This window comes from Lycium barbarum, chromosome 1 (genome assembly GCF_019175385.1).
Source record: "Lycium barbarum isolate Lr01 chromosome 1, ASM1917538v2, whole genome shotgun sequence".
Taxonomy (NCBI): domain Eukaryota; kingdom Viridiplantae; phylum Streptophyta; class Magnoliopsida; order Solanales; family Solanaceae; genus Lycium; species Lycium barbarum.
The window spans coordinates 136,570,278-136,642,366 of NC_083337.1; the positions used below are offsets into that span (position 1 = coordinate 136,570,278).

Genomic DNA, 72,089 nt, shown 5'->3' on the forward strand with positions numbered 1-72,089 from the left:
TTATTTCCATGCCAATACGTTTATTTTCGACGTTTTTTGTCAAGCACTAGCTGAAAGAGTTGGTGCTATGGTAATATCACTCGAATATCGTCTTGCCCCTGAAAATCGCCTTCCTGCAGCTTATGATGATGCCATGGATGGGTTACAATGGATTAAGTCCACTAAGGATGAATGGGTCAGTAACTATGCTGATTTGAAAAACGTTTTTCTCTGTGGAACTAGCTCTGGAGGCAATTTGGCTTACAATGCAGGTAGATCTTACTAACGTCTATCTCTCCTTGAACTTAGTAGGCGTTTGGCCATAGATTCAATATATTTTTCACTTTATTTGAAATTTATAAAAGTGGGAATTGAAAATGAAGTTATGTTTGGTAATACTTTTTACAAAGAAAAGATGAGAGCAGTTTATTTGGAATTTATAAAGATGGAGTTGGAAAACAAGTTTGGAGACTTTTCCAAATTTGGAATCCCACTCCAATTTTATAACCAAACAATGAATTTGGAAAAAGTGAAAAATTAATCCAGAAGAAAGTCAATAATTTTCATAGCCAAACGGCTTCTTAGTTTTGTCGAAATTTACATAATTTTCAACATTTTGATTTTGTAAGTTTGGGTTTGGTTTGCAATTCGAGATTACTATAAGATGGATTTAATAGATAATGAAGAAGCTAAAGATATTCAACATCTATTATATATACATAGAATTTAAATTTTGAAACTATATGTACAGTATAATTTTCTAGCGAATGGGTCCAGATGAACCCCTAGCTCTGCCCCTGCTAGCGGATTAGCTATTTTGATCCATTTTAACCGAATAAGTTCAACCTGTTGGTTCAAGTCAACAAGCTAGTTATAATTCAACCTGCTTAAACTTGAGTGAATAGGATGAATTACTAAAAGATGGATTGATTTTGCCACCTCTATACGCAGGTCTACGTGCCGCAGCTATAGCTAAAGAGCTAGAGCCTTTGAAGATTAAAGGGTTGATTTTGCATCATCCATATTTCAGTGGGAAAAACAGGACAGAATCAGAAGAAAAGCTGAAAGATGATCAACTACTTCCACTTCATGCTATTGACAAGATGTTTGACTTGTGTTTGCCAAAAGGCGTTGATCATGATCATGAATATTGTAACCCTTGTGCTAATGGAGGGTCAAAACATTTAGATGATATAAAGGAATTAGGATGGAAGGTTTTGGTTAGTGGTGCATCTGAAGATCCTTTAGTTGATGCTGCTCGTAATTGTGTTAGGTTGATGGAAGAGAAAGGTATAAGAGTATTCAAGTTCTTTAGAGATGGTTACCATGCTATGGAAGTGTTTGATCAATCAATGGCCCAGGCTTTATATGATGCTACCAAGGATTTCTTATATGCTGCTACTAGAATTTAAATTATAATAGTAATATCTATGTTGTGTTTGTTTCATTTCATTCTGGTGCAGGTGAGTTTAATTTCTTTGTTCAAATAAGAGAGCGCTGTACTCCATATAGTGTATGGAAGTTTAATAAGTTGTTCTACTTTTCTGATGAATTAAGATGAGTATTTTTTTTTTGTTTTTGCTCGTTTGTTTTGTATAGGGGTAAGACCAGCGGGGCAGGGAGAGCAAAACAATTCCCTTTCGAGTTTAACTTTTATGTAACGAGTAAACTATCATTGGTAAGTTCAATTCGGTAACGTATAAAATAAAGTGTATATACAATAGTTTTAAAAATACAATGATGTGAAATCTTTCGGTAATACTTTCCTGTATTGGGCTAAATTGGTATAACACAACTGGACCAGTATCATGATGACACAGGCAAGGGACATGACTCATGTATGAGTCAGCATGTAGCTTTCCCGGAGGAAGCTCTTTAATTGTGGAGGCGTATCCGGTTGCAGAAGACCATTGGAATAGCTCTGGAAGAGAGACCAACAGTCTACCATTACGAATTAGGTTCTACGCCTTTCATGGGACGTTAATAGGCTTTATTGTCCTCTTTATTACTTAACATTATTAAGGCATTAATTCTCATTATTAGCAAGGACACGATTCATGGAACGTGTACCCCAAATCTCATGTATAAATAGGACTTATCGTTCCATTATAAAGGACACGAAATCCAAGAGGAATACACAACATAGAATACACACTTGCCTCATTTTAAACTCTTTTTAATTAATTCTCGAGTTCACCGAGGTTCTAATTGCAAGCTTGACCGGAGTCATAGGCATCAAGCCTTGTCAAAGCCCAGGCTATTCTTAACTTTATTTCGTTTATATTTCATTTATACTACTTATAATTATGTATTACACTGTCTTGCTGGTCATTTTGATCCACGTGTCCTTGACCACGAACACAAATTCAACTGAACCGTTTTTCGGGTAAGTAGTTTGGCACCCACCGTAAGGCTAGGACAGTTGTGCTAGTCATTGTGACCGTTGTTTGTTTTACTAACTTTTCGTGAATTCCATTTTGTGCCCTAGTATCAACTACAGGTATGACAAGAGGCAATGGCAACACGAATGTTGGTGACAACTTGGGTAACAACCAGCTTGGCCTTGATGGCTTCCCCTCCAGGATCCTGCAACGGGATTGTAGCCCCAGAACACCACTGGGACAACACCAACAGGAGTGAGACAAGAGCATTAAGTCACCGGTGAAAAAACTCCCACCGACGAATCTCTTGCGGAATCGATGCAGATTCTAAGAGGGCAAAACCACGCCGAGGGTGGAATTGGATCAGCTGAGGGATGTTGTCACTTCTCTCATGTCAAATCCCCAAGCTAGGACTGCGGCTCGCCCGTAACACCGATTAACGGGAATGCTGCCAACGGTAGCGGACAAAGAGTGGGGAGGCAAAAATGCCTTCGACAGCAAGTACATCCCGAACGACCCCTTCTAGGTGCAGGTCGTGCGGTTTATTAGGGAAATCACTGGAAAAGTAGATCAAATTGCCAAAGAAGCCGAAAAGAATGCCAAGGAATTCCAAAGGCGCCTGAATCAAACACGACCCAACTACATAAAACCCCATACGCGACCAACTTGTTCTCGAGTACTACATCTGGAGCCACTAGGCACAGGAGCAGGTAACCCATATAGATTTTTTATTTAGTTGGATCGGGTTTAAATGGAGCAGGTTTAAAAATGAAACCCGGTTATGTTGAGGATATCCGTTAAGACAGAGGTATATTTGAAAACTTTAATGACGGGAGGGGTATTTTTTACCCAAATTTATAGTGGAGCATATTTTTAGCCATTTCCCAAAGTAGAGGGGTATTTTTGACCTTTTTCCCTAATCCTCAAGTGCTAAAATAGAAAAAAGGGAAAAGGGTCAAATATACCTCTCTACTTTATTTTATTAGCCAACTTTATCCTCCGTTAGTGAAAGTGAACAAATATAGCCTTGTCGTTAATAAAGTTTACACTTGCACCCCTATTTGGATAGAAAATCCCAAATCAAACTAAATTACCCGATTTTACAAAAAATTACCCAATTCCTTTCACGACCCCACCCAGTCCCGATTTCATCTTCTTCTCCAATAAGAATGCTCAAAACAATTGAGTCAACTCCTTGACTTCTCAATCAAATGAGGTCAAATTTGAGATGCAACTTCCTCACCACTTCACCATATATACTACACCATTAATCAGATCTACTAAGACCATTTTAATGACAAGCATGCTTGCACATAAAAGAAACTACATCTCATTATTAAACAGTCACCGGAAAATCCACCAGGTTGAACGCGGAAAACATACCAAAAGTTAATTTCATTAACACACCCTCATTTGTTACTACAAAATCTTCAGATTTAACACTCAGCTGTCCTATGTGATGTGGTAATTAATAAAGACACTTTGTTAAGAGACATGCATAATGTAACACAAAAACACCCAATTAGGCAACATTATGATTTTTGCCATCACCTCAATATAACATAATTTTCACAAGCTCCATTTTATAGCATAAGTTTTGTTTGAAGAAATTGGTGGTTTGGGATTTGTTCCTGAATTTCGAGAAAGTTGCATCTCAAATTTGAGCTCATTTGTGTAATAGCAGCTTAAAGCTCTGTTACTATTTTTGCAAAAGAAAGGGAAAGGGAGGAAGAGAATTGAGAGAAGAGAGGAATTTTGATATTTCATTCAAGATAAGAGTACCAGTACACTGATAGCTGGCCTTATAATATCCAACATTAGGAAACAAAATGTAATCTACGACTCTGATAAAAGACACTTGTCCAATCCTATTCTAGACACCTGTCCATCTCACTAACAACCTTGAGGGACTTAGTTGACATACATAAAAACTACTAGGTAGAAATTGTAAATAACAAAATTGTAAATTAAGGACTAAAAACTAATTAATTCCCCTATAATCTTCAGATCATGACAATCCATCCCTCTCAAGAACCTTGTCCTCAAGATTTAAAATTTGTAAACTGGGACTTAACGAAAGTGTAGTCTTCCCATGTTGCTTCTTCTGGTGTTAGATTAGCCCACTGCACTAAAATTTGAGTTACAGCCTTGTTGCCTCTTTTTATCATCTTTCTATCTAGCACAATTAGAGGTTCCAGTAATGGTTGTCTATCTGAGGAGCACAATGGAGGATCAATGGAAGGAACCACTTTGGACCCAACTTTTCTTTTGAGTTGGGAGATGTGAAACATAGGATGTATCTTTGCTGTTAGAGGCAGTGCTAATTTATTGGCAACTGGTCCTATCTTTTTGACCACCTGATAAGGACCAAAGAATTTTGAAGCCAGTTTCAAGCTTTTTCTGAATGCAACTGATACTTGCCTATAAGGTTGAAGCTTCAAAAACACCCAATCACCTTCTTCAAATTTCCTTTCACTCCTCTTTTTGTCTATATAATGTTTCATCCTATTCTGAGCTCTTTCCAGATTATGCTTCAGAATCTTGGCCATCAACTATCTTTCTTTGAGCACTTGATTAATGGTAGCAACTTGAGATTGGGCAATCAGCTCACAGCAGAGTTGAGGAGGATTATAACCATACATCACTTTAAAAGGGGTCATTGTAAGTTATGTGTGATAGTTACTGTTATACCAAAATTCTACTAGAGATGACCACTTGTTCCATTCTTTAGGTCTATTTCCAGTCATGCACCTAAGATAATTCTCAAGGCATTTGTTTACCCTTTCTGTCTGCCCATCTGTTTGGGGATGATAGGCGGAGCTATATAATAACTGAACCTGCAGCTTTTTGAACAATTCTCTGCAAAAATTACTAACAAAGATCTTATCCCTGTCACTCACAATACTCTTAGGAAGTCCATGTAGCTTATAGATAGAATCTAAGAACACTCTAGCCACTTGGGAAGCTATAAAAGGATGGGACAATGCGATAAAGTGGGCATATTTGTTGTACCTGTCCACTATCACTAGGATAGTATCGTGTCCCTCAAATTTGGGCAAACTCTCAATGAAGTCCATGAAAATGTGCTCCCAAGCTCCATCTAGTATTGGAAGGGGTTGCAAAAGGCCAGGATAAGCAACTTGTTCATCTTTACACCTTTGACAAATATCACATTCTTGAACCACTTTTTTGATATCTTCTACCATTAAAGGCCAGTAAAAAATAGCCTTGAGTCTCTGATAAGTAGCCATGACCCCAGAATGACCTCCAAGCCCAGATGCATGTATAGTATTCACCAGTTGTTGCCTCAGACCACTATGTTTTCCTACCCATACCTTGCCTTTGTATCTGACCAACCCTTGTTGCAATGTTGTCTCATAATTGTCAGTAGGATGGGTACTGATCTTGGATATGGCTTGAATTATTTCCTGATCACCTTCATAACTTGCTAAGACATCCTCAATCCATTGTGGTTGCAATTTGACAATCACTGAGCATTGCGGAGAATCGTCAACCTGCTTCTGGTCATCTCTTCTTGATAGGGCATCAACAACCTTGTTCTCTACTCCTTTCTTATAGTGTATCTCATAACTTTACCCTATTAACTTGGTTAAGCCTTTGCGCTGCAAAGAAGTGTTAATTTTCTGCTCCTGTAAGAATTTCAAACTGAAAGTTTGAAATGATCAGTCTTAATTATAAAATGATGAGGGTGTAAATAGTGTCTCCACCTCTCTACTGCAAGCATTAGAACTATTAACTCCTTCTTATATATTGATAAGCCTTGATGCCTTTTGCTCAATGTTGGACTCATGAATGCTAAGGGTCCTTTGTCTTGCATTAGCACTGCCGCAATTCCAGTGTTGCATGCATCCGTTTCTAGCACAAAAGGTTTAGTGAAATCATGCAGTGCTAGAACTGGTGCCTTGGTCATAGCACTCTTCAACTTGTTGAAAGCTTCCAGAGCTTCTAGACTCCATGTGAAACCACCATTTCTCAACATATTAGTTAAGGGCCTGCTTACATGAGTATAATTATGAACAAACTTCCTATAATACCTAGTCAAACTAAGTAACCCACTCAGATCTTTCAATGTCATAAGTTGTGGCCATTTTATCATAGCAGATACTTTGTTAGGTTCAATACTAATTCTTTCCCTTGAGATAATATGTCCTAAGTACTCAACTTGAGACTGAGCAAAATCACATTTACTCATCTTGGCAAATAACTGGTTCTGTCTCAGTAGCTGCAACACTACAGTTAAATGTTCAACATGTTCCTTTAAGGTCTTACTATATACTAGGATGTCATCAAAGAAAACAAGTATAAACTTTCTTAACTGGGCCTTGAAAACTTCATTCATCAAGGACTGAAAGGTTGTAGGGGCATTAGTTAAGCCAAATGGCATCACTCTAAATTGCCAGAGCCCATGATGAGTTCTAAAGGCAGTTTTATGCTCATCTCCTACCCTCATTCTCACTTGGTGATAACCAGCCCTTAAATCAATTTTTGAGAAAACAGTGGCACCACATAACTTATCTAAAAGGTCATCAATCATGGTTATGGGGTACTTATTTTTGACAGTTAAAGTGTTCAACCTCCTATAATCTACACACAACCTCCAAGTTGAATCCTTCTTCTTAACTAACAATGCAGGGGAAGCATATGATGACTGACTAGCAACAACAATATTACCTGACAACATATCATTGACTACGGTTTCTATGGCATTTTTCTGATCAAAAGATTATCTATATGGTCTTAGGTTAAGGGTTGAGCCCCAGGAATCAATTGGATGGCATGATCACAGCTTCTTTTAGAAGGCAGCTCATTAGGTTCTTGAAAGACATCCTGGTATGCTTCTAATATCTCTAGGATGGTAGTGTCCAAGAGTTCCTTGCCCTGGACTTATGGACCAGCAGTAATAGGGCAAATTTCAGCTATCACTTCACAATTACCACAATTCATCATCTTCTAGAGCTCATGAATTTCTATAGTTAACACTTTTGTGCTTTCACTTATGCCTAATAAGGTGATTAATTTACCCTCATTCATGAAGGATAAACTATGTGGTTTGGTATGAAGTATGATTAGAGCTACTTGATCAATCTAATCCATACCTAACACCATGTCACAACCTCCAAGCCTAATATTAAAGGAAAAACTTTCACCTTGCATTGACCAATTGAAACCAGAACACCCTTGTTCACAGAATATTACTTGCCCATTAGCAGCCATCACTTTCATAGGTCTGGTGAATTGTTGGATAGGAATCCTCAACCTCTTGACTATCTGTGGATCCACAAAGGAGAGTGTGGAACCAATATCCACAAGTATGGTCATTGTAGTCTTCTTGACATACCCCAAAATCTTAAGTGTTGATTCTTTTCCAGTGTTGGACACTATCCCCATCATAGCATGAATTGAGAGCCCAGCTTGTTCCTCCCCTGGCTCCTCTAAGGTTTTAGGAATATCTAAAAACACCTCTGTCTTAGGTTCAACATCTGGTTCCATTCCTTATAAGGCATGAAGAGTTTTACGCTTGCATTAGTGTCCTGGAAAATACTTTTCCTTACACTTATAGTATAGTCCTTGCTCTTTATGTGTTTCAAAGGTATTTGGTTTCAGCGGAGCTCTGGATGGGTTTGGTTTTTGGGTAGGATAGGTTAATCTTAAGGGTTGATTGGGAGTTGAAAGCTGGGCTGATCTTTGATTCTGATTGGTTTTGGGATATGTGAGGGTTGGATATTTGGGATAGGTATTGGAAGTTTGTTTAGTAGGGATTAAAGAGGTTAGAGCAACAAATGATTCCTCATATAACTTGGTTGTCTCATATGCATCCATAATGTTCATAGGGTTGGCTAACTTAATTAATGGTTTCAACTCAAGCTTTGGGCCACTGATAAAACTGGATACAAAATGAGTTTCATTAAGGAGGGGGTTAATGATAGTCATATAGCTAGTTAACTCCTCAAACCTTTCTTGATATTCATCCACATCACCCTTTTGCATAATCTTGTTGTCTAATATTGCCAAACCTTCTGCATACTTCAGCACAAAACTTATGCCAAGTCATTCTTCCCCTATGGTTCACCAGATAACTATTAAACCGCATATCTACTTTATCCTTAACGTGCATTGAAGTATAACTACGCTTCTCATGATTTGGAATGGAATAAAGTTCGAAATATTTTTCACATTTTCTCAGCCAACCTCTAAGGTTATTACCATCGAACTCTGGAAAATTAATTTTGGGTTTCAATATTTTTTGTGAGTGCGTTGAGTCTGTTTGTTGGCCAGCGGATTATCAGCGATGGAGAACTCAGAAAGGGGAAATTGTTACTTGATACTCCCCCTGTCTCGAAAATGGAGGGTAATGGCTTAGCTCCGATCGGGGTTTGTAAATTCGAGTTGAAATTTCTATTGGGTGTGGTTTGTTGTTCATTGTTGTTGGTGTCCGGTGAAGATGCCATCGGAGCTTTGTCACTGTGTCTGGGTATTTCCATGTTTGATAAAATCAATTCGAGCTTGCGATTTGTTTCTTTGATTTCGTTTAGTTGAGTTTGACAGTGACTCTGGTTAATCTCCAAGGATTCAAATTGTTTTCCTGTGTCATCTACAAAGGAAGACAACTGAACTCGCATAGCTTGCATCTCCGATTGTAACGATTGAAACTCTGTTAAGCTAGATATCATAGAAGAAGCGATTTGCCCAAGCAGCTCTGATACCATTGTAACAGTAGCTTAAAGCTCTGTTACTATTTTTGTAAAAGAAATGGAAAGGGAGGAAGAGAATTGAGAGAAGAGAGAAATTTTGATATTTCATTCAAGATAAGAGTACCAGTACACTGATAGCTAGCCTTATAATATCCAGCATTAGGAAACAAAATGTAATCTACGACTCTGATAAAAGACACTTGTCCGATCCTATTCTAGACACTTGTCCATCTCACTAACAACCTTGAGGGACTTAGTTGACATACATAAAAACTACTAGGCAGAAATTGTAAATAACAGAATTGTAAATTAAGGACTAAAAACTAATTAATTCCCCTCTAATCTTCAGATCATGACAATTTGATTCAGAATTGACGGAGATTGACTTATTTTTTTTTCGAGCATTCTTCTTGGAGAAGAAGATGAAATCGGGACTGGGTTGAGTCGGGTCGTGGAAGGAATTTGGTAATTTTTCTAAAATTGGATAATTAATTTGATTTGAGGTTTTCCATCGAAATAGGGATACAGGTGTCAACTTTGTTGACGGCAAGGGTATATTTGTTCACGTTCACTAAAAGAGGATAAAGTTGGCTAATAAAATAAAGTGGAGGGGTATATTTGACCCTTTTCCCTAGAAAAAAAAGGGAAAAGGGTCATAAAAGCCCCTCTACTTTGGGGAAAGAGCTAAAAATATCCCTCATTACAAATTTGGGTCAAAAATACCCCTCTCATCATTAAAGTTTTCAAATATATCTCTGTCTTAACGGAAATCCCCAACATAACCCGATTTTATTTTTTCCATTTAAACCTGACCCAATTAAATAAAAAATGCATATGGGTTACCCGCTCCTGTGCCTAGTGGCTCCAGATGTAGGACTCGGGAACAAATTGGTTGTTGATAAGTTAGGATTTTACCAACTTATCTCTTCTTTAATCTTAGATTTTTACTATGCTTGATTGAAAAAATAGTGCATTTAATGTCGTTTACTTTCATTTTGTAGGTTTTATGTGATTTAGAAGTGATCGAGAAGAAATCAATTGAAAACAAGTCAAAAAGAGGCTAAATTGAAGAAAACAGGAAAAGTGGCTAAAATTGGAAAAACGGCCAGATTAGCAATTTCAAAAATCTGAAACTTTGGGGGCTGTTTTTGTCCTTTTATTTAGTTGGGAAATTTGGGAATTATAAAAGTGAAGCTTGGAGCAAAATATTTTGATCTTTGGCCATTTCAACACAAGTTTTGGAGACTAGGGTTTTTACACCCACACTTGGGGATTGAAGATATGAAGACTTTGATAAGAAATTTCTTAATTTTTTATTCATTTCTTCAATTCCTTGTTATGTATTGAATATCTAAGTGTGTAGTATTTATTTTCTTCACTTGAATCTTGTTTATGGAAATATTCTATGATTAAAGTGTTGGATGAAACTCTTGTTTTGCTTAGTATTGAATGATTTTTATTGCTAATGAAGTGAGTCTTTTTTGTTTTAATTAATCTTGTTCTTTAATGTTTCTCAAGGGATTAACCAACCCTAAGACCCGCCCATTTACTTCGATTTGAGCTCGAGAGAGGAAGATTGGGGTTGGAAAAGATTAATTAACAAGAATTTGGGGCTTTAAAACCCATCTAATAACTTGAGCTAGAGGTAGGAAAGTTACTTGAGATTATATTGATTGTGCTTAATATCACTCTAAGGCTTGAAAAAGCTTAAAGTGAAATTCATTGATTTGGTCGAGAGACTTTTGATGAGATTTTAGAGATCATTATCTAATTAGCATAAACTCACTCATAGTTGTAAAATCGTGAAATACATTGGATTGTTACTTGAGCGTAATTTCCTTTGTATCCATACTTGTGGTCATTGATCATTTTACCCGCTTTCTAGTTAATTTTATCTTTGTTAGTTGTTAAAAAAAAAGTCAAATATTGAAAAAGTGTTTGGCTTAGCGTAATTGGTGATAATTCCTTACTTGTTTAAATCGCCTAATATATTGTTCCCTGTGGGATCGATCCCGACTCATAGTTGGGTAAATTATATTGCATACGACCGTGTACACTTTCTCTTTGAAGAGTGGATTTGGACGTTAGTCGCCTATGTGTTTTTTATTTAGTTGCGTCGGGTTTAAATGAAGCGGGTTTAAAAATGAAATCGGATTATTTTGGGGGATTTAGAGATTTCTGTTAAGATAGGGGTATATCTGAAAACTTTAATGACGGAAGGGATATTTTGACTCAAATTTGTAACGGAAGATTTTTTTAGCCTTTTTTTCAAAGTAAAGGGGCATTTTTGACCCTTTTCCCGAAAACAAAACCCTTTATTTTTTCCTTACTTTTTGCTTCTTTTTGTGATTAGTCACTCCAAAAACTATGTTACTCTAATAAATTGGCTGCCAGTGTCAGCTGAGTGCAGATTCGTTATGCAGAGTTCTTACAAGATATAACAACTATATTGACTCCACCTAATTAAATGGAAAATCAGTGAAAAACATGAAAGTAAATTTGCTTTTCCCTTCCTAGCAGTAGGAAGAATTAAAATCACGACAACCGATATAAATAAGGACAGACCAAGCTTGGTTGTCATTGAAAATTCTATCCATTCTACGTACTCGCGCGATGCGCGATCATTTTAATTTTAAATTGAATCATTTAAATAGTCTTATGCATTTAAAGGTAAAGACATCAAGTCACGCGAAAACTTATGATTTGTATAAAAATGTACTTCGTACAATTGTTTTTTTTTTTTTTTTTGAATTCATGGCACTCACACCCTTGTTGGATGTTATTTCATGATACCACATTGTGGTATTGAAAGTATGTATTCGAGTACAATATGTCTTATTATTTACTATTTGAGTAGCTTCTTTGCTTTCCAAAGAACAAACATACATTAATCCAACGATTCATCAGATATACTAACGTTGTTTAAAATTATTAACATTATTTACGTGAAAATTTAAATTTTATACGCACACATACACAATCATCTCTTTTCAAACTCTCGAATAAAAGATAAATACAACCACTTGACAAAAATTCTATATAAAAATCACCATCTTCTTTGATCGTCTCATCTCCTTTTTGTTTGCTCGTCTCTTGTCTCGTTTTCATCGATCTTTAATTTTGAAATTGAAGACTATCAAATAGCTACATCTTTCAACTAATTCGAATATCCAGAAAATCCATGGCAAGAAAATAGTCTCCATCTCTATTCAAATAGAAGCTATTGAATTACCAAATTATTTTTATATTTGAATAAAGAAATTGCCAAACTTACCAACTTATTTTTTCGCAAGAAAGAAAAATACTGCGGATAATTAAAATCATTTCGGTAAATAATTTTCTTGTTCCAAACCTATATTGTGAATACAATGTTCAACCTCCTCATATGTTTCTTCTTCTAGTGAACTCTCATTTTGAATTGGTGATAACATTCCATCAACATGCTTGGTCTCTTACTCTGTCGAAACCTGATATCAAAAGAATTAAAAAAAAAAAAGATCAAGAAAGTCAATCACCTTCGTAATAACGCAAGACCCAAAAATAATATACAATGAAGGAACTATAGATGCATGTGTAGAGAGTTCCTAAGTTATAATCCTAAAAATTCAAGCAATGAAAAGCAAAAGCAAGTAGGGATGTTTGGAGAATCGATTGATGGCAGAAAAGTAATGGATGGGTATTTATCACTCTCTTCTTCTTTGTAACTTACCTTCAAATCTCTCTTAACTATATTAACTTTCCCTTAAATCTCTCTTAATTTTAGGATTGATTATATTTAATTGATTACTTAATTACCTCCATAATTGTAAGGAAGGTTTTCGGGACTAAATAAGGTAGCGATTGTCTTCCCCCTAAAAATCAGTTATTAAAAAAAAAGAAAAAAAAGTAGAAATTGTACTTTTCTTGATTAATTACATATTGATTTATATTTTTAATTTATAATTCAAAAACAGTAAATAATTAGTACCTAACCTAACTAATTTGTCCTAAAATTACCACTTCTTTCTTCCTAGGCTATATATATATATATATATATAGTTTTCAAAGTTATTTCTTTGAAAGAAGTAATTGCTTCAACCTAATGTTTTTTTGATATGATGTATAAACTGAAGATTCGTATTGTACGTAGGGTTAGAATTTGATTATATAATACTCCGAGTAGATTTTTATTTTGAAACGGCTCTTGGTCACAATATAATTTTGTCATAAATGTTGTTTGTTTGTTAATCAATTATTCGCTTCCATAGTCACAATTTATACTTGTCTTCAAAATCTAAACAAAGTAAAAAACAAAATGCAATAGCTTAAATAATATGCAGATCATATAATATTATTTTTTATATGTTAAAATTTAACCTGCAAATATTCTAATTTTATTAGTAACACAACTGTAATATGCAGTGTTAATCTATTTTAATTGTTATATGATAAATTTGGCAAGTTATTAATGGAGAAAATTTATTTTACTGTGCTATGCTAAACTTAGAACAATCATCAATATATTTTTTGAAGTCTAGAACAACCGAGTCTTATTCCAAGCTTGGAATGTAAATCAAGACTACAGGTTTTTTCCCTTACCTAATGACTCACATATTTTTAGTGTAGCCTTTCATGACAAAACCAGATGGGTCGGCAATTTTCTTTTACTAACCCAAAACTATATCCTTTTTTTCTTAAATAATAAACCAAAGACGCAGAAATCGGAATCTTATAACCAAATTAAAGTGATTGCTGATACAAATAAAATTTTCATATAAAAGATACAGGTATAGATAATTCAAATTGAATAAAACAAGGATAAACTTTTCTCTTAAAAAATATTCAAATAATCATAATATAATTATGATTATTTGAATTTTTTTTAAGAAAAAACTTTATCCATATTTTATTGAATATTTATAGCAAATTTCAAATATTCTGAATGTTAGAAGTTAGAAAATCTTTTTAATACACTAATAGCCTATTCAACAAAATATAGTTCAACAAAATATTTTTAATACACGTATTAGCTTATTCAATCAAGAGTTTGATTTGGAAGAACATTTATTCTAATAGTAATTAATAAGTTGATTGACAATTAATAAGACAAATCTTCCTTTTTATTAATCTACGGATTATGTTCCAAATTAGGAATAAATTTGAATTGTAAATATCCTAATCCATGTAAGGAATAATATTATAAAAGATTAATTTTTAAAATTATATCTAAATTATTCTTTATATGGTAATATTTGAACTGCAATTAATAATTTCTTCTTAAATTAAAACAAATAAATTTTGTTGTCAAGTGACTTGTTCTCCATATGCCACTTGGCTTAATATTAAGCTAGACTACCCTCCTTTTAATATAACTAGTATTCGTACCCGCGCGGTGCGCGGTCAATTTTTAAAGGACTAATCGTGCTAAATTTTATATATTAAAATATCAAATATGTAAAGTCATCACGATTGAGTCTTCAAACTAAACTATTTACCTACTTGGAGGTCCATATTCTCTATATATATATATTTAAGAACATCAATATATCCTTGTAAATATCTTTTATTGATTTAAACTTCTTTGACCAATTTTACTGATACAATGTAATCTTGATACTTTCGATAAGCTTATGGTATTAATTATATTTTTCAATTTTTACTATGTGGATTGATCTATTACTTTTATTAAAATTAAAAATGATTAGTGTAACCAACCAAGTTTACCTTTTAATATAGAATCAATATGTAATTCATGACCAAATCCTATAAAAAGTGTAGAAACACAAGCAAAATATCTTTCAGTTTTAAAAAGAAATTATTTTTCAATTTTTTTTTCTAGAAATTAAATCCCTATCTTCATTGAATTAATTTTTATTAATGGTATTATAAATATTGTCCCAAAATTTCGATAAAAAATTCAAACCTTAATTTCATTGAATTAATTTTTATTAATGATAGTACAAAAATTGTCCCAAAATTTCGAAGTGACCTTGTAATAGTTTGTCATTTGGCGTAACCTTAATGCAAATTTATTCTTTGAGAGATTTTGATGGTTTTCAAACCTTTGAGCTAGTATTATAATTTTTTTTAATGTTAAAGCGTTAAAATACTCCCTTTAAATATGAGATATTGTTTCAACATTAACACCCTACTATGTGGAGGGACTAAGCAGTTATTGTCAAATATATTTGATTCACTTGATTTTTAATTTAGTCTTCTATTACTAATAAATTAATCATAATTTATGTTAATTAGTATACTGTTAATAGGTTATACTTTGAGATTGCACCATTGTATAATTATAGTATGTTGAAGCAGATTTATTGTTTATAGTTCTGAAAAAATTATCCTTATATATCAAATACATTCTATATACTTCATATTTAGGATATATATTAGTATTACATATATTGTATATTGTTATCTTTCTAATAAATTTCTGCTCATCCAATGTAACGACCCGTTTGGTCGTTATAGTTCTTTCGGCGTTTTCGCCCGTTTTCGAGCATTGATTAGCTCACTTTTGACTTGAAGGGACCGTTGACATGCTTCCCGAGGTGTCTAAACCGGATTCGGGCAACTTTGATAAAAATATAGGCTTAAAGTGATAAATGGTTGACCCGAAGTTGACTTTTGGGCAACCAGACCTTTTTTGAAATTTCATCGATTCCGAGAGGTCCGGATGGTCGTTTAGAACCTGTATATGTATTTGGTTCGGTTCCCAATGCATTCGGATGCATTTCAGGACTTGGGATAAGGCATCGGGGGTTGACTCGATCAACGAGGCCTCCGTTGGAAATTTCGAGACCACGAGCGCATTCGCAGTGTATTTTTGTGTGGGTTTAGGTGGTCGGGTTGTGAGCAGATGGCCTCGGGAATAACCCGGGATTTCGATTGAAGACTTAAAAAAATGGGGGGTGTCTAGTGCCCGCAATGGCGGCACCAGAGCCGCCCCAGCGGCATCGCTGTGGTGGTGTGATTACCGCTGGGGCAGCCATGTGTAATGTTGGCCATACCGCTGTGGCGGTATATCAGCCGCCGTAGCGGCATGCCTACCGCCGTGGCGGTGACGGGCAGTTATATTTCATTAAATATGTCTTAAATAAGTCTTAGATCCTCATTATTTCCCATCTTGATATTGGAGCTTGAGGAAACTATTCTTGGATATAATTTGGAGAAATTCTTAGAGGTAAACCTTGCCTAATCTTTCACTCTTCCTTAATCACAATCATCTTAGATTTCCCCCTTCCCTTTAACAATCCCTTAGAGATGGAATTTGAAGGAGGGTTTTGGGAAACTTTTCCTTAGGGTCATGTATGATAAATTGATGATGGTTGTGCTAAAATTTGATGAATCTAAGCTTATTAATCACATATCTTCCACTTTTAAATGTTGAATTTCGGATTTGGATTAGAAATTAGGCTAATCCTTGGGCCAAATCAACAATTAATGGTTGGATTATGATTACCTAGGACTCAATTTGGTATTTGCCCGCGAATTTCCCATTTTTCCCTTGTGGGCCCATTTCTCCAATTTCTAGGGTTAAAATGGACCGAATTGAAATAGTAGGAATATTAGTATCATTGTTCATGATTTCTAATATAGAATTTGATTATGCTTAGACTACTTTGGTTCTGAGGTTCAATGGAAGGGCAAAGTGAAGGAGTGACTTATTGGTGTTGGGGTTCAGCAGTCCAGGTAGGTTATAGCTTACCTCTAGTGAGACTTCGCATAGCAAAGCACATATTTAGAATATAATGTCGGAGACAGCATGTGACCTTCGGATATGAAGTTGGGTTGGATATTGCCTTAGGTTGGGCCCTGTTGTGTGTTGGGACTAGCCACCCCGTTATGTGTGCTTTGATTGTTCCATTTGGATGGATGATTCCATGAGTAGTTGGTAGATATTGGAATCTGTGTTATTGTCTTGATTGAGGTAGAATTGACATACCCGTTGTTGGCATTTGTACTTGGATACATTGTTGGCGTACCCACTGTTGGTATTTGTGATATTGATATATTGTTGGCATACCACTGTTGGTATCGTGATATGATACATTGTTGACGTACTCCGTTGTTGGTACTTATGATATTGAGTTCTATTGTTGATGATTTATATTCGCATTGCATACATTCTCACTCATTCATGATGCATGGCCGATACCCGGTGATGATCCGGTATCGTTGATGGAGTGAAACTGATATTTTAATAAACTCCTTACTTGAGTGATTGTGAAAAGGCCGATGTCCGAAGATCAATTCCGGAATCGTTGATTGTATGAAGTTGATATTTGATAAACTCTTTTACTTGAGTGATTGTGAAAAGGCCGATATCCGAAGATCAATTCCGGAATCGTTGATTGTATGAAACTGACATTTGATAGACTCTTTTACTTGAGTGATTGTGAGATGGCCGATGGCCGATGATCTATTCCGGCATCATTGTTGCATGGTCGATTCTGATGATATTCCGAAATCGTTGTTAGTGCATAGACTCTGCGGGTCCCCCACGGTGGTGCCGGTGAGACTCCCCCTTGTGAGCAATTAGCCAGGGTCCTGTTTGTCTGTTGGGCAAAGATACGGGACGGGTGGCACTTAGACTTCGCGAGTCAAGCTGGGTTATGCTACCAAGACGTCAATATTTCCGTCTGGAGCACATGTGTACACCTCATTTGCATGGCATTACATTTCATTCACCCCATCTTTGCATTGCATTGCATTATGACTTGATTGAGATTCTTGGTGATTGAATTGTGACGATTGGGTTGGATCGTATATATTCCGACTTGACACATTTGAGTTAGAGGTTTTATAGAGGCAATGATGGATACTTGGTTGTATTCTTATTATCTTATACTTGTGAGATTCCTTGCTATATGCTTATCTTCTGAATTGTGTTAACTATGCTTAGTCGGCCGATGATGCCTATCAATACTGAGGTTTGTACTGACCTGCACTTGCTTCATTCTTTTATGAATGCAGAATACCAGGTCGGATCTACTTCTCTGACCCGTGGCTGATCGACTCTTCAGCTTCCACTCGAGTTTTCCAGGGTGAGCATGGCGTCCGCTGACCTTGAAGACTCTCCTATTTTCATGTCTTACTTTATTTTAGAGACATAGATATTATGTATTAGTACTTCCAGATTGTATAATTCTCCCTAGATGCTCTTGTATTATTCAGACTAGACCCTGGGGTATTTACTGTCTTCCACACTTTTTACTACTATCTATCTATATATATTGTGAGACTTACGTATTTATTGATTTCCGCTACTTAACTTTCTTCAATTTATGTATTAGTTCATTGTTGGGATAAGGGTTCGTTTATTGAGGTGGGAAGGTAAGTGCACGCACCGCCTAAGCAAAATGGGTCGTGACATCCAATTATATGATCATGAACAAAGTTTAAGCATCTAAAAATCCTAAAATCATGTATCACTTGTAATTTAGTAGAGTATGGACAAATTTAATGTGAAGTACATCATTTAAAATGATCCACCGTTAGAAGATACCTTGCCAATTCAATGATAAAAAATAATTCTATTACTACTCATTAGATTAATGTATATAACTTCACCTTAACATAATCGAGGAAGACAATAATGGTATACGCCATACCGAAATTTGGAGAGTCAAATAACAATAATCGAGGAAGACAATAATTGTATACGCCATACAGAAATTTGGAGAGTCAAATAACAATTCCTTTGACTACAATTTTAAATGTTGATTCTTTGAATATTTTATAATAAAGTTTATATATTTGAACTACTATAAATTTGCATAATTAATAACTCACATTTTATGAAAAAAGTTGGAGAAAATCGTAGTCAAAGAAATAGAAGTTTGACTCACCAAATAGGTCAACCCCCTTATAAGTTGGGACTAAGAAGTCTGTTGCTAGCCATCATGTAGCATGCTTAATGTTAAGGGATAGAGATACTACCTTATTATTGATTTCTTGAACTTCTTGATAGATCCAAAAATCTTTTCAGCAAATTTATGATATAAATTTTGCTATAATCTGCAAAAAGGAAGACAAAGGAAGATGTAAGTAAGTGAATTGAAAATTTGATCATTCTCGCCAATACGTTGATCAAGTACCAAAAACCTACATAATCAAGAAATTAATGAAGCCAGTACGTTTAATAGATAGAAGATTTTGTTTTTTGTTTTTCTCTTGGTTCATGAGTACTTGACTCACACCATTATATAACAGTTGCTGGGAGATTCATATGTAGAAGACTCATATTTTGAAGCAAGCCATTTAAGGGAAATAGTAATAAAAAAAATTAAAAGGTTCAAAATCCCCACCTAAAAGGCAATAATTGTTCACTTTCCAACCTTAAGTTATTCTTTCTTGGTTTTCTCAATTTGAATTAATTGTGAATATTATGTCATATAATATTATGAGTACTTAAATGGTAATATTTTAACTGCAAATCTTTTAATTTCCATATAAGAATAATTTTTTTAATATAAAAGATCGATTAACAATTGTTGATTTAATTCTAAGAACAAAACACTTCTTCTTAGCAAAAAAGTTGACACGATGAATTGATATCCCAAAATGACTTTGATATGTTTCATATATTTCCAAATTTAATTTTGCTATCGGCTTAATTTCAGGAATTAGGATATTCATTTGATTTGTTTAAAAAAGGTAACTATCTTACAATTCAGTCCAAATATGATTTTTTTTAAACTCTTTCAATTAAAATTTGAAAATTTCTAATCAAGATAGACTACCATTCTTTTAATATAACATAGATATAGATTATTATTATTATTATTACTGTTATTATTGTTGTTTTTGTGTTGTTGTTGTTATTATTATGTGTTGATAATATCCCAATATTCCTTATATGATAATATTTGGATTACAAATATTCTAATTTTCTTATAATATTATAAGTATTTTTATCATATAATATATTCCTCGTATGGTAATATTTGAATTGAAAATATTATAATGTCCATATAAGGAATAATATTATATGAATATTTTTTTAATTTATATGATGTTATTACTCATAAGGTAATATTTGACTTGCAATTAATAATTTCTTTTTAAAATTAAGACAAATAGAATTTGTTGCCAAGTGACTTGCTTATATTACGCCACTTGGCTTAATATTAAGCTAGACTAGTATACGTACCCGCGCGATGTGCGGATCGTTTCAAAGGCAAAAAAAAAAAAACACACTATAAGATGTGTGTATTAAAGTAAAGAACCTAAAAGCACTTCTTGTTAAACAATATTTTGGTACAACAGAATTATTCAAGATCTTTAGAACTACAATAATTGATCAACCAAAATGAATATTTAGGACTATACAATGTATGCAAGGTAAACTTATTTGCATTATTGGCCTTCTTCAACCAAAGTAGATTTCTGGTAGATTGCTGCATCAATACATGTTTCCTAAACTATCAATGTGCTACCAAAAACTTAATCAAAATCTTCACCAAGACTAATTCCTAAACGCTTACTACATATTACGAATTTACATAAAATAAGAGAGGATACATTGCCAAATTTGACGCTAAAGGCAAAAGAGGATAAATGGTCAAATTATGTTCGTTTATTTTCAAAAAAGATAATATGCGTGAGTGCACACTTTTTTTCGTTTTAGTTTGCAATTAGCTCGCTAAATTGTCATATTAATAATACAGTCACTATTCACAATGTATCTATGCGAAAGAAAATTAACTATCTATCATAAGTAAACTTTCTCATGAATGATAGATGTGTATTCACCATTTGTATTGTTTAAGAATATTCCGAACCTACATAAAGGTGGCCTTAGATTCATTAACTACTAATTCACAAATCATAGTTATCTATTGTCACATGTATCATAATAATCCAGTTGTTTAAATACTTAAACAGTCATCCCATGGAGAAATAGTAATCATCAACATGACCAAGTAAACTCTTTACTTACCAAAAAGCAAGCTTCCCTAAACTATTGAAGAAGCCAATTTAAAAGCTATGTAGAAACAATTACGGGACATGCCTCTTCCCTTACAATTGTACTTGAGTATTTTCCTGCGCCACAAACAAAAAACAGCAGAATATCATATTTTAAACATCATTTGCACCAAACACATTTAATCATACAATCAGCAATCAATTTCTGAAGTATGCTAATTGTTAGTCTGCTTCACTTTCAACGGAAAACCATCTCGAGCAATTTACGTTTAATTTTTTCCCCCGGGTTAGTAATCGCACATCCTTTAGTGATACTACTTAAAAGGTAATAAAGTAAAAGTAAGCAAAAGAAGAAAAACAACCACATTAATGATGGTTGTGAATGCACATCAAACATCCTTAGCGAATTTGATAATTTACTCAAACAAATCAACATCAAAAGGAAAAGATTATAAAATTGACAGACTACTCATGTTAATGATTGCTATGAATACACATCAAACATCCTCAGCGAAGTTGATAATTTCCTCAAACAAATCAACATCAAAAGGAAAAGATTATAAAATTGACAGAGTACTCATGTTTGATACTTTTTTTTTTTGCTAGCTGAAATGGGTTAAACAAAGTATCGCTCAACAAAAACTTCAGTAGAAAATAACACACACTAAATATGATTAGTAACTCTCCTTACATATTCTTTGAATCTCTGCCAAAAGGGGTCTCAACTCCACCTTCTGCTCCTTCCAAAAGGCATAATGGAATCAATCACGAAAATTTCGATCGATGAAGGAAAATCAAAAGAAAAAAGATCAGAAAAGATCATAATTTACCTTCATTGAGGATTTACTGAAGTTTCTCTAGTGATTATATCCACATTGTAGTTTTTTCTCGTTTTTTAGAAATTTGAATATGGTTACGTCTGTGCAAAGAAAAGATCTCAAATTCTTGAAAAAGAATATATAGCTAAAACGTTCAAGGAGTTTCTATTACAACATATTATTTTCTCAATTCATAACTAAGCTATATCTTCAATTTCATGTACCACACCTTCAGTCTACCCCGCTATCAACAAAATTAATTGCGCTACGCAAAATAGATCACGAAACATGTATTATAAGAAAAAGATCAACAACATGGGAATGAAGAGACAATACTGATAAGAGCTTTTGTTAAACCAGGTAAATTTAGTAGTGTCAAATTGATAACTGCATTGAAAACTCAAGATGAGCTAGTTGTTGCTAATAGTGAAATCAAAATTCCTACATAGAGTGAGCCATATGAATACCACTAAGAATCTATCATTCACAAAGTAAAAACTAAAATTTAACAACCAAGTAACTGCTCCATCATCCATAAATCAAGAACGTTGTATATACAATACCACTGCATATATAAGCAAGTTTCCTCCTAATTCACTGCACTAAACCTACAAAAAAATAAAGGTGAAATCAAACTTAAAAGTTAAAGATATATTTATACGATAATGTTAAAGAATTAAAATATATTTATCTTCAATATAGTCATAAAATCCTCACTGAATGGGAAATTACTTCAAGGAACTCTTTGACTCTTCCAATGCAAAATCTTCTTTCAGGCCTGCTATTACTGATTGATCATAATTTTTTTTTCACTCACTTTTTATCAAGTCATTCCCTGTGAGGCTATGACCATTACTAATTTCAGTCCAGATTCTGCTACATATTCTCCTTCTGGTTTTCTTTTACCTATGTAGGCTTATTTTTCTGATGAGGCGGATTGTTTTCCTTCAAAAGCTGATTTTCTTTTGTTTGGGTACAGTTTGATATTCTTAAAATGGTCTATGAGAGGAAAAAAAGACTGATAATCAATCGAAAATTAACAGTATTATAGTTCTTTTGAAAGCGACGCTGATGAGCCGCAGAATTACGGCACATTCGATACTTGTTCCTTAAGCTTTTGTGACTCTTCAAGCACTCTTGGTTTTACTTTTAGCATGTTTTTGTCACTTCGTAGGGAAAAATATTCGGAAAGCATAAAGGAACAAAATGAGGCAAAATAGGCCAAGGACACACTCTGCACAACATGCGAACCGCATGTCATGCCTGCGGATCCACAATTGCATCGCATAGCATGACAGGCCACCGAAGAAGAGAGATGAAAGGTTGCGCAATCTGCGAGACCAACATGCGACTCGCATGTTAAACTTGCGATACTACAGTGATAACACAAACTTTGTCCGAAATCTGGGAAGCCTGAAGTCAAGAGCACAATATGCGGCTGCTGAGCATGCTTCGCATCTCGCATGTTTGTCTTGCGACACAACATGCGAGACGTATGTTGCGTCTGCAGGGTTATTTTTGTCTAAATTTGTGCACGTTTTTGGTGGATATAAATACCCTCCTAGGGTTTTGAAAAAGAGATTCTCTACACTTATTATTGTCTTTTTGTGAAGGAGACATTTAAGATTGGTTGCTGAAGCTTTAAAAAGGAATCTTGCACTTTATTTTGTGGCTTTTCTCCCGAAAAGCTTTGTAAGCATTATGGCTATATTATTTATCTTTGTTTCTTACTTAAGGCAAATGTTTAGCTAAACCCATTAGCTAAGGTTGTGGGACCAAATGTGTTAGTTATGTGATTGAGTTTCATATTTATACCTCATTTATATGTTAATGATGCATTCTATCAACTCTTCATACTTTAACGTCTCTTGATGGTTGCAAACATCATTTGTGCCTAAGTACTTTCACTTTGCTTGAGAAAGAAGGTGGAAGTTAGGAAAAGGGTTAGATATCAAGGATTTGAGTCATTAAACCCATCTAATAGCCTGAGCTAGAGATAGGATGACTAACTTTGGGTGTTTACTCTGTCCACGTTCTAAGGCTTGAGAAAACTTAGTAATGATATTTATTAATTTGGTCGAAAGACTTTTGATAAAATTAAGTAATCCATCCTTAATCGCATCTAGACATTTGAAGAGGTTGAATTGATACCCACTCGCATTACTTTCCATTGGAACCGCAACCTTAGTCCCTTTCTCCAATAGTTTACATCTCACAACAACACCATTTAGTTATTAGTAAACAAACATCAAATCAATTACTATTATATCCCTCTCGCCCTTGAAATATAGACTAATAGTCGAGCGTTATACTTGATAAGCATATTTCTTCACTGTATTCTCTGTGAGATTCGACCCTAATCTTGTTGGGTTCTATATTTGAAAACGACCGCTTACTCCTGATTTTTAAGGCGTAATTTGGGCGTATCAAATTTTGGCGCCGTTGCCCGGAAATATGGTCTAGAAATTTACTAACTAGTGTAAAACTTTACTTTTAGTCTTTATTTCTTTTCTTATTTCCTTTTGTTGTTGTGTGTTGTGCTGGCAATATGGACGAGGAGGGTAACCCCATCCAAAATCCACCCGTGGCTGTCGGTGAAGAAGCTGCGGGGGCAGGATATGCAACCGCAATTCAGCCCCCACCTTTAATTGGAAACTCGAGTTTTCACGTGACCAACACAATGCTGCACCTGCTCAACACTAAAGGCCTGTTTGGTGGTCTACCCAAAAATGACCCGAATAGGCACCTTAGGAACTTTCTTGGGGTTTGTTCTACCAATGTGCATCTGGGCGTCTCAATTGAAGCAGTGCATCCGGGCGTCTCAATTAAAGCAGTCAAGCTACGGCTCTTCGCGTACTCCCTAACGGGGGAAGCAACGGCTTGGTTAGATGATCTCCCGTCCGGATCCATCACTACTTGGGAGGAATTGACCGAAGTATTCCTCAAGAAGTTCTTCCCTCCATCACGGATGTTACCACTCCGGGACGAAATCAACAACTTTCGTCAACTTCCTGATGAGGCTTTCCATGAAACTTGGATTCGTTTTAAAAAGAAAGTGAAAAGCTGTCCCAAGCATGGGTTGCACGATAGTGTGCTTCTACAAACATTTTATAGGTCTTTAGACTCGGTCAACAAATCAGTGGCAAACAACATCGCAGAGGGGTTTATTATGGATAATTCTTATGCCACCATTTGTGAATTTTTGGATAAATTGACCGAGACTATTGAAGCATGGCACACTAGGGATTCGGAAGTAGGTGGAAGAAGTTCCTCCAAAAATGTGCTCACTCGTGAGATGATTAAGAAGTTGGAAGAGAGAGATGAATCCATGGCCAAACTTGTCACCCAAATGGATCTTCTTACAAAACATGTCATGGGTGGCGGAAGCAAAAAGGTGAATGCGGTAGAATCTTGTGAAGGGGGTTCTCTGGATGAACAATGTTTCCAAATGTATGATGAGGAGGCAAGTTATGTCAATAATCTAAGGGAGGGTTCCCGTCCGAACTACCAAGGTTCGAATCAAGGATCTTGGCGGCAAGGTCAGGGGAATCAAGGATGGAACAAAGAGCAAGGTCACTCTAATTGGAGAGATAATCGTGACAACAATCAAGGGGGTTACAACAACAACTACAACAATCATCGGAGCTCAAATCTGTATGTCCCTCCAAAGGGTAATCAACCAAGCTCTAGCCAACCGTCCACTAGCGATCCCGCTAGTTTAAATATTGAAGATATGTTGTCAAAGGTGTTGAAGAAAGTGGAATCCACCGATACCTTTTGCAAGGAGACTAGAGATGAGGTTAAATCAATGGGGAAAGTTGTGAGTTCACACTCCACCTCCATTAAATAATTGAAGTCTCAACTTGGCCAAATCTCGGCTATCCTCAACCAAAGGCAAAAAGTCTCACTCTCTAGTGATACATTTGCTAATCCAAGGAATGATGGTGATCATAAATGCAATGCAATTACTACTAGGAGTGGCAAGACAATTGGGGAAGAGGCGTTGGTGAAAGAGAATGTGTTGGGTGACGATGAGAAAATGGTTGAAGAACCCATGGTTGTTGAAGAAGAAGTGAATCCAAAGAATACGCGGGCTAGTATTGAAAAGCCCATTGTTGTTGAGGACCCTCCAAAAATTAATGATGCTTCAAAAAGCAAGGAAGCGGTAGAGAAGGTACCAAGGGCTTCACCGCCCATTATGAAGCCTCCTCCTCTTTTTCCCCAATGATTGGCAAAGAAAGCGGACGATGAAAAATTCCTCAGGTTCATCGAACGATTAAAGGGGCTCTCAATAAATATTCCATTGGTTGAGGCACTTGAGAAAATGCCTGGCTATGCAAAGTTTATGAAAGATCTTGTGACCAAAAGAAGGAGTCCTGGCCTTGAAATATTGGGGGGCACTCATCATTGTAGTGCAATCTTTATCAAAGCTTTGGTACAAAAAAAAAAAGACCCCGGAGCGTTCACAAGTCCGTGCACTATCGGTAAATACAAGTTTGCAAAAGCTTTATGTGATCTTGGAGCAAGCATCAATTTGATGCTGCTATCTATATTCAACAAGTTGGGATTGGGCACTCCCCGTCCCACCACGATGAGATTACTTATGGCGGATAGGACCGTAAAGAGGCCCATTGGTATTCTTTATGATGTGTTTGTGAGAGTGCATCGATTTATTTTTCCGGACGATTTTGTGATCTTGGATTGTGAAGTTCCCATAATCTTGGGAAGACCATTCTTAGCTACGGGGCGTGCCCTCGTGGATGTGGAGAGAGGTGATTTAAAATTTAGGATGAATAATGAAGAGATCACTTTCCATATTTGCAAGTCAATAAAACAACCGGTGGATATGAGTGTTGTGTCGGTTATTGGTACAATTGATGAAGCAATGGAGACAACCATAGAACATGAACATCTAGGTGATATGTTGGTGGCGGTGATAATGAACTATGAAGGGTACAATGAAGAAGTGTTTGAGGAGATGGTCAATGCATTGATTAGAATGGGGTCTTACCACCTCAATCCAAAGAAACTTGATCTTGATCTGGAAAACCGAGAAACTCCTCCTGCAAAGCCTTCCATTATTGAGCCTCATACTTTGGAACTCAATCCTCTTCCTTCACATTTGAGGTATGAGATTCTTGGACCCAATAACACATTGCCCGTAATAATATCCGCCCGGTTGACGGAGGAACAAAGAGAGAGGTTGATGGTGATCTTGAGAAGATACAAAAAATCTATTGGGTGGAGTATTGCGGATATCTAAGGGATTCCGCCTGGTATTTGTACTTATAAAATTCAACTTGATGAAGAATGTGAGCCAAGCGTTGAACATCAAAGGAGGTTAAATCCTCCTATGCAAGAGGTTGTAAAGGTTGAGATCATCAAGTGGTTAGATGCCGGGGTTGGGTACCCCATATCGGATAGTTCTTGGGTGAGCACGGTTCAATGCGTGCCCAAAAAGGGTGGAATCACCGTGGTTGAAAATGCTAAAAATGAGTTGATCCCCACTCGGAAGGTCACCAGATGGCGGGTTTGCATGGATTATCGGAAGTTGAATAAGTGGACCAAAAAGGACCACTTTCCAATGCCATTCATAGATAAAATGCTTAATAGGCTTGCAGGAAGGGATTATTATTGTTTCCTTGATGGGTATTCCGGGTACAACCAAATCACCATTGCCCCCGAGGATCAAGAGAAAACCACTTTCACTTGTCCTTATGGGACCTTTTCTTTCAAGAGAATGCCCTTTGGGCTATGTAATGCACCCGCAACATTTCACCGTTGCATGATGTCTATTTTCTCCGACATGGTTGAGGAGTCCATTGAAATCTTCATGGATGACTTTTCCGTGGTGGGGGATTCCTTTGATGAATGCTTGGATAATCTTGCCCAAATATTGAAACGATGTGAAGAGACAAATCTGGTTCTAAATTGGGAGAAGTGTCTCTTCATGGTTAGAGAAGGCATTGTCTTGGGAAACAATATTTCGGAAAAGGTGCTTGAGGTTGATCAAGCTAAAATTTAGGTTATTGTCAAGCTTCCTCCCCCAATCTCCGTTAAAGGTGTTCGTAGCTTCCTTGGGCATGCTGGGTTTTATAGAAGATTCATCAAGGATTTCTCGAAAATAGCCAACCCTCTATGAAAATTGTTGGAGAAGGAGCCAAAGTTTTTATTTGATGGTGCTTGTTTGAAGGCTTTTGAGGGCTTGAAAGAAAGACTCACCTCGGCTCCTATCATCATTGCCCCGGATTGGTCCCAACCCTTTGAGTTGATGTGTGATGCAAGTGGATTTTCCATGAGGGCTGTTCTTGGCCAAAAGCGTGAAAAGATCTTCCACCCAATTTACTATGCAAGCAAGACTTTGAACGGTGCCCAAACGAATTACACTGTCACGAGCAAGAGTTGCTTGCTATTGTGTTTACTTTTTAGAGAAGTTTCGGGCTTATTTGTTGGGAACCCATATGATTGTTCACACAAAGGGTTGTGAAAATCAAGTGGCGGACCACTTGTCTCGTCTTGAAGAGGGTGGGCACCTATTAGATGGCCTAGAAATCAATGAATCATTCCCGGATGAGCAAGTAATGGCGGGGTCACATGACATGATACCTTGGTATGCCGATTTTGCTAACTTTATGCAAGTGACATTATGCCGGATGATTTGAACTTCCATGAAAAGAAGAAATTCTTGAGTGATGTGCGGAAATATTATTGGGATGAGCCATATCTATTTCGGGTTTGTGCCGACAACATAATAAAAAGGTGCATTCCCGAAGTGGAGATGACTCCTATCATTGAGGCTTGTCATTCATCACCTGTAGGGGGGCATCATAGTAGCTCAAGAATAGCAGCTAAGGTTCTTCAAAGTGGCTTTTACTAGCCAACAATCTATCAAGATGCCCATGACTTTGTAAAAGCATGTGATCAATGTCAAAGGCATGGGGGCATATCAAGAAAGCATGAGCTACCAATGACACATATCCTTGAAGTTGAATTGTTCGATGTCTAGGGCATTGATTTTATGGGCCCATTTGTAAGTTCTTACAAGAACAAGTACATTCTTGTGGCTGTTGACTGTGTGTCCAAATGGGCGGAAGCCGTCGCACTCCCTAACAATGAAGGAAGAAGTGTCACTTCATTCTTGAAGCGGCATATTTTCTCAAGGTTTAGGACTCCAAGAGCAATCATTAGTGACGGGGGCTTTCATTTTTGCAATCGATTATTCAAGACTCTACTTGAGAAGTATGGAGTCAAGCATAAAGTTGTCACCCCGTATTATCCCCAAATAAGTGGTCAAGTTGAAGTTTCAAATAGGGAGATCAAGAGCATACTTTCCAAAACAGTGAATGCTAACCGGACCGATTGGTCAAAAAAATTGGATGATGCTCTATGGGCATACCGAACAGCTTACAAGACCCCAATTGGCATGTCTCCATATCAATTGGTGTTTGGTAAAGCTTGTCATCTTCCGGTGGAACTCGAACATAAGGCATTGTGGGCCTTGAAAAAGTTGAATCTAGAATGGGGTGATGCCTCAAACTTGAGGTTGGAGCAACTTAATGAGCTTGATGAATTTCGATTTAGAGCATATGTTAGCTCTTCACTCTACAAGGCCCGCATGAAACACTTCCATGATAAGAAGATCTTGCAAAGAGAATTTAGCCCCGGGGATCGCGTATTGTTGTTCAATTCAAGGCTCTGGTTATTTCTCGAAAAATTGAAATCCAAATGGTCCGGCCCTTTGAAGTAACACAAGTGTTCCCGCATGGAGCGGTCGAAATTTCTTGTTCAAATGGAGATCGTATCAAAGTGAATGGGCAGCGAGTTAAACAATACTTGGGCCTCCCAAATGAGTTGGAGACAAAGAGTATTGAGGAGATCTACCTCAATGAACCATGAAAGAAAAGTCACAACGTCGTGCCGCGACGTAAAATCAAGCGCTTCTTGGGAGGCAGCCCAAGTTGTTATTTTGTTGTTTTGTTTTGTGCATATGTTTTGTTATGTGTGTGTTTTGTTGTTTCAGTGTTTAGGAGCAAACTGGAGTTGTATAAGGAATGACCAAGAGAATATGTGTCACGACCTAGCCCCGTGGGCCATGACTAGTGCCCGAGCTGGACACCCATATGTACCTGTCAAACATAATCGGACTGATACTATAGGTTTTCAATCGATCACATCGTAATAACATACGCACGCCGACGAGGCTGCCACTGTATATATATCATTATACTACGCAAGCCGACAAGGCTGCCACTACATGTCAGTATATTATGCAAGCCGACAAGGATTCTCTAGAAAGAAGTGTTGTTTATTGCTGTTTTTGCTAGCAAGGATTCTCTAATAAGTGCAAAAAGGGGCGGTTAATAAAAGGCAATAGAAAGATGCGACTAAGAAGAGAAAAGGTGGAAAGAAAATGAAATTATGGTGAATCAAAGAAAAGGCCTCAACCAAGTCAAATGTAGTGCTCAAGGAAGGGATAGTCACTTTTGTACCCAAATTTGTATCCTACCCAACCCAAAGTCATCATTACAACCCGAAAGACCTTTGTGATCTACAATTGATTATTTTTGGAATTAGTATGGAAAGAGAGTAAGGGAAAACATATGGTTTGATACTTGCGACACGCAAGATTCTTTTTTGAGTGCGAGTGTTCTCCTTTTGTCCCTCTCTTTTTGTTGATATTTATGCGAAAGGGAATTTCTTTCTTGTGAGGGCGCATGTATTGTAATAATGGGTGAGCAATGAGGCCATGCAAACGAGTCAATAGGATGTGAATGCAAATTGAGTAAGCTCGAGAAACCATGTGAAGTTTTGGTGTGTCATAAGGTCATTGTTAGTGCATTTTTTAAATAACCGGAAGCGGTGGATATGTTAGAAGGATCAGGCGTGTTTTCTAAATATTGATACCAACCGATAGTTATGTGCTACCTAATTAGGCCAGTTGGCATGTTGTGAGTCATGTGTCGTGAGTCTTAAGTTTTTTGCTTGAGGACAGGCAAAAGGTTAAGTTGGGGGTGTTGATAAGTCGTGGATTTCCAGCTTTTTATGACCATTACTTATCTTTTTTTGGGAGTCTTTTGAAGTGTTTGTTTGTATTTCTACTAGGTTGTTTCATGATTTCAGGTTTTTGAGTCAAGGACACAAAAAGGACAAAACGATGAGAAAAAGAAAGAAAAATGCTAACATGCGATGAGTATGCGGGATCGCATTCTCTGTCATGCGTCTGCATACTCGTCATCAGAAGAACTAGTGAGCAGCACAATTTTCACAAGTATGCGACGAATATGCGGGACCGCCAACTTGATGTGCGGTCGCATATTCGTCCTTCCACAAGCCAGTGAGTGGAGCGAATTGAGCAAGAATGCGAAGAGTATGCGACTTCGCCAACTTAGTTGGCGCTCGCATAATCCCATGGAAGGCAGCAAAAGTGCGGTGATCAACAGAGAGTATGCAGGCGCACACTCAGTATGCGGTCGCATACTCGCCCCGTACGAGTTCATTAAAAGCCACTTTTTCACTTTTTGTCCCCCATCTATAAATACTAGTCCTTGGTTGCTGTGTAAAGCATTGAATATTCCCTACTTTTCAGTTCATATCGTCTTTTAGCTCTAAAATTGGAGCTTTGGAATATCATTTATTGTGAAGCTTTTAAGAACATTCTCCATCTTTTTGACATCTTCTCCATTAACATTATTGTAAGTTCCATGAATATTATTTTGGCTACTACTTTATATTCAATGGGTATGAATAGCTAACTCATTTAGCTAAGGTTGTGGGACCAAATGTGTTAGTTATGTGATTGTGTTTCATATTCACACTTCATCTATATGCCAAATGTGTTTTCTATTAACTTTTCATGCTTCAATGTCTTGTGATGGTGTACAACATTACTTGTGCCTTATTACCATTACTTTTCTTGGAAAAGAAAGTAGAGGTTAGGAAAAAAGTTAATAGCAACAATTTGAGGCATAACCCTCATCTAATAGCTTGCGCTAGGAATAGGAAAGCTAGTTGAGACTAAATGGGTTTTCTTATATAAAATATTCTAAGGCTTGGAAAAGCTTAGAATGAATTTTGCTAATTTGGTTGGGAAACGTTTAGCAAGAGTTAAGTGCCCCTTGGTCTACTACAATTATGCATAGAAATGAGTTGAAGTGAAACCCAAGCGCATTACTTTCCATTGGAACCACAACCTTAGTGCCTTTAGTAATTGTTAATTCAAAACCAAGCATTCTCTCACTAATGATCATGATAAATATTAAAACCAAACACTCTGTACATTCCCGTCCCTCGAAATATTGACTATTAGGCAAGCGTTACACTTAACAAGTTAATTTCTTCATTGTATTCTCTGTGGGATTCGACCCCAACCTTGTTGAGTTCTATATTTGACAACGACCGCTTACTCCTAATTTAGAGGTGTAATTTGGGCGTATCACTCACCCAAATTGTTTTTTTTTGAAAATAAACGTACATAATTTGTCCATTTATCCTCTTTTGCCTTTAGCGTCAAATTTAACAATGTATCCGCTCTTATTTTATGTAAATTCGTAATATGTAGTATGCCTTTTGGGAATTAGTCTTGGTGAAGATTTTGATTAAGTTTTTGGTAGCACATTGATAGTTTAGGAAATATGTACTGATGCAACAATCTATCAGAAATCTACTTTGGTTGAAGAAGGCCGATAATGCAAATAAGTTTACCTTGCATACATTGTATAGTCCTAAATATTCATTTTGGTAGATCAATTATTGTAGTTTTAAAGATCGTGACTAATTCTGTTGTACCAAATTAAAATATTGTTTAACAAGAAGTGCTTTTAGGTTCTTTACTTTAATATACATATCTTATAATGTGTTTTTTTTCCTTTGGAACGATCCACCTATTGAATACGTATACTAGTTGTTTATAAAGTAAATAATATACCTCCACGTTTCAAGATTCTATTGACATAAAAACCATTTCTAAAGCAATGATTAAAGAGCTTAAGTTGTGTATGAGATCTTATGTTGAAATCTCATTAGCACAATCTAATTGCCTTTCTAAAAGAAAAAAATTAGTGATTGAAAATCATTTGTCCATATCTATAGAAAGAATTGATATTGATAATAAAGGAAAAGGACGAGTCAAATTCAAGTCACAATCCCAAGTTATGTCGTATTATATTAGGGAAAAGTGAGAGAGAAACAAAAATATTAAGTTTGAGCTAAAATAGAGCACACAGGACACAGCCACAGACAACTCATCAATACACCAACATAAACAAAAAATGCCCATGGGAAACAACATAGGTTGCCACGTGAAGAAAAAAAAAAAAAAAGAAAGAAAGATTGCCACGTGAAACGGGACCTTTTAGATACGCCCTAATCCTGGACAAGGACTATCCTAATTGTCCTTACTTCACGGCTGTTTCATTCTACTTTTGTAGAAAACAAGATTTGCATTAATTATGTGTCTTTTGATTATTTTTATCCCTGGTTATAATTGACAACAATTCATATTCCTGTAGGGATACTAAGATATTTATCGTAGATACTAGTTAAGTAGTAACAATAAAGGTGTTTTCCTGTGAGAGATACATACTAGAAAGTATAGCTGAATGTCAATATCCAAAGTGCTCACCGTTAACCGTTCTTTAATTCAATGTAAATCCCACCGTTAACCGTTCTTTAATTCAATGTAAATCCCACCGTTAACCGTTCTTTAATTCGCAGGCACATAAAAGGACAAATTTTGATGGTTATAAAGGTTATACCGGATAAATTTATTTCATTCTAATTTCATCTAAGAAAAAAAGATATGCTTTTATAGAATTTGAACCTATGACATTGAGTTTTAGAGACCTACATTTCACCGAACTAAACTAAAAGCGTATTCTTATCACAATGTCAGTTGGGATCAACATGAAGCTATGTGTATGATATTATTGAAATTATTTGAGGAAAAAATGAAACAATTATTTTATTTGATCAGTAGAAAATGTATAATCATTCTTACTTATAGGCGAAAGTCATTTTTTTTAAAACAATCTTAACTTTTATTTTCTTATTACCCGTTCCAGACACTTAGATATTATTATTAATCTTTAATACTCAAAATTTTATAAAAACTCTTACCGATTTGCTAATTTTGCACTTACGAACCAAACAATCACATCTAGTTTTCATGAAAAATAACTTTCATCATATCAAATTCATTCATTTGAATAGTAAATCAGACAATAATATCATGGTTATTGTTATACAGAGTTAAGTTTTTCAGTTAACCACTCCACAAATAGTTATTATTTCAGAAAGTCTCTCCGCAACAACTTTTTATTGCCTAAGGCCAATGTAACAAGATACATGTATTGCTTTTTAATAAAGATTTTTGGCCACACGAGCCTCAGCTTTGTTTAATATGAAGAAATATAAAAGCAGGATTGCACAGACAAGGACAAAGAGCAGGGCAATATCCTGTTCCTACGCAATCCATAACTCCACAACAATCCAAATCTCCAGATATTAAAAACAAATGGACAAGGATAAAACCAAATACACTAGCACGAAGATATATCCATTCCCAACACTGGAAGCTCTGCCCATTCCCAATACTCGTATGTATTAATCTATGTCCTATCTAGGGCTTGAGATTCTCATTCTTATCACTGGAGCAATATTGTTCTTTCCTGCACCCCATCTAATCTTTTGGATATTTTTGTTATCAATGTCTTTATGGAGTCCATGCAAAGTGTAGTCAATTTCTTGAAAGAAGAAAAAATAATCCCGTGAGGTCTCGTTATTCCACCCACCAATTTTCACTCTTTAACTTAGTCAAACTTAATTAGTTCATTCAATTTCGACATCGGCATCTTTGTTTGAGAGAATTTACGTAAATATATACCAAAAACAAATCACACCATCATATTAAAGTGAGCTATGGCAGTAAATAATTGCATATAATAAGATTACTCAACTAACCGAGAAAAAGTATATAAAATGTTGCAATAGATAAATTATACTATTGATAGTGTAAAGAATATTTACATTAGTATAAGTGTAATTTGACGAATTTTTATGTTATTTTTTAGGTTATCTTATCTTACTTGCAATAAAGAGTTGCTTGATTTCGTAAGTCAACTATTTAATACCGTAAGAAATCTATACTATCGTGCATACTGAACTTTAAACAAAAGACTAAGGCCTTAAATCTCTGGAGTTCTTTGTTGAAGCCAATTGGAGAAGAATTGGAGGGTGTTCATATCAGCTCTATAATGCTTCTGTGTAAACTCAAGGAGTGTAGGCCATGTGAAATCAGGATATATTCTAGGATTATTGGAGTCCACCAATTCTGTTGGTGGACTCACCACCTTATCCTTCTTAGGGCAAAGAAAAAAAGCAAGAGATTTCCTAGGTGTTTTGTTGTTTACTACCGCTCTGTGTAAGCAACTTTTGTACCTTCCATTTGAAAGTGCCTGCAAAAGGAGCAAAAAGAAAAAACAAAATGTCACACTGATATTGACCTCCACTTTACCTAAAACTCAACTTGTGCTTTAACTAGATTAATAATTGCAACAAAAGACATGATGTTGTACGTCCAATTGCATATACGTTAATTAATATGGGAAGTACAGAGACAGAAACCGTATCTTATTATTAGTCACGTAAATGCTGTTGGTCTCACTCTATACTTCAAGAAGGCATCTACTTATACTGTACTTCATCTGGTCCTACGAGTATTTGTTTTGCAAAAATCTGTACGCTCGTTAACATATATAATTATTAGTCTTACTCGCAAGAATGTTTCTCCCGTTATCTCTTTTAACTTTGTCACTTTAATGACATCTATTAATTGAAGCATAAGTGTGAATTTGAAAACGGATAGTACTCCCACCGCTCTAATTTATTTGGTAGAGTTTGACTTTAATTAGCCGCGAAATTTAAGAAAAGAATAAAGATTTTTAAAACTTTTAGTATTAAACATATCATAATTAATATTAGTAGGATAGAAAACTTTTGTAACTAGTGATCTTCAATATAAAGTAACATTTGCTTAACTATAAAAGTTTTTCATTAAAGGCAAAATAAAAAGTTTAAAAATAATCATGTTCAAAATATATATCATTTCATTTGGAACGAATAATAAAGACAGTGTGTCAAACAAATTGAATGAAGGAAATGGAGTAATAAATGCTTTTGGTTTTTTCCAGAACGTGAATTCAATTTGTTAAAATGACTAGTGAATAGGACCTATGTTAACAAAGTGTCTTACCATAAAAGTGTCGCCTATGTTAACGACAAAAGCGCTGAGATTAGGACTAATGGAGCGCCATTGGTTTTCCATGAAAACTTGAAGCCCAGTAACACTGTCTTGATGAAGGATGGTTAATGATGTTGGATCACAATGTGGTCCAGTTCCTAAGGTGAGGTCTGGTTTTAGGCATGGTGGGTAATAGTTGAGTCTCATTATGGATTCATTTTCTTCAAAGAACTGTTTGAAATGGTTCTGGCTCACACCCAGGCTCACTCCCAAGAGTTCCATGATTCCAGAAGAGAGTGTGCTCATGGCATTGCAGTATTCTTGGTAAACGTTCCTATAAAAATGAAAAAATAGAACTTTTGTCAAGTTGATGAGGGGAAAGATAAATTAAAACAAGAGAAGGGAAAGGGTACTAAAGTGTGTGACCATTTCATCTAAAATTTTAAGTTGTCACATGATGTAAATATTATTTACACCATTTAACTTTAGATAAGATGGTCACACAGTTCAATATGGTATTAATAATGAAGGCAGAGGTATTGAGTCCTATCCAATATTCAATGTCACTCATTATCGAAAGACTTTTGATGAAAATCAACCAGAACCCACATAAGGAGTGTATTGAAGATATAATTAAGTAACCAACAATGTGTACCCTCTAATAATTCTTATTTTTTTTATGAGACAGTGACACAATTCAATAAAATCAAATGGTCATATCCTCTTACCCGATATGGCAAAAATTTTTACCCATTGTCTTGAGGAAGTACTCGTCAACCATGTCTGACGAGCCTTCTTCGGCAGAATATGGAAAAGAGAGTGTTTCTTTCCAAGGTAGCTTAGATGAAAACCTTTCAGTAAAGCTACTAGCATAACCACAATGCTCTCCTCTCTTCCTTTGAGCCTTTTGCTTATCAGAAAGTGGCAATTCAAAGAACATATCCATATAACTATGTGCAAGTGAAATAAGGTTAGTGTCAACTCCATGGTTCACCACGAGAAAGAAACCGTGGTTCCTGCATGCTTCATCAACGAGTGTACATACTTTCTTAGCTGCAATTGGGTCGCCAGAAAGGAAAGCTCCTAAATCGATTAGTGGGACATCAAGTTCAGGTGCCCCAGCACAAGGCTTCTCGTGGTCTGGCCATATGAATTGTCTAGGAATATTGAACTCATATTTTAGCACGGACGAGTCGAAAATCAGTGGTCTTTTCTCATCTTCTGTGAATTTTTCTTTAGATGTTTGTGTCATGGGTGACTTGATTCTTGTTACCATACAATCAATGGCCATAGTCATGCTTTCTTTTTACCTTTTTTGTTTTTTTGGTTAACCAAAAGTATGGTATCTAAGGGAATGAAATACTAGAAAGAGTAGTTAACTATTGGACGAAAGTTATGTGATAGAGATGATTAGGGAAAAAACGAACGCCGTTGCAAGTAGGGGAAAAGGTAACAAAACATTGGTATCTTATAGGTCTCTCTTGCGGTGTCACTAGCAGAGCAAACAGGGCCAAAATCACCACTTTGCAAAGAAGGGCTTCTTAAACCATAAATTTCATTATAGGTCTACAAGTATTTTTCTTTTCCAATTTGACAGTAAAGCTCTTTCCCAATGGCTTTTGGCGTTTCTAAATCAATGAATATCATTGAGGATGCAAACAAAGTCTCCTACTCGAAGGCAATAAAATAAAAATTACATATAAACTTAGGTATACTTTTAAAGATGTAATAAGATGTCTACCTTAATTTGAGACGGACAACAGGTTATATTTGAGCCGACTTAGCCTATCTAAAAGATATGGCTGAGTTAGCTATATCTTTTGTTTCCTTTCAAAAAATTCTACGTAAAATGGAAGAGGAAGAAATTTTCTAAGCTTTATTCTTAAATTTCAAAATATGCACTAATGTCGGAGTTACGGAGGAAGAAATATTAAAAACTAAAAAAATATTGATTACTCTATAGAAAAGAAACACAAGAAGCCCTATAGAGGCAAAAAGTAATAATGTGATTAATTAGATTATATTAACACAAGAAGCTCTATTGAAGAACAAGCAAGACACAATTGCCATATAATCTATAAGATGATGTGAAGGAGACCTAATGTGGAACTAAAAATGAATTAACCATAAGTAGGGCAACCGGAGATCATTCTTAAAGAAAGGGTTGTTTGGTATGATGGAAAATGTTTTTCTCGAAAATGATTTTTTGGAAAACAAATGATTGTCCTACTTATTTTCTTGTATTTGGTTGGATGTGGAAAACATTTTCTAGTGTTTGGTTTGACGGAAATATTAATCCAACCCCCTAATCACACGCTCCTCCAACATCCCAACTCATCAAAAAAAAAAAAAAAAACAACTCCAGCCTTCCCTACTATCCCCATCCGCATTTTGAAAAAGATGCTACTTTCACAAAGTGACTATTTTTATAACATAATCAAATATGTCCATACCTTTACAAGTGACCTTTTTCTAAGATAACAAAAAAAATGACTACTTTGCACTTTGAAAGACAACCCAAAAAAGTGACTACGTTTGTAAACTAAGCCATTTTTTAAAAGTGACACAAAAAATGATTATTTTTGTAAATTAGCCATTTTTTGAAAAGTGACATAAAAATAGCTATTTTTGCAAAAAATTATTTCTTCCAAAACGACCAAAAATGCAAATTTGCAAAAATAACAACTTTCTGTCATTTTTCAAAAACTTGTCACTTTACAAAAGTAGCCATTTTTGTGTCACTTTTAAAAAATGGCTACTTTACAAAAGTGGCCACTATATTAGAAAGGGCACATTGCAAAAATGGTTATTTTAATACTTTCAGAAAGAGGCTATTTTTAAAAATTGTTAGTTTTGCAAAGTAGTTAGTTTTTAAAAGTAACTACTTTAACAAAATGACTATTTATGAAAATTGGTTACTTTCAAAAAGTGACTATTTTTAAAAAGTATCTACTTTCACAAAGTGACTATTTTCTAAAAGTGACTACTTTTACGAAGTGACTACTTTTACAAAGTGATTATTTTCTTAAGTGACTACTTTTGCAAAACGACTATTTTTGAAAAGTAGCTACTTTTCGTAAGTAATATTTTTAAAAAGCGACTACTTTTATAAAGTGATTACTCTTATAAAGTTGCTATTTTTGAAAGTTACTATTTTTACAAAATGCCTAGTTTTGCAAAGTTGAGAGACATGGGATGGTGGTAGGGAGGTGAGAGGGAGGGGTTGGGGGTATGGTGATAGGGATAGGGATAGGGGTGGGGTAGGTGGTTATAGGGGTGGGGAGGGAGGTAGTGGGGGGTTGGTCAGGGTGGGGGTAGGAGGGGGTGGTTAAGTGGGGTGTAGGGGTGGTTAGGTGGTGGGGTGGGGTGAGGGGTAGTTTGGGTGGTGTAGGGGTGGGGAGTGGGGATTCGGGGGTGGCGGGGTGTGGAAAGGTCGAGGGCTAGGGGTTGGGGGTGTTGGATGGGTGGGGAGGAGACAATGAACTTGCAATGTTACTTGTGAAACTTGTTTTACCTACTTTCATTAAGGAAGTCATTTTTCTTATTTTCAAGAAACTTATTTTCCTAAAGCAAATATTTTCCAAGATATTTTAACCAACCATACATGAAAAAATGAAAAAAAATAAGAAAATATGTTTTTTTCCATACCAAACACACTCAAAAGGTAGTCGGCAAAATTCTTGAAAGAATGTATAGCACAAGTAAGACAGACTTGAATATAAAATATTGAAGTATGGAACTCAAGCCAGGATCACTAAGCTTTACGTGGAAGAATTCAAACGTAGAACTAAAAATCAAACTAATTAACAATAAGTAAGGAAGTTGGATATCATTATTAAAGAAAAAGTAGTCGGCCAAATAGTGCTTAAAAGAAGGAGTGTTAATAGAGTGATAAAATATGTATTCCAATTAAGAAGAGGGGCTATCAAATTACAGGAAAAATAGCACCGCAGAACCCTGAGATTGGATATACCAGCAGCTTGAGCCTTTTAAGTATGTAATGTACCTCTGAGAAAACAATAACTAGTACATACGTTATTTCTCTCTCAATATGTACCGAAATTTCATGGTATTATCTTTACACTCAAGCTTTGTACAAGATCTGAGTATAATTAGACTCGTGTTCCCACTTATCAAACGACTAAATAACATATAAAGAATTATTTCCTACAAGACTCATTCCATTCCTCCATTCCTTCTCGATATTATATTATTCCTCAAACAATTCCGACAAAGAGCATATTTAATTTTCAAAAGATAAAACTCTTCGGGAATAATTATTGGGCTTGTCGAAATGTGGTTAATTTGACAAAAAGGGGATGAAGATGGTGTTTGGATTGACTTTTTAAAAGTAGTTCATAAGCTAAAAGTCATAAGTTGGAATACTAAACTTTTGGCTTTTGACTTAATTTTGTACTTTTTTTATTTAAAAGTAAACGCTTAAAATCATTTTTTATCTTTCTCAAACACCACAAAAAATAAAAAAATAGCTTAAAAGTCAATTAGCACTTAAAATAAATCAATCCAAACACCCCAGAAGTAGAGTGAAAGGAAATTGTTAAATTGAAAGAGACATGCCGGCAATGGTTTCACACGCATGGTGTTTGTATACTAACTGTTACTATCACTTAATTATATCTAATTAATATAATGTATATATATCTTATTAATATTTTAAATAACTTATGGTAAACTTAATTATATATAATTTAGTGTCGAAATCAAAGTGGAGTGGATTCGAATAAAATAGAGATGGGATTTGTGACGGCCCTGGCCACTTCAAGTATAAACCTCAACACATGCATTGTTATCTCATTTGGCAAACATGCAGACAGCATTATATACCATCAGTACTCCACCAAAACTAATTACTGCGAAAATAATCATTTATTTGTTTTAATTAACAATCAGTATTCATATAATACCAAGGCTCAAATCAAATAATTCACCCGAAGTCATGAATATCAGTACGGCTGGAGGACAAAACTATATATTACTTTGGATTTCGGTTCATCTTTTTGGAATCTAAAATTATTAATCTCAATTAGCCAACCATTAAGCACATCAAGTCTAATAAAACGCAGGCAATTATCCTGTGAATCCGACAAAGCCATCTGAATATTATTTCCCAAGTGAAATCAGTGTAATGCAAAAATGTCACAATTCAGAAACGCCAAACCTACTGTTTTATGAAATATTGGTTATTTGTTTTAATTGTAAGTTGATTTATGACAACACTAAGGGACAGCAGAAGATGGGGACTTGTTGGATCTTTCTCTTTTCTTTTAAACAATTTTTTCTTTTATATGGTTTTAAAATTCAAAGCAAGTTTACCGAGTGAAGGGAGGAATCACTAGTAAGTATAACGGAAAGTAGAGGGATTTCATTTTTTTGTTTTGTTTTATTATAAGTTTTTTGATTACCAAACAAAATAAATAAATAAATTTCTTTATTAAGAATATTATAACATTATCTTTTTGTTAATTGAACCACTTATTGGTGGAGGGTTAGATAGAGACTTGATACGCCCAAATTACACCTTTAAAATAGGAGTAAGCAGTCGTTGTCAAATATAATTTCCAACAAGGTTGGGGTCGAATCCCACAGAGAATACAATGAAGAAATAAACTCGTTAAGTGTAACGCTTGACTAATAGTCTATATTTCTAGAGACGGGAATGTACAAAAAGTTTGGTTTTAATATTTGTCATGATCATTGGTAAGAGAATGCTTGATTTGTGATTAACAACTTCTAAAGGCACTAAGGTTGTGGTTCCAATGGAAAGTAATGCAACTGGGTATTAATTCAACTCCTTCATATGTGTATGTGCGATTAAATATGGGATATACAAGTTTATCAAGAGTTTCTCAACCAAGGTGATAAATGTCATCACTAAGCTTTCTCAAGCCTTAGGATGTGGAATATGAATGAACACCCATTTTATTTCAAGTAACTTTCCTATCTCTAGCTCGAGTCATTAGATGAGGTTTAGAAGCCTCAAATTCTTGCTATTTACTCTTTTCCTAACTTCCCCTTTCTTTCTCAAGCAAAGGAAAAGTAAATAGGCACAAATAATATTTTACACCATTAAATGGCATTAAAGAACAAAGAGTAAATAGAAAAGAATCATAACACATAAATGGGAGTTGAATGCAAAAATCCAATCACATAACTAACACATTTGGTCCCTCAACCTTAGCTAAATGATTTAGCTACTCATACTCATTAAATAAAAAGTAGTAGCAAAGAGAATATTCATGGAAGCTTACAATAATGTTAAAGAAGAAGATGACAAAAAGTGAAGAATCTTCTCTAAAACCTTCACACAACAATAGTATTCAATGCTCTCTTTAGTGCTAGAAGACAACTAAAACTGAAAAGTGAGGAATATTCAATAATGTGCACAGAGCACTAGGTACATGTATTTATAGAGAGAGGACAAAAGGTCAATTTTCTGACAAATATACGACTTGCGATCCAAGTTTGCAGTCGCAACTGGAGTTTGCGACCGCAAAACGCTCAGTAATTCTTCACAGTTCTTCTGAAGATGCGACCGCAACTTGAGTTTGCGGTGCCATATCTGCTTTGCAACTTTAGGCATGTAGCTTGGCTCACTGGGTGTTCGAGCCTCCAACATGCGACCGCAACTCCAAAGTTGCGGTGCCGCATTCTCGTCACAAGTTGATGATCTTTTCTCAGCTGACTGTCATTTCTCTGGGCAAAAGATGCGACCGCAAATCCAATTTACGGTGCCGCATATTCGTCGTAACTTTATGCTCTTTTGCTCTTTTTGTTCCATTTTGTCCCTCTTTTGTCCTCGACTCACAAAACCTGAAAACACACGAAAACATGAACGAACACTTGAAAAACCTACTCAAAAAGTATAAGTAGTGGATGTAAAAAGCCCTAAAATACACAACTTATCAACACCCCCAACTTAATCTTTTGCTTGTCCTCAAGCAAATGACTCGATACTCACGACTCACGACTTGCCAACTGGCCTACATGAGATGCACATAACTGTCGGTTGGTATAAATAATTAGAAAACACACATAATCCTTCTACTATATCCGCCCCTTCTTGTTATTTCAAAAGTGCACTAACAATGTCCTTATGACACTTCAAAGCTTCACATGGTTTCTCGAGATTACTCAATTCACATTCACATTCTATTGACTTATTTGCATGGCCTCATTGCTCATTTATTATTACAATACATGTGCCCTCACAAGAAAGAAAGTCCCTTTCATGCAAATATCAATCAATATCGAGGGACAAAAGGAGAACACTCGCACTAACAAAGAATCTCACGTGTCACAAGTATCAAACCATATGCTTGCCCTTACTTTCTTTCCATAGTAATTCCAAAAACAATCAATTGTAGATCACAAAGGTCTTTCCGGGTTGTAATGATGGCTTTGGGTTGGGTAGGATACAAATTTGGGTACAAAAGTAACTATCCCTTCCTTGAGCACTACCTTTGACTTGGTTGGGGCCTTTTCTTTGATTCACCACTATTTCATTTTCTTTCCACCTTTTCTCTTCTTAGTCACATCTTTCTATTGCCTTCTTATTAACCACCCCTTTAGCACTTATTAGAATCCTTTCTCGCAAACACAACAATAAACAAAACTTCTTTCTTTTCCTTTTATTTTCTTTCGTGCAAGGGCAACCTCTTCATTTCTAACAACTGACAATCCACTTTCTATTTTTTGTCAACCTTATTTTGATGGCCTCTCACCCCCAACTTAGGCTAATAGCCTATGTTGAAATTTTAGAGTTCAAGGAAGGATGGGTTCAAAAGAGATACATGAAGTGGTACGACTTGTAATATGGCAACAAGAAAAAGGCTAAAGGCTCAAAAGGGTTGACTAGTGATACATGTATGTACAAGGTGCTTCATATGGAAATTCAAAGATTGCCTAAGATCCTTTCTTCAACCGATCATTCAAGTTTAGCTTAGAAAGACAAACCAAGCAAGTTTTAGTTGACACAAGTAATCACACAAGTCAATACAAAACGTCACCACTCCTGGCACATGCATTGTTCAGAATGAGTCAATATCTATCAAAACAAGATCAATTAATGGTTTACCCAATTGAATAGTCAAGAGTAACAAAGTGAAGCCTAAATTGTCATTATCCTCATTTTTCACTAAAGTTCAAAATTTTTGGAGGGGTACGCCATATTATGTAACATTTGGAGGGATACTCCATATTTAACATTCTAACTATAGTGATACCAAACAAGTCATGCTCACGTCCCGACCCTACAAGGCTTAGTTCCCTTAAGAAAGCGCCCAAATATCTATCATTGAGACAGATCGACTCAAAACTTTCTAAAAATATCGGGTTCAAAAGACCATTAGCATCCTTAGGAAAAGAACCACGGCTAAGAAAAGCCAAGGATATAGCTAATACCACAAAATAACACAAACAACATACGGGAACAACACAACAACTATGCAATAATGAAAATACTACAATGTTTAAAACAACAATCAAAAGTACTATCCGTCAAAAGTACATCATATCAAAAAGACTAAAAAAACTCCATCAAACTGGGAGTACCACCTCCCACTAAAAACATTGCATTGTCCCCAATGCAATAAACAAGAAGCACTCAAAAGGAAGTAAGCACTCCCTGTAACAGCTCATTTGGCCTCTCAAACTGCCTCAGTGCTATGCTTAGCGATGGGCTCAGTAGCAACAATGGTGGATGATGTGGGCTCAGATGGTGCTGAAGTGCTGCCAGCATGCGGAAATCCGGAGGTGGAACTAGTACTCTTCCCTGCAGAGGGCATCATATCCATAAGGTAGTGCTCTCGTGCTATCCGCATATCGCGCTCAAGCTCATCATCTATACGAACGACACGATGGCCATGCTGGGCAGCAGCTGCTAATACTGCCTGAAGCTGCTCCTCTGAAGCATCCGGCAGTGTCTCCATCTCATCCAGCTCCTTGTACTCATCATCACCCAGATCTAATGGATTATCTCTGGTAAGGGAGTGATGCGAAGAACTCTCTGCTGCCTCTGACTTATACTAGGCCTTGTGGACCTCCTCAGTACCCATACCAGCCCCGGTACCCATGGCCTCAAATAGAGGGGTCCGGGAAGCTGTGAAATCAACACGTTGTTGTCACCTAATTTTCATATCATAAAACGCGTATTTTAATTCGAAAAATTCTCGAGCCAAGACGAAATAAGGAGACGCTTCTAAAATTTTAAAAATATAAAAATATAAAAATCCCAAGAAAATTGTGAAATTGAAGTATAATTAGTTAAATTGTGAAATTGACGAAGATTGTGAAAAGTGATGTTTAATTGTTTAAGTTGTGAAGTTGACGTTAATAGTTTAAGTTAAAGGATTGACGATTATAAGAAAATGACGAGTTATTTACTTTTATAAATATAATTTGAAGATAAGATGCGTATCCCGCTCCGTCTAACTCAAAAAAAATTGTTAATTAAAACAACGTATGAATTTCGGCTCATTTTGACCATAATTTTCACATTATTTAAATATTGCTCAGAACTATGTCAATATTGGGCTCGTATTAAAGCTTGTATTTTAAAAAGACGTAATTCAAATCATGTTTTCATCAAAATGATTTTACGAAGAGTATATAGTCGAATATGTTTCGAGGAGTATGCATTTGAAATAAGTACGAGGAGTCTTTATTGTGAAATAGGGACCATTTTAAATAATTTAGAAACTTAAGGGGGGAGAAGTTTACTAAAATAAACTCCACCCCCCAAACCCATCGTCTTCCACAAACAAAAACACCAAATGAACCTTACGTACAACACCACAGCAGCAACCCAAACGATCCCTGTACGATCCTCCCATCAATTTCCAGTTGTTCCAATCAAATTTTGGGGAAAATTCACAAAATCTGACTTATCCAGCCGTTGTTGTATGATTTCAACAACATTGGCACTTTGCCCTTATTCTCAATGGTAACAAAATCTGAATTTTCATTTTTCCTTTAGTCTTGGTACGAATTCAAGGTTTATCCAGTTAAGATTTGTCCTTTGGATTTGAATTTCAAACAAATTGGAAAGAGGGGGAAAGTTTAATTGGAAAATGGAAAATTCCCACATCGTTTAGTGAGCAAAGTTTGGTGCATCCCTGGGTTCTATAAATAGAAACCCTTCTTTCCAAAAAAAAAAAAAAGGAATCAACATTGGTGTTGAGACCAAAATTTTGGTTTCATGTGCCACAAAAGGGTTTTTATAATCCTAAGAGTGAGAACACTCAATTTCGAGGACGTTCTCACTCAAGTATAATTTTTGAAAGTCGTTTCCGTTCGTCGGATTCGATTAAGGTAAAAGGTAAGTCGTCGTCAACTCTCGTCGCCCCCGTTCGTTGTTCGACAAAAAGGTAATTCTTATTCCCATCCCTTTAATATCAGCCTTATTTTATTTTTAGCATAGTGTATTGTTAGTGTATGTTTAGTATTTTCAATGTTTGTCCTTATTACTGTTCAACTTAAGATTAATTTAATTTAGCAATAAAGATTATGGTATCTGCATTATTTTAATGGTCTGCTAATGAGATTTGGCTCCAATTTTGTTGAGTTATGTTTAGTATCAATACTAGAATATGGCTGTGGATTAATGTGCTTTTGAATTTAAAGTATATACTCTTTAAATATAGTTGTGTGAGTTTGCTAGCTGCTGCGTATTTTCTTCAATTAGATTACTTTAAGATTATGTAAATGTTACTTATGCCTTAGCTTAGAAATGAGGATTAAGGTATGTGTTTAAGGTGGTACACTTGTTGAGAATAGCTATTTAGTATGACTTGGCTCTAATTTGGTAAGGTTTTAGTTAATGTTGACGTGAAACTCAGTGTGTGAATCTGTTGTTAAAGCCTCTCTTCTATTTTTACCATAGGTGTTCACTCAATCTACAAGTTTTAGTTGTGTAGCTCCTTTATTTACAATATCTTTGTTCAAGAATGACATATAGATGAAATGGACAACTTTGAGAATTTGGATCTTTATTACCGAATGAATTTCTTCAGTTCTTTGTGATGAAATAAAAAATTAACTTGCTTCAGAGTAGAAGAAGGTTGATCATACCAATAGAGAGGTTATGAGATGCCCTCTATAAATGTCATAGAATTTTTTCTTCAGTTTGATTTTGTAAAAGCATATCATTAGGATTGTCCATGTGTATACACCTAAAAATGCTAAAGTTTCTGGTTCTGTTTTAGTTCACTGAAGAACGGATTAGATAATTGCCACCTTTGGCTATTTCACTGTTATATTCCTGATGTTAGAGGTGTAAAAGCTTGAGTTTATCTACTTGTATTCTAGAACAGATCTTAGAGATTTAAAAGATGGTCTTCTAAAGTTCACAAGTTGAACATTGTTTTATTTCTTTAGACCTTTGATGTTTGTCTTCCCATTTAAAATTTGACATGAGGTTCATAGCTAGTCCCTAAATCCACCTGATTTGCTTTGGTCTTGGTTCTTTAAAAATTGTCTCAAATGAATGTTTGTTAAGTGTCCTTTTAAGTTCTTGGTTTGTTTAAAGATAAGAAAGTAATGATACTCATCCTTTACCCTTTCTTGCTTTGCATGACTTGGGGATTCTCAAAATCCCAAATGCTCCTGAGATGTTGATGATTTGGGGAAGCTGCTACACTTTTGGATTCGAAGGATGTTTACTGCATGATTATATGAGCTAAGTTCACTGCCTATTGCTTTCTTGAACTATATGTTGCTATTATTTGTTGTTACTTGGTTATACTTAGTGGATATTGTCACTAGTTCACTAAATGTACCTTGTTATTACTTGGCTACTGTTTAGGCTCAAACAAGTACTTAATGACGCTTGCTATAACTAGGATAGGAACTACTGACATATTATTGTTCTGCAGAGTTTCTTACATCAATGTTTTGAAATTGTGATGTTTTTTTTCCTTTGTATGTCATTGCCCTATGTTGGTTTTATCCTAGCTGCTTTTTGTTCCTCAGAAAAAACATATAGCCTAGCATTATGTTTGAGTTACTATTTACTTAAATTGTATGTTGATATTATCTGCTGGCAGTAAGTCTTCTTAAAGAGTTTGTTAGCCAAGATTACACCTATTTGTTTGTTTGTTTTCACTTGATCAGAATCATGGTTGTCCTTTATCTGTATCTTGCAGCTCATTCCTGATCTCTTATGTATATGTGCCTTTGCTTATTTTATCTACATATTGCCTGCCTGGTTGAATACTGTCTTGGACTATGTTGCATCTCCCTATGTTGTGTTTTGTTTGGCCCATATAGCTCTGATTGCATTCTATCCCCATATATGCTGTTTCATCCTTGTATAGGTCATATTAAGCTTGTCTTGTTTTTTGTTTGCTGGAACATTATATCTGCCTATTGTCCCTTTATCTTTGCTACTACACTTAAATGGAAAAATATGGTGCACTTGGTTATGGCTTTTGCAAATTAGGGGCTACCTCTGTCTGATTTATTAGTAAATGTGTTGCTGAGCTGTGGATACTTGTTTGTTGTTGATCTTGAAAGACAACAAAGGTTGTTTTTACTAAGGCAATTGATAGGCTGTGTCATTCTCTTTTAGTGATAGAACAAGTCACTACATTTGTCTATTGCACTTTGCCAAAGTCAGTTAAGGAAGCTATGACTTGAATGTTGGTTGCACTTGAAGGATTACTCTGAACATTATCACTTGTCTAGTTTGAGAAACTATAGTTATGCTGTTTTTCTTAGTGCTGCATTTTTTAAAGTAAACAGGCCACTCCATTTGAGCTGGACTTTGGATGAACTGTTGTTGTTCTTGGTGTTGCTTTATGAGAAGTGTTGTGTTGTTACACTTTAAGGCAACCATATGGACTGGTTTAGCCTCCTCCAATAGCATGCCATGCTTGAGGTTCTAGATTCCCTTTGATCTTATGTGGCATTGGAAATAAGAGAGTGCTAACCCCCTTAGTTGTCTCACTTTTACTTCTTGCTGTCTGATGTTTTTTCATGCCCAGTCTAATGGTTATGATCAGAGGTCTGATCATTGCTGTTTGCTACTTGGTTGAGACAGAGATGGCAGTACATTATCATTGTTGTTTCTCTGATTGAAAGAATAAAATCTACACTGGATCAGGAAAAGATGTTGTTCTTGAACTCTTCTTGGCTGTTGCCTTTGGGCTGCTATTTTGTTCCAACTACTACATTCTTGAATTGCATTTTGGTTGCTGCTTGTTGTTGGCTGCTGTAACAGGTCACTACTATGATTGCAATATTGCTACATTTTGGGGTTGCTACTTTGCTACTGATTACTGCTGCCATGTCTTGGTATAAAGCACCTATTGTTACTCATTTGTTGTTGGTGGAAATGACCAAATGATTACTATCATTTGTTGCTGCTATAAGTTGTGGCACTTGCTGGTCATCTGCATCTGATTAGGAAGCAAATCATTGCTGTTGTTTAGTCACACTTGCTTGGCTCTGATTGTTGCCATTGCCAATATCATTTGCTGCTACAGTTGCTGATCTATGGCCTTAAGTTGTTTGTGGCACCTTGATCTCTGTCATATTGGGAACAGTTTCAATGCTTTTAATCTGCTGCATTTGCCTATTTCACTGATGCCATTACTGCTCAGATTCTGAGTATGTTTGTTACCAAACTTGAATGTATATGCCCTCTGGTTTTGGCTTATTTTCCTGGGATGAACCATTGTATCCTCAGCCATGCCGCACCTCTCTTAGAGAATGTTTTACTGTAGTGAACACTGGCCACATTTTCTGCATCTTGGCTAAGTTTTTGCTGATATTATCTCTTGAGTTGCCTCTGCTACAGATTATGCCTTGTTGAAATGAGCAGAGTACTACATTTTGGGATATGCTACCTTGAAAGTATTGCATTCTGAAAGTTATATTGCATCCCTTGGGATGACATTTTAGAACATATCATTGCATTTGAGTGCAAAATATATTGTTATGCTACACTTGGGCAGATAAAGAGTTGTTTAACTTGAGGCCTCACTTTTAAAAGAACAGATTTCTATACTTGATTGAAAGTTTACTAATTTGAATACTTAACTTGAGAATGCCTAGTCGGAAAGGTTCTGTCCCTTGGTGGGCAATGATGATCATAGTCTAGTTATAAAATAGGAACTAACATGCGCTTGGCGAGGCAATAGAATGACTGACAGGTCGCTATTTCGCAGCCATGACATGCTCAGGGGTTCTTTTTCCCATATTTGAGAGAAACATGATTCTGAGCCTTTAGTAATCAAAGCTCCTATAGTTTGATGCGAAACCGAGGGATACTATATTATATTATATTATATTTATATTCATAAACGCCACCCCGTAGGGTGGCGTATCCTTTTTACTAATCATTCTCGTTTCTATTTTTGCGAGGTACGAATAAACAAGTTCGGGGAATACTACAAGGATGAATATTGCACAATTGGAGCATACAAATGGAATCTAAGCAACATGGAATGACAAGAAGAGAACTAGTAGGAGACAAGGCAAAGACTTGGACATTTGGAGCTTTCAAACGAAGAATAAAAGAAGAACATAATTGTAACAAAAGGTCCAAGAAGGCGAGGAGATAGGCTTATCTGATTGACATTTCTCCACCTTCATTCTCTCCCTCCCTTTAGTTATTTTGAAAATATTTTGTTTACTTGTTTTATTTAAGTATTGTTGGAACCTTTATAGATTAGAACTTAAGATTTAGAGTTGCCAAAACTGATTTTCAAAGCCATGTATAAAAAAGATGTGAAATACGAATTACTCTTAATATATGCTTACTTTTCATAATTTGACTCTAAAATGGGGTTGATGTGTTAACTTTGAGAGTTTGAACATAAATGATTTGGATTTAAGAACTAAATTGAATTTAAGGAAGGATGAGAGATTAGAAATAGATAAGGTGAACTTATGAGGATTATAATGGTATGCCCTAATAAAAGGGAGAACTTTACTTGAAAAACAAAAGATTTTTAAAGGACTTTAAAGGGTAGGCTTATGTGGTGTTCTACTTAAGTTACGCGCCCTTGGGTCTTATTCTAAGTGTCCAAACCTGAAACCCTGCACCCAAGATATGATATTTTGTGCAAATGACATTCCTTATTGCGGAAGTATAAACCTGAGCAATTTTTTATCAACAAACAATTCATAATATTAAGGCATACTATTAGAACCCGTAGGTAAATTGCAATTGAGCGGATCCTTAATACTAGGGTGCTTAATACCTTCCCCAGGGGATCACCAGAACCCTTACCTAGACTCTGTGTAGATTAGGTTTCTTTTAAAATAATCATAAAATAATTGTTTTAAATGAACCATTTTCGACTCAGTTTTCCTAATTTCCTAAAAATTAGGTGGCGACTCTAAAAATAAGTCCATTTAGAGTACCATTACGTAGAAGTATATTTTTTTCTTTTTCCCAGTACGATTGACAATCGTAATTCCCCGGGACACTTTCCTTTTTAAATAAGGCAAGTGCAAATACGAATCGGAAAAAATATGACACGCTACACACACAACTGAGCAAGGTCGGTTTTCACCGCCTTCACACTCTCTGCCTCACCAGCCTCTAGCTTTTCTGCTCTCTTCTTCAGACCAACCACAAGCTCTTACCAGTGCCTGTTGGACTTCTCCACTGCCTTTTTTATCATGTCAGGAAGAGTGCGGATGAAGCGGGTCATTTTGGAATCCACAACACCCACAGTCCGAGCCATAATTCAAAAATCATCAACAGAGGGAGGGCGTGTGCTTTGAGGTGGGGCTCCTGTAGCAGGTGGAGGGGTGTCACTAGTGGTGGACCCCGCAGTGATGCTAGTGGAAGCACCAGCCGAGGCAGGACCCGAAGGTGTCGGGATGGCTGAAGTTGCAGTCCTACCAAGGTCCTTTAATTCGGCTGTGAGGTCAATGGTCTGAGATTGGGCCTTCTTTCTCTTTCTCTCAGGGTTATCATCATCTTCCATCCGGAGAATATCTGCGACCCCAACTGCTGCACATTCTCGGCCAACCCTTTTAAACACTGACACCTTGTGCCTCCTGCATAAAGCAATGATCAAGCATGGGAAAGGGATGGACAGAGATGTCTGCCAAGATCTAAAATTGAAAAGTGAGGAATATTCAATAATGTGCACATAGCACTAGGTACAAGTATTTATTGAGGGAGGACAAAAATTCAAATTTCGGACAAATATACGACTTCCAATCCAAGTTTGCGGTCGCAACTGGAGTTTGCGACCGCAGAACGCTCAGCAATTCTTCACAGTTCTTCTGAAGATGCTGCCGCAACTTGAGTTTGATGTCACGACCCGACTAGGGGGCCATGATGTCACGACCCGACTGGAGGGCCATGACGGGTACCCGGAGCTAACTACCGAGCACCACTTATCATGCTACCATCGTGCCCAACCTGTACACATATACTCTCTAAGATGATACTTACTACGAATTGATTATAAACTACTCTGTAAAAACCTGTTCATATATACATAAGCCTTCACAGCACCAAAAGAATGATATACAAAATATGCTATGAGGGTCACATAACATCTACTACCCACACATAAGTATCTACGAGCCTCTAACTGAAACACTGAGTCATGAAGACGGGACAGGACCCTGCCATACCCAAGTATATACATAAAAGAATAGATCAAACCGCACCTCCGAAATATGGAAGTGTTCCTGAGCACGCTGATCTGGCTCCTAGGAATCTGGGTCGTCTCCCTGTCTACCTGTGGGCATGAACGTAGTGTCTATAAAATAAAAGGACGTCAGTACGGACAATGTACTGAGTATGTAAAGTATATATAATATCATAATAAGACAATACAAAGAGCATAATAAGAAGGATAATAGAGACTGCGTGCCTCTTGAGGCGGAATCATTCATGCTCGCATTTACCATTTAAACATATCATACATACACACTTAATCTATAATAACATCATTAGCCCGCGTCCAGGCATCCCGCGTCCGGGGTACTCATCTCATGCCGCCCACTAGTGGTGACTGCCTGGCCAACTAGGCACGGTGTATCATCATAGCCGCCCACTACACCCGATGTAGTGGTGTCTGCCCGGCCAACTAGGCATGTTATATCATCTTCATGTACATAATATCAAGCATGCATGCGAGCTCAAGTAAAAGCTATAGCACTATCGGAGTGACGTAAGGTCGGGAACCTTCGATTACACTATGGAGCATTATCATCGCTACGCCTCGCCTTGAAAGAACTAGTAGTATGAGGTGAGGCAACAATCAAGAATAACATCAATTAAATCATATACATATAATTATCAGCATCATGAAAGCATCATTATCATCATCACTATTATAGAACATATTTCACAAGGAGTTCTTAAGGATCTTTAGCTTTCATTCTTAAGGATATAAGAAGGTCATGGGAGTATAGAAAAGAGATTACAGTATAGAAATCATGCCTTTGCAAGAAGGGAACTAGCCTTACATACCTTTATATCTCCTTAACTATATCGGCCAAGCGCTCTCCTTTCGAACTCACAATTCTACATACAAAAGGGGTTCGTACAAAAATCAGACAATTGGAAGGATACTTAAACTCAAACTAAAGCGATTAAAGGCTAATGAAAATTGGGCAGCATTTCCTTTGTTTCGATAACTTTTCCCCATTTAACAAAACAACTCCCAAACATCATAACAACACTCATAATATCATAATACGTAAATTCTTTCGAGTTAAACATTATTCAACTTCCCAATTCACCTTCAAAATCCTCCATAACCATAACTACAATGCAACATCATATCCATTATTCATATAATACTTCCTCAATATCATTAGTGTCATTCTTAATAATATTATACTCATATTACACCACGAATCATGAGTCAATCTATCTTTCAACTCAACATACCACTAGTTACATACTTGAGCTCATATTCCATATTTCTTTCCTCATTCAAATTCTTCAAGTACTCAACACCATCAATAACATGAAACAATTATAAACTCACCTTTGATTATGTAGGAATTGTCTTTAGATGGAATTAATCCTCTTGAGAAAACTCAACTTCAATACCCAAGAGATTATTAGCTTTTATCAACCCTAGAAAGCATCCACACCATTGATTCTACCAAATTTTGATGTTTGATCCTTGATTTTCCTCTTAGATATGTGTTAGTATGAGATACAGTGAGTTCTAGAGGTTTAAAGAAGGTTGGAGAAGTGGAAATGAGAAAAAATATGAAGGGTCGTTCATATATAGAAAATAAAATTCGGACCCGACCCGAACTATACAGTCTACTATACGGATCGTATAAATTATACTGTCCATTATATGGACCGTATGTTTCCTCCAGAACCTCACTCCTCACTGGAAGGGTTCTACGGTCAGGTATACGGGCCGTATAAATTATACGATCCGTATATATGACTGTATAACCCATAATTTTTCGGCTTTGTCCTCGTTGCTTCGTTTGATCTCGAATCCTTGTGGAACCTTCTTGGCACTTGTTCAACACTTCCTTAAAAATCTAACGAACCTTATGACTCATCCTCAAGGTCTCACTAAATATCCGTTAGCTTGGTAACTGTGAAATCTTCCCCAAAACAACTTATACTTCGCTTCTCTTAACGAACCTAGTTTCACCAAGTCATATAACTTTAAAAATCTTATCGTATGTACTTTAAGGTTGCCAAATACCCTTTTATAGTCATGAGAGCTTCATGTTCGTCTTAAGCTTGCGTTAGTCTATCTATGACACCACGACATGAAATTTCCAAGGTGTAACGCATGACGGGTACCCGGAGCTGACTACCGAGCACCACTCATCCTGCTAGTCATCATACCCAACCTTAACATACATGATCTTAAGGGCAACATATGCCTATATATATATATATATATATATATATATATATATATATATATATATATATATATACGTGAACTCTCATGGCCACAAAATAAATATACAAATATAAGGACGGGACAAGACCCCGTCGTGCCTAAATATGTACACAAAATAATGTATCAAAATAGCACCTCCGGAATAATGGAGTGCTCCTGTAAATCTGCTGATTAGCTTCTATGAATCTGGGCCACCTCTCTGTCTACCTGAAGGCATGAACACAGCGTCCAAAAAGAAAGGACATCAGTACGAACATTATACTGAGTATGTAAGGCATGAACAATAATAACATCTCGAAGAAATAAGGGAACATCAAACGAGGAAACAACCTATAACTAAATGTCAATCAAGATGGAACAACGCATGCTAACTTACATCATAAACATTATCATATCATGTATGTATATATATAAGCTGCCCGACCATATAGGTACGGTGTGATCATCATTAGCCCACGTCCAGGCCTCCCGCGTCCCGGGTAACCATCTCATGCCGCCCACTAGTGGTGTTTGCCCATGCCCTCTAGACATGGTGTATATGTCGCCCGCCTTAGCGGTGTCTGCCCGACCATATAGGTACGGTGTAATATCATCATCATAAACTTATCATAGAGCATACATAAGAACTCAAAGACAACTATACTCTATCGGGGTGATGTAAGGTCGTGAACCCCCGATTCCATTATGGAGTAATCATGAGCATCATGCCCACCTTAAAGCGACTAACATGATAAGGTGAGTGTAATAACAATAAGTCATATCAGAGGATCATTAGCTTCATAGAAATATCAAATCATATACTTTATAATCTTTAGACTTAGGCGCATCATCATCATTATTATACTCGTAACGTATCTCTTATCTTTATCTCGTGTGAATCTCTTTATGAACATAGACTCAAAATTTTCGAAATATAAAAAGGTCATGGAGGATAAGGAAAGTCATGTCATAAGATTCATGCCATAGAAAGGAGAGGACTAGCCTTAAATACCTTTATGCCTTTCTAACATGCCGACTATACGTTCCCTTCGAAGTTCGTAATCCTACATTCAAAGGAATTCGTGCTAAGATTAGATAATCGGTAACATACTTAAGCTTAAGCTAAGCTAACGAAAATTGGGTTGCATTTCCTTTGTCTCTACAACTTCCTCCATATGATATAACAACTCCCAAACATCAATAACAACATTCATAATATTATTATTTATAACTTGACAAGTTCAACATTATTCAATTCTCAAATTCCCTTCTAGGTCACTCATAACCATAGCCATAATATAACACCACATCCATCCTCATATAATGTTTCTCTAATATTCTTAATATCATTCTTAACAATATTATACCCATAACATTTCAAGAATTATGGTTCATGTCACACTATTATTCAAGAACACCATTACTTCACATGTGAGCTCTATATTCTACCTTCTTTCATAATCCAAGTCTTTTAACCCCTCAATATTCTAAATAACTTGAAATGATCATAAAACTCACCTTTGATTATGTAGGAACGGGCTTTAGATGGAAATGCTTCACTTGAAGAAAACCCTAGCTTCAATCCAAAGAGGTTTCTTGACTTCAAGCAACCCTAGCTAGCATTCTTACACCTGATTCCCTTGAATTTATGATATTGATATTTGATTTCCCTTGAATTCGTGTAGATGAAGTGTGTAGAATATTCTAGAGACTTGGAGAGAAGTGGTGAAGTGAGAAAAATGAAAATAATAACGTGGGGTCTTATATTTATAACTGGGAAAAATCTGATCCGTCGTGCATTCTACGTACACTTATACGGTCCGTATAAACTTATACGGTCCGTATAAGTGACCGTGAAATCGCCTCAACAAAATCTCATTTCTGTAACCATTATACGGCACATTATACGGTCCGTATAATTTTATACGGTCCGTATAAGTGACCGTATAACTCCATCAGTGATGGAACTCACTGTAACGGTTATACGGACCATTATACATGCCGTATAATATTATACAGACCGTATAAATGGTCGATAATCCAACTGTTCTCCGATCTTGATCTCGTCGCTTCGTTTGATCTCCAATCCTTATGGAACCTTCTTAGCACTTGTTTAACACTTCATTAACAACCTAAGAGGCGTCATAACTCTTTCTCAAGGCATCATTAAGTCAATATTAATTCGGTACTTTACAAAATTCTTCCGAAACACAACGTATACTTTGCCTTTCTTAACGAACTTTCTTCTTTTGCTTCAAACGTCTTTGGAATCTTAATTAGAACCGTTAAGTATTACTTCTTACTTATAGGGACCTCACCTATGTCTTGCCCTTTTTCAGTCTATTTACTGTGCAATGACATGAAATTTTCCGAGGTGTAACACTCTTCCCCCCTTTAAAAACATTCGTCCTCGAATGTTAAGTTCTCGGGAATTCTACAAAAATTTCGCCAGAGTTTCTCCTGTAATATGGCGCTACCATCCTGTCACAACAGCCCACAATCACAACGCCTCACAGGGCTACAGCACAATAGCAATAAATTAAGGCCACATACGACCAAAAGCATAAAAAGAAAGTATTACATACCTCATAATACTGATGTCTCATCTTGAGTCTCTTCCGGGGGTGGAAACAAGTGTGGGTAATTAGACTTCATGTTTTCTTCCGCTTCCCAAGTCATTTCTTCTCAGTTATTATTTCTCCATAAGACCTTGACTGAAGCTACTTCTTTGTTTCTAAGTCTCCGTACTTGCCTATCTAGTATGGCAATGGGTACCTCCTCATAAGCCAAATTTTCTATAACTTGAATATAATCTACCGGCACGATCCTGGTAGGATATCCGACACACTTACGGAGCATTGAGACATGGAAAACTGGATAGACTGATTCAAGTTCTGGAGGCAAGTCCAGTTCATAAGCTACTTGACCCACCTTGCGGACAATCTTATAAGGTCCAATGTATCGAGGACTCAACTTCCCTTTCTTACTAAATCTCATCACGCCCTTCATCGGTGATACCTTTAAGAACACCCAGTCATCAACTTGGAATTCTAAGTCTCGCCGACGGTTGTCCGCATAAGACTTCTAGCAACTTTGGGCTATCACTAATCGATCTCGGATAACCTTGACCTTTTCCACTGCTTGTTGAATCAACTCAAGGCCTATTAGTTGTATCTCTTCTACTTCAAACCACCCAATTGGGGATCTACACTTCCTTCCATATAGAGCTTCATACGGGGCCATCTGAATACTGGAATGATAGATATTGTTGTATGCACACTCAATAAGAGGTAAGTGGTCATCCCAACTACCACCAAAATCTAGCACACATGCCCATAGCATGTCTTCGTAGGTCTGAATAGTGTGCTCATCTTGCCCATTAGTTTGTGGATGGAATGCTGTGCTAAGCTTAACCTGAGTACCCAAACCTTCTTGGAAAGACTTCCAAAATTTAGCTGTAAATTGGGATCCCCTATCTGTGATAATAGATATCGGGACACCATAAAGTCTCACAATCTCCTTAAGATACAACCTTGCATGGTATTATGCCGAATAGGTGGTTCCGACTGGAAGAAAATGGGTTGATTTCATGAGTCTGTCCACGATCACCCATATAGAGTCATACTTGCTTCGGGAACGAGGTAACCCCACGATAAAATCCATGTTGATCGCTTCCCATTTGCAGGTTGGAATTTCCACGGCTTGCAATAAACCTCCTAGTTTTTGATGCTCAATTTTCAATTGTTGGCAATTTGGACATTGGGCTACAAATTTTGCTATGCCTTTCTTCATTCCATCCCACTAATACATTAGCTTGAGATCATGGTACATCTTTGTCGCTCCTGGGTAGATAGAATACCGAGAATAATGAGCTTCTTCTATAATCCGACGATGTAGTTCAGCAACATTCGGAACACATAGCCTGTCTCGGTATCTAAGAACTCCATCTATAGAAATTTCAAATGGCGACTTCTCTTTCTCATGAAGCGTATCTCTATAGTGGCTCAACTGAGGATCTTCATATTGACGCTCTTTCACCTCTATATCTAAGGATAAAATAGTTGGATTGCGAATACCAATTCCTGTATTGCCTGAATCAATTAGACGAACTCCAAGGTTGGCTAGCTGGTGCAACTCACAGATTAATTCTTTCTTCTCCGGAGGGACCTCAGATAGACTACCTATTGATTTGCGGCTAAGTGCATCAGCTACTATATTCGCCTTTCCGGGGTGGTATAAAATACTCACATCATAATCCTTCAACAGTTCTAACCACCGCCTCTGCCGTAGATTCAATTCCTTTTGCTTGAAAATGTACTGGAAACTCTTGTGATTCGTATAAATATCAACATGTACACCATACAAATAATGTCTCCACATTTTTAGTACATGAATAACCGCGGCCAATTCAAGATCATGGGTCGGATAGTTCTTTTTATGTTTCCGCAACTGCCGTGAAGCATAGGCAATGACTTTACCGTACTATATCAACACACAGCATAACCCAACACCAGAGGAATCACAATACACAACATAACCATCTGGCCTTTCAGGGAGTGTCAAGACCGGGGATAAAGTTAATCTATCCTTCATTTCTTGGAAACTGCATTCACAAGCATCAGTCCATTAGAATCTTGCTGAGTTCTGAGTTAGCTTTGTCAATGGTGCTGGAATAAAGGAAAACCCTTCCACAAATCTTCTATAGTAACCTGCCAATCCTAGAAAACTATGGACTTCTGTAGGCGTGGTAGGCCTTGGCCAAGTCCTCACAGCCTCAATTTTATGAGTGTCAACTCGAATGCCATCAGCTGAAATGATATGGCCCAGAAAAGTCGTAGAATTTAGCCAAAACTCGCATTTTGAGAATTTTGCATACCAGTCTCGAGTCCGAAGAATTCCAAGGACAATACGCAAATAGTTTGCATGCTCTGATTCTGTCCAAGGGTACACTAGAATATCGTCGATGAATACGATCACGAATAGATCTAAGAGAGGCCTGAATACATTATTCATCAGATTCATAAACACTGCCGGAGCATTAGTCTACCCAAATGACATTACCCAAAATTCATAGTGGCCATATCTCGTTCTGAAAGCTGTTTTAGGAATATCTTCTCTAACCCTTACTTGATGATAAACTGACCTCAGATCTATTTTATAAAACCACTTGGCACTGTAATTGATCAAAAAAATGCCGCAACTTGAGTTTGCGGTGTCGTATCTGCTTCACAACTTTAGGTATGTAGCTTGGCACACTGGGTGTTCGAGCCTCCAACATGCGACCGCAACTCTGAAGTTGCGGTGCCGCATTCTCGTCGCAAGTTGATGATCTTTTCTCAGCTGATGTCATTTCTTTGGGCAAAAGATGCAGCTGCAAATCCAATTTGCGGTGCCGCATATTCGCCACAACTTTATGCTCTTTTGCTCTTTTTGTTCCATATTGTCCCTCTTTGTCCTCGACTCACAAAATCTAAAAACACGCGAAAACACGAATGAACACTTGAAAAACCTACTCAAAAAGTATAAGTAGTGGATGTAAAAAGCCCTAAAATACACGACTGATCAAGACTCCAACCTGTAGATTACACATCCAAAAGGATATTTACATGAGGTGACTTTTTTTCCAAACCTCCTTGAGATACATTTAAGATGAAGAGTTCATCCTTGTGAAGGATGACCTATACTAAGATAAGCAGTAAAGACATTGATGTACCAGATGACTAAATAAATAATGTTAATCATGAGGGATTTTGCACAAAAATATAGTGACTTTTGACATGTCTAACTCTGAGGTATGGGAGACCAATTTGGTCATTCTTCAATAGAGCTCTAACTTAAGAAATTAAAGACAACTTGAGTGAAGAATAATGACATGCTTAAAAGAATAAAAAAATAAATCACCCCAGTTAGCAAGTTTGTCAGCTAGCATATTGTCTTCTCTTAGGCAGTGTTAAAAATGAAAGTTTCCAGAGCTATTCAAATCGTATATTGAATGATTTTCTAAAGTTTCCATGAAGGTTTAATTTCCTTCTTGATCATTTTAATGAGGACCAAGGAATCAAATTCAATGATAACATGTGAGTAGTTGTTCCAGAAACACCATCTAGTCTTATTAAGTATAGCTTTAGCTTCAGTCATATTGTTGCTTTCTTGATCATAGAATTCAGATAAAGTCATCACCATCCCCCCCCCCCCCCCCCACAACAAATGATATCTTAGAATACCACCTTCTGCAATTTTTCATGTATTATCCTTGGAGCATCCATCCACATTAAGTTTAAAGATATTGGAGCTTGGTTTCTGCCACTGCACCACTTTGATAGTAAGCTTGGGCTTGCATGTACCAATATATAGCTGCACACAAATCGTGAGTTAAGATATGGAATGTAAATTTAAGAACTAAAGTCATTAGCTGACTTATTTGTTGAATCAGAAATCACTTAGACATTTTGATTCCATCAAATCTATAAGCATTTATGCTTTTTCAAAGTTCCCAATAAATGATAGTAGACAACTATTGGATTAAAATAGTGTGAATACTGTTTTTGATTTTCATAATCCACCATTTCATGATGTTATGTCTAGGCTTATCCTGCACAAACAAAATCCCACAAGAGTCAGAGAAATATTTCCAGGTTTTCATGGCCAGATCGCTTTGAATAAAAAAAAAAACACTCCCTATGCTCCAATTTATGTGACTCGCTTTCTTTTTAAATTTGTCCAAAAAAGAATAATATATTTCTCTTTTTGGAAATTATTTTCTGCAATATCCTCATTTTACACTTAATTATATGACTTGTTGGGATCCTCACAACATGATAGTGACATCATTTTTGGTATTGATTTGGTACCAAGCATACAACCCATTTCTATCCAACCATATAGGATGGCACCTGTTGAGGTGAAGGAGTTGACAAAATAATTGTAAGAATTGTTGAGCGGCGCGTTTATTAGATCGAGTGTTTTGCCTTTGATTCTCTTGTCTTGTTTGTAGAGAAGAAGGATAGCCCCATGCGTATGTATATTGATTATAGATAACTGAATAAGATAGCTATAAAGAACAGATTCCCTTTGCCTCGATTGATAATCTATTTGATCAATTACAAAGTCTCAAGATCTTCCCAAAGATTTATTTGAGGTCGGGATATCATCAGCTGAAGATTAAGGCCTCGTATATTCCTAAAACAGCTTTCAGGACTCGTCATGGGCACTATGAGTTCATTGTCATGTCATTTTTGACAAACACACCAATAATCTTTATGGATTTAATGAATTGGATACTCAAGCCATATTTGAATTCCTTTGTCATTGCGTTCACTGATGACATTATTATATACAATTCCATCTTCATTAATTGTGTTGTCTATCTCTCAAACTTGAAGTTTAATTAAATCAAGTAGAAAAAAAATTTATCTCTGCCTTCTCTCTAGTCCTAGAGAGATAAGTAGAGCATTCAACAACTAATCCCTACTGTTGATTGCAAAACTAACGACATGACCACTCAATCTGATCAAAGCATTGAAGTGGATACAGAAATGACTGAGGAAGAGAAGGACACGCTGTTGTGCAGCAATGACAAACACAAACATATGCAACCCCACCAAAATTAAGTTTTTTGGATATACTGCAAGGTAACCAACCAGATTTAAGCATTAGCATCAAGTGCAATTTATTCAGTATCTTATCACTTGCGGATGAACTCATTAATCACACAAACCATCCAAACTTCATACCCATTTTAACCACTGATAAACAAAGGCTTTACCAACCTTGGATACACACTGTGATTATCAAACTAATGGGAAAACACATGGGATACAACTAATTACATGCTAGGCTTAAAAGACTTTGGTTTACTATTGAGAACCTTGACCTGATACACTTAGGAAATGAATTTTACCTTATCTGATTGGCGTCACCAAAACTAGACCACAAAACACTTCACAAAGGACCATGGTTATAGGCTCACAATTCCTAACTGTGAGACAATGGACTCCCAAATTCGACCCCAACCATAACCCAATATCATATGCTACTATTTGGGTAAGGTTAAAGGAGTTACTAACATAATACTATGACATTACCATTTTTTTTTAAAAAAATGGAGAGGTCATGGATACGGTCTTAAAAATAGACAACTGCACCGCAAACACCACCAGGGGCAGATATGCGAGGCTATGCATTTGTGCACAAATAGGGGGGAAAATTCCTAAGGAGATCATGATAGAAAATCATCACTAAGGCATTACTTATGAAGTAGCAACCCAACTGTGTACAAAATGCGAATTTCTTGGACATACAATTCATACCCAACAATAATAGCAACATTCAAGGAAGAAAATCAAGAGGAACACAACAATCAATAACAATTAAAGGAAACAAGAAAGGCAAAGGAGGATGGCGGATGGCACACATTCAAACACAACAAACGCAGGCTTACTACGCAAAACCCATATCTTCACCCTCCTACAGGTACGTTTTCTGGGGTAAATTGTTATACCAATCAGGAAAAAATTTAAAAACAAATAGAAGAAAAATGAAAAAGCAAAGTTCATAGAAAAGAAAGAGGAATCAAAAACAAAAACAAAATGAAAAAAGAAGGAAAAATGAAAATGATGAAACAGTGGGAAAAAAAAGATGTTTAAAAAAAAAAGCGAAAAAAAGAAAGAAAAAATGGTAGACGTATGCTTCAACCCTGTATTTCATTCAGATGTGGATATGAAGGAACCACTGATCATCGGTCCCGTCACCACACCCTCCCCCCCCCCCCCCCCCATTATAGAAAAACCACACCACACTCCAATTGACTAAATACCATCAACAAGTACCAAAACCACTGTTCCAAATCTTATCTCCAAATATGAAAAGGACAACATAAACATGCAGGATAACAACTTCAGAAACCCTAACCAGTTGACTCTCCAAAACAAAATCCCAACAGTATGAAAGATCAAAAATACCAAACAAGACAAAATAACCTTTCCAACCAAATGTGATAAAGAATCTTCCACATCACCAAAACTCAACCAAAAAAGCTCCGAAAATGACAGCAAACTTTTCCCCTTCTTTGTACAAAAAGAAGCACAGAAGAGGGAAAGTCCACCTCAAACAAAATCTAAGTCCACAAAAATATCAGGAGGGCCCCACCTTGATGAGATTGCTTTTGATGTTTCCTCAGATTTGTCCCAAATACCAGAACCCCTGATAGCCAATGATAAGAATTTGAATATGCAAATAGATACCTGCAACAATAATACCCGCACGCTTATGGAAATTCATACTCAGCCAAGCAACTTGATTAATGAAGACAATCAAAGAGCTTCAGCAGACAATCATAATATTAACAAAGGCTCTTTCCTCGAGGTCATGCAACACACTGACAAGACCATGCGTTATACAAACCTACTACACTCACCACCCCCAACATAAAACCCCTCACTCTACCATCAACATATAACTCACCACCATCATCATCTCCCTTATATCATACTTCGAAAAAACATCCATCGAACCAGAATGCCAAGATAGATCCCTCCTCACCACTAACATTGTTATCACCACCCCAACCGCTAAATAGAAGCTCCATTAAGGAGTCGTTACAAACAAAAGGACTACCAAAGCGAAAACTTACAAAGAACCACCGACCTCCAGATACATTCCCCCACCCAAACTTCCTATGTTTAAGCAACCTTCTTACCAGTCTAAGTAATGGTGAGCCAAGCTTACAATTACAACTCGATACAATACCCTCACACTTATGCTGACTATTAGGAGGCCCAATCCTTGACTTAGGACAAGACCCAAATAAACCAGGTGCCACTGCCAACATGGAATCTCGAGTTGTTCTAACAACATGCGATAATGATGGTAAAAACCACTTATGTTCTCACCCACTTAGTGAAACAAGGGCTATACTCCCATATTCAAACCCGGACAACTCTATAAGCTTTGCAAGTCCAAAAGATAGGAGCTCCGGTGATTATTCATCAACTTAGCCTTTTTAACAACCATAGAGAGAACAACACTGACCATGGGCTTACGGTGATTGTGCAAGAGGAGGCTGGTCCATCAAGCAACTTACACCCACAGAAGAACTCATCAAACTCATCACCGGATGAGGAAGAACCACCGAAGGAGGAGATGGAACCCCTGCTACCTCTACCAGAAGACCTCGACATCGAGGAGGATTAAGTTGTCCCAAGTTTGAATGAGGAAGAATTGTTCAATATGGAGGAGGACCAAGGAGACTTCTACCAACCGCTAAACCAATATCAGTGGGTTCCAAACATTCTAGAACACATGATACAGACCATGACCCTGAGGGATTATATCGCTATGACTTTGATCGAAAACGAGGAACAAAATTATCTCGTATTTGTTCCATTGGACACATTGAGGGTAGCGATGAATATTAGCACTTACCTTTTAACACTGCTCCACAAATATGCTATTCTCATGATACCTGCTCTGACAGAGGCGGATGTCCCGATGAAGCAAGGGCTATCACACCTTTTATTGGCCCATCTAGAGATATCACTGGCGCACAGAGGGAACTCGATTACAACACCAAATCCTAAAATGAAAGTGCTGTTATGGAATTGTAGGGGATGCAACAACCCCAACCCCCTTTTTTGAAGGAACTTCAAGTCTTTAGTGGAATGGCACAACCCCACCATTATTTGTCTAATCGAAACTAAAATGGAAAAATATGACTCTCTTATGGATCTTATTAAATTCACTGATATGTTTGGTATTAAGGCTGATGGGTACTATGGAGGTGTGGCGCTCATGTGGAAAAGTGATAACATTACAATTGACCCGGTCGCCATCACCGACCAGGAGATTCATGTCAACATCCAGGCAAAAAACTCCTCTGCCCCTTGGATGCTATGCCTTATTTATGCCAGTACTATTTATGATAATAAGGGGTCGTTTGGTTTAAGGTATAAGCTGGGTTATGCCAGCACTAATTTTTATACCATATTTGGTATAAGGTATAAATTAGTACTGGGATAAATTTATACCTTGTACCAAACATGGTATAAAAATTAGTGCTGGAATAACCCAGCTTATACCTTCTTAACCCACTTATGCTGGGATTATTTTATACCATCTTTTAAATGGTATAAAATAATCCCAATAGATGGGATAAATTAGTCCCGGGATTATAATCCCGGGACTAATGAGTCCTTAAACCAAACGACCCCTAAAGTTATCCTTCGGAACAATCTGCAAAAAGTGGCACACCCTGGCTCATCTGTGATGACTTTAATGAAGTCACCACATCTAATGAGAAGTATGAGGGTAATCCTATAAATAATAAAAGGACATTTGCTTTTCTAGAATCGTTGGATAATATTGAGATGATTGACCTCGGGTTCAGGGTAGTAAATACACGTGGACAAATAAAAGGAAAAATAAAGCCCACATCATACATGAACACTTGGATAGATCTTTAGCGAATATAGACTGGCTACGATTATTCAAAGAAGCTATGGCTACACACTTACCACGTACCCACTCTAACCACTGTCCCCTTATTATGAGCACTGATAGGATTCTGGGAAAATCTCACTATTTCTTTTGATTCGAGACCATGTGGTTAAGACACCAACTTTTCACTTCTTAGTTAGTCACCATTGGCTTAATAAAAATGACTATACAAAAAACTCGAAAGAATTTACTAAAGCTGTCATTACATGGAGCAGAGATGTTTTTAGTAACTTTTAATATTATCATCATTTTTATAACAGTCTATCTCTCCAAACTCTCTCTAAACTAACGGTCTTCTTCCTCTTCCCATCCCCAACTCCCTCACCTACCCTCACCCCTATCCCCCAACTCCGGCCACCCCCCAACTCCGGCCACCCCCAAACTACGGCCAGCAACCTCCCGGTGGCCCCCCCAGGTAAGTTTTCTCTTTCTCTCTCCTAGGGTTTGTGACAGTCCTATACCCACCCCCACTCCTATTCTTCTCCTATCTTCCTTTTCTTCTTTTCTCTTCTCTCCTCTCCTTCTATCTGGTTCGACAGATTCAAGCTTCCCGCCGTGAACAGTATTTCCGGCGTGAGCAGTGAATAGTGATTTATCCGGCGTCGGCAGGTTCTGGCTAACTGGAGTTGGTACCTCCGGTTTTTTTTTTTTTTTTTTTTAATTCTCTGTATTTTATCCTTGCTACTAATTTGCATTCTTACATTAATTGTTTCGTTCTTGTCGTAGTAGTTACACTTTCATCTAGATTAGTACTAACTTGTGCTTTAGTATTGATTACTGCCTGGTCGAGTAGTTTATATTTGCTTTACTGGCTTTGGTAGACGATGGTGGACTAGGGTCATGTTCTCGGATAGGGGTGAGGGTTAGAGGGGTAGGTGGGTTAAGGGAGTCTCTAGTCTACGAATAGGGTCTTGGAATATTGGGACTCTAACGGGGAAGTCCATCGAACTAGTTAAGATTCTTAAGAAGAGGAGGATTAATATAGCTTGTGTCCAGGAGACTAAATGGGTAGGATCCAGGGCCCAAGATGTGGATGAGTATAAGTTATGGTTCTCAGGTAGGTCGAGGGATAGGAATGGGGTAGGCATTTTAGTAGATAATGACTTACGAGAACAGGTGGTAGGGGTTAAGAGAGTCAGCGATAGGTTGATGACGATTAAGCTGGTTGTTGGAGGGTTTATTTTGCACATTATTAGTGCTTACGCGCCGCAAGCGGGCTTGGGCGAGGAGGAGAAAAGACGTTTTTGGGAGGATTTGGACGAGATGATGGGAAGTATACCGTCCACTGAGAAGCTATTCATCGGAGGAGATTTCAATGGGCACATTGGGTCAATTTCAGGGGGATATGACGATGTGCATGGAGGTTGTGGCTTCGGGGACAGGAACGGAGGAGGAGTTGCACTGTTGGATTTTGCAAAAGCCTTTGGGCTGATGGTGGCCAATTCGAGTTTCCCGAAGAAGGAGGAGCACTTGGTAACCTTTCGTAGTTCGGTGGCTAAGACGCAGATAGACTTTTTACTCCTTAGGAAGGACGATAAAGGTCTTTGTAAAGACTGCAAGGTGATCCCGAGTGAGAATCTAACGACCCAGCATAAGCTCTTGGTGATGGATTTAGAAATCAAGATGAGGAAGAGAAAGAGGGTCGTGGACGACAGGCCTAGGATCAAATGGGTGAGTTTGACCATGACGGGTGCCCTGGAGATAGATAGGGGAGAAGCTGAGATCTTTGGGAGCCTGGGAAAGTAGTGGGGAGGCGACCAATATGTGGGATAGGACGGCCAGTTGCATTAGGGAAGTAGCTAGAGAGGTGCTGGGGTCTCGAAGGGTAGCCGTGGTCGGCACCGAGGGGACTGGTGGTGGAATGGAGGAGTTCAAGAGAAGGTGGAAGCAAAAAAGGTGGCGTATGCGAAGTTGGTAGACAACAAGGATGACGAAGAGAGGCGAACGATAGGGAATTGTACAAGATGGCGAGGAAGGAGACAAAGCTAGCGGTTACGGCGGCAAGGACAACAACTTTTGAACGCCTGTATGCAGAACTAGAGGACAAAGGCGGGGATAAGAACTTGTACAGACTAGCCAAGGTGAGGGAGAGGAAAGCACGTGACTTGGATCAGGTGAAGTGCATCAAGGACGAGGATGGTAAGGTACTAGTGGAGGACGCTCTCATTAGACGGAGATGGCAGTCGTACTTCCACAAACTTTTGAACGATGGAGGGGACAGAGATATTGTGTTGGGAGATTTGGAGTACTCCGAGAGGTGTCGTGATTTTGGATATTGTAGGAATATAAAGGTTGAAGAAGTTAATGGTGTTGTTCGTAAGATGAGTAGGGGAAGAGCGACCGGGCCCGATGAGATTCCGGGGGAATTTTGGAAGACTGCAGGCAGGGCAGGTTTAGAATGGTTGACTCGACTCTTTAATGTCATCTTAAGACGACTAAGATGCCCGAAGAATGGCGATGCAGTACAATAATTCCATTGTACAAGAACAAGGGCGACATTCAAAGTTGCAACAACTACAGAGGGATCAAGCTGCTAAGCCACACTATGAAAGTGTGGGAAAGGGTGGTGGAGATGAGGGTGAGGAGAGGCGTGTCTATCTCAGAGAACCAGTTCGGATTCATGCCGGGGCGCTCAACTATAGAAGCTATTCATCTTATACGGAGACTGGTGGAGCAATACAGGGATAGGAAGAGGGACTTGCACATGGTATTCATCGACCTAGAAAAAGCATACGACAAAGTGCCGAGAGAGGTTCTATGGAGATGCTTGGAGGCTAGAGGTGTACCTGTGGCGTACATTAGGGTGATCAAGGACATGTATGATGGGGCCAAGACCAGGGTAAGGACTTTGGGAGGAGACTCAGAGCACTTCCCAGTGGTGATGGGGCTGCATCAGGGATCAGCTCTTAGCCCATTTTTATTCTCCTTGGTGATCGATGGATTGACGCGGCAAATTCAAGGTGAGGTGCCATGGTGTATGTTATTTGCAGATGACATAGTCCTGATTGACGAGTCTCGCAGCGGGGTTAACGCTAAGCTGGAGGTTTGGAGACAAACTCTGGAGTCTAAAGGTTTCAAGTTGAGTAGGACCAAGACAGAGTACTTGGAGTGCAAGTTCAGTGATATAGTACATGAGGCTGACGTGGAAGTGAAGCTTGGCACCCAGGTCATACAGAAGAAAGATAGTTTCAAGTATCTTGGGTCTATTATACAAGGAAATGGGGAGATTGATGATGACGTCACACATCGTATTGGTGCAGGATGGATGAAATGGAGGCTTGCCTCTGGAGTGTTGTGTGACAAGAAGGTGCCACCGAAACTTAAAGGCAAGTTCTACAAAGTGGTGGTTAGACCAGCTATGTTGTATGGGGCGGAGTGTTGGTCAGTCAAGAAATCTCATGTTCAGAAGATGAAAGTGGCGGAAATGAGAATGTTGCGATGGATGTGTGGGCACACTAGGAGTGATAGGATTAGGAATGAAGTCATCCGAGACAAGGTTGGAATAGCTTCAGTGGAAGACAAGATGCGGGAAGCGAGGCTGAGATGGTTTGGGCATGTGATGCGGAGAGATGAAAATGCCCCAGTGCGGAGGTGCGAGAGGTTGGCCAGTGATGGCTTCAGAAGAGGTAGAGGTAGGCCGAAGAAGAATTGGGGGGAAGTGATTAGACAGGACATGGCGCATTTCCTGCTTACGGAGGACATGACCTTAGATAGGAGGGTATGGAGGACTCATATTAGGGTAGAAGGATAGTAGGTAGTCGCGTTTATCCTCCCTATAGGGTAGTTATGTTGTTGTATAGTTCCTTGTCTCTTGATTTCTGCGAGTATCTGTTGGTTTATAATGACTTATTTACCTTCATTGTTTTCATTTTCATAGTTATTTATAGCAGTTAATTCTCCTTTTACCATGACTTTCTTGCTTTGTTATTCCTTGCTTTCATATTGTTTTCGATACGCTTGAGCATATCTAACCTTTTGTCTTGTCTTGTCTTTCTTTCTCTCCTCTCTTGAGCCGAGGGTCTTTCGGAAACAACCGCCCTACCTTTCAAGGTGGGGTTAGGTCTGCGTACACTCTACCCTCCCCAGACCCCACATAGTGGGATTATACTGGGCTTGTTGTTGTTGTTGTATTTTATATTTTAAAAAAAAAAAATCTTACTTAGACGCATCGCGGATCTACAAAAAATAAACCCCAATAATAAATATGACTACCATTACAACTCAGAAGAGTCTCTCATAGACCAGTACAATGTTGTCCTTAAAAATGAGGAAGAATTTTGGAAATATGTGATTGCAGATTCCTACTTGTTGCAATGGGGAATGCAATGATAAGGCACGCGTTTCGGGAGACGAACAAGGTGGTGAATGAACGGGCTCAATTTGCAAAGGAAGCTGAGGATCTAAATATAGGAGAATCTATTTTTCGGGGCTCTCCTCCAACCTTTTTATTGCATCTTCTAAACAATGACTCTTTAGGAATAGGATCGTTTAAATCTATTCCATGTAATTAGTACACAAACTATGCTTTTACTTCTGCTTTATTTCAGCTATAAAATTTTCTTTCATTAGCAAAAAGAAAAGGTGACATTATTATATACCCCCATAGTTGGGTAGAGCGTGAGTAACACTTAAGAATCATGCTTCGGGGAGCAAAATTCGTATACCAAGTTCTCCAAATGTGAGTTTTGACTAGTCAGAAATGTCCTAAAGTTGTATATCGTTGCGTTGATTTCCCTCACGATGTCATGCCACAAATCCACATGACTGACACCCGGTATACTATCCTACCCGAGCGAACCAAACCCATATGATGCACCCGGACCGCATGCATCAATGCTAAATTAAATGCAGAAGACATTTCGATTTTTTTGTACATTTCCAAATCAATCATGAAACGTTTTCAACTTCAGAAATCATATATGTATAATTAAATAAGAATAATGAAATCAAAATAAAATAAATATCTTTCCATGTATGTCATGTGCACTCCCATAACTAAAATCCAACACAAATATCTATGAAGCCTTTATACCAAGGAATAGAAATAAACCCTTGGGACAATTCCCAACAAAAGAAAAGAAGAAGGAACATATTAGCTACCACACAATAAATATGGCGCCTCAACACATACCTTGGGAAGAGAGTCATCCTAGTCCATGTAGGGTTATCATGTATCCGCGTCATCCTGAAATATGAAAAATAAAGGGGCCAAAGAGGGCTGCGTACAACGTCACAATACTCAAAGCTGGGACAAGACTTGCTAAGAAAAATTAATGCATCATTTAATATAAAACATAATGCATAATATCAAATTGCAATTTCCACATTTGAACTTAAAAGTCGAGTGTAAAAAGTTTTTATGTCAAGGGAGTTCAATTGACTCTTGTGCTAGAAGCCAAGTAAAAAACTAACTGCTTTAGGCTGTTAATATAACGTCTGTATAGTAGGTTGGTACTTTGGTTATGTAGCTGCGAAATTGGAGGCATGGATGTTTAATCCACCTCTATGTAAAGCACCGGTTTTTTGTGACTATGAGATACGCAGAAGGCTTTTGGGAAATTAAAAAAAAAAAAAAAAGTTGATCGTCCTTGCACCCCTCTGGCTCCGCTCCTTAAAAGTCCGTTTTCTAAATTAAATACCAAGCTAAACCAAATGAAAATACGCACCGACTTTTTTTATATCAATGTGGT

General features: G+C 37.0%; 2 protein-coding genes across 2 annotated transcripts in view; one reads left to right on the top strand and one right to left on the bottom strand.

Annotated features, from left to right (window-relative positions):
- The window catches only part of LOC132639036 (probable carboxylesterase 120), a 1,981-nt gene extending 450 nt beyond the window's left edge, over positions 1-1,531 (top strand). The window contains exons 1-2 of the mRNA XM_060355610.1: positions 1-251; positions 931-1,531. The exon at positions 1-251 is cut by the window's left edge and continues 450 nt beyond it. Coding sequence (XP_060211593.1) covers positions 1-251; positions 931-1,391 — 712 coding nt within the window. The 3' untranslated portion in view covers positions 1,392-1,531. The remainder of the gene's footprint in view (positions 252-930) is intronic.
- A 32,639-nt stretch (positions 1,532-34,170) lies between these two features.
- On the bottom strand, positions 34,171-37,496 carry LOC132639052 (gibberellin 20 oxidase 1-like). The gene is made up of 3 exons (XM_060355611.1): positions 36,772-37,496; positions 36,056-36,377; positions 34,171-35,258 (listed from the first exon to the last, which is right to left on the bottom strand). The coding sequence occupies exons 1-3, from the start codon at positions 37,338-37,340 to the stop codon at positions 34,989-34,991; spliced, it is 1,161 nt and encodes a 386-aa protein (XP_060211594.1). The 5' UTR covers positions 37,341-37,496; the 3' UTR covers positions 34,171-34,988.
- Positions 37,497-72,089: the final 34,593 nt, after the last annotated feature.

Coding starts and splice junctions, on each gene's coding strand:
- LOC132639052 (XM_060355611.1), bottom strand. CDS start 37,340: ATGACTATGGCCATTGATTGTATGGTAACAAGAATCAAGTCACCCATG. Junction 36,378..36,771: donor AAAAATTTTTGCCATATCGG/GTAAGAGGATAT, acceptor TCATTTTTATAG/GAACGTTTACCAAGAATACT. Junction 35,259..36,055: donor ACATAGGCGACACTTTTATG/GTAAGACACTTT, acceptor CTCCTTTTGCAG/GCACTTTCAAATGGAAGGTA.